The 52,439-nt window shown below is 44.6% G+C and overlaps 1 pseudogene; it reads left to right on the top strand.

The window, feature by feature from the left end:
- Nucleotides 1–22,602: 22,602 nt before the first annotated feature.
- LOC136527884 (uncharacterized) lies at nt 22,603–31,082 on the top strand (annotated as a pseudogene).
- The last annotated feature ends 21,357 nt before the right edge of the window (nt 31,083–52,439 follow it).

The raw sequence follows: 52,439 nt of genomic DNA, 5'->3' as shown, positions 1-52,439 counted from the left end.
AGATTCCTTTATTATTACAACTTTCATCTTTCCAATCGGCCTTGCCTGCCATCTTCTGTTTTCCCGAATGGAGTCACCGCCTTCTGGAGTAACCGACCGCACAAGCATTTAGCCGACCGCTTGTTTTGTTTGCCGAACACCCTTCTTCCCGCATGCGGGTCTACCTGTCATCCTCCAGAATCGACCAAAATCCAGTGTTAACACATGCCCCCTCAATTTTGGGATAAAAGTTGTTTTATTCTGAAATTGACCACAAGCTCTTTCTTCCTCCTAGGTCAGCACCGTTCAATACCGCAGCCGCTGCCCAAAAATTCAAGCTTTCAGCGCAACCTCGGACCTACTTCGAATCTTCAATGGCGACCCAGGATGAAATCCCAGAGGTAAACTTTACTTATATTCGGCAACTTTCATTTGATCCTCCCGCTCCTCTTTTGATTTATTCCTCTTTGATTTCAATCACCTTCTAAAGGAATACAAGAACCAGATTTTGATCCCCTATGCTGCCAACCCCGACTCCTATTTCCTCGGCCCAATGGGAAATCCTGACCCTTCTGAAATTATCGAGAAGGAAACCCAAAGAATTCCTTTCAAATCTGGGATCACCTCGTCAAACCGATGGCCAAACACGTTCAAGAATTGGCCATTTCCCCCAATCACCGGATGGCGTAATTGGTACAGGAGAATGCTGGAGAAAAGCAGCAGCCACTAGGAAAGTCAAGACATCAGTCATTGTCTGGAATTATCCTTAGCAGAAACACCCAGAAATGATTCCCTTTTGATAGCAGCTTCCCATTTTTGGTCTGACACTATTAATGCCTTCATCTTTGGTCATGGTATGATGACCATCACTCTAGCCGACGTGTTCATGATGACTGGCTTGAACGTGTCATTGCCAGTATATCCCTATAAGTACAAGAGCAAAAGTAATCAAAGAGCCGTCAGCTCTGGATGTGGATGGGTCAAACATATCCAGAACTACATGAATGCATCTGGCACCGTCTCTGACAAAGAGTTGAAAGCCTTCATGAATATGTGGCTATGCAGATTCATCTTCTATGGAAAATCCAATGAACCAACCCTGAATCACATGGTAATGGCTGAAGACTTAGCTGTAGGCACTCAGATCCCACTAGGCAAATATCTCTTAGGGTCTGTTTATCATATGATGCATCAGATTACTCTTCAGATGCGCCAAGGTGGAGAAATCTCTTATGTGAATGGTCCCTGGTGGCTAATTCAAATGTGGCTTCAGCTATATATGCATCAGATAACCTCTGTGAGCCTCTTCAATCTAAGTTTTCCTTCAGTTAACTATGCTGAAGGTAGTACAGCAAAGGTTAAGGCTTGTCAGACTTATGGGGAAGCAGCATCATCTATAAGCATTGACATAGACATCAGTCATTTCTTCAAGCTGTTTTTCAAAGGATTCGGCAATGTGCTCTGGTTTCCTTACAGAGAAAATGAAAATTTGACTTTGCCCTGCAAGTTTAGCTATGAAATTGGTTGTTCAGGTCAAGAATCCATGGAGATTTTCAACTCCTTTATCAAACCTTGCACTCTGCCAGCCAATTTTCATCATGGGAGGTTAGTTCAATCCACCTATGAATTCTATTATCCAAATATGGTGGCCAGACAATTAGGATGTGGCCAACTACCTCCAAGATTCCTCTTCTCAACAATCATAAAGTCAAGAGAAGCAATAACAGAAAGAATGGAAGCCAAGAAAATCTTTGAATTAGGATGGGAATTGCCAACATATGAACCATCTCCATTTGGGCTAATAGATGTTGCTCATCCCTTCTTTGTCTCTTGGTGGCAAGAATGGCATGCTCATATCTTCAATATATCAGTTCATTCTTTATGCAAAAACTTGCAACCTGACTTTGCTTCTGATAGTGAGGTAATTTCATTATGCTCATCATTTCTTGCTCCTGAATCCACTCCTTATTTTAAAATCTGGTTATGCACAGGATCTTGAGTTTACTCCCCTAGCCAAAGCAATCTAGTACTATTCGGCTGGTCCCAAGCCTGCTCTAGGGTTTGATGCTCCAAACTTAAAGGAATTCATGAAAACTCCTGTAGCTTTGGATTCAGCACCTTTAAAGGCACTCATGAAAACTCCTGCTACTTCAGCTGCTGCATCTTCAAGAGGAAAAAGCAAAAGGAAAACACCTAAAAGTTTTCTCTTACCCAAGAAACCAAGGACCAAGAAAGCCAGATTATCTCCTAAGGCATGAACCTTTTTATTTTCTTATCAGGTTAACAACCTCACTTAGTAGTAAACCTGACCACCTCTACATTCATTACTTCCATTGCAACCACAAGTCGAAATTCCCACACTGGGCAATACCTCAGCGCATGTAGAACCAACCCCTAAAGTTTCTACTGAAGATGAAGAAATCCATGATAGCGAAACTTCAGAGACTCATGAAGCTGAAGGTTTAAAAGCTCATAAACCTGATGAGACTATAGGTAACATCGTTCAGCCAATTCTCTTTTTTTCCTCTTTTTCCTAAATAACACCTATCTCTTATGCTCATTATCATTTACTTTATTGAGAATAGATAAAATCTTAGATGAACTGGCAAGGGAAACTTCTCCTGATCAAGCTCCAAACCTGTCCCTTCTGAACCTTCAGCCAAGTTCTCCAGCAAGCCAGGGTATAACCCATCCTGATAATCAATCAGCTCAGCAGGTAATGTCTTGTCTCACACTATATTTTAGCAAAATTACCCAATCGGCTAACACCTCCTTTCTTCTCCTTTCTTTAGAAGAACATCACTAAACCGACCACCAGTTACTCCTTCTCTATTGAGGACTACATCATTGAGAAAGGTGAAGAGATTACTTCTCATCAAACCTTATCGCTGGAAAATCAGGCTCGGCTAAAAGAGGTGATCATTCTGCTGAACAAGGACACCATTAGTCTGGTTCAGGATGCAGATCAGATAAAAGACCTCCTTGAACTCATTAATCAAGATATCCCCTCTGCTCTCAAGGCCCTCCTAGAATCTGCAGCCCATCTTGATGACCACTTTGTTATGGTGAGAAGGGCAACCAAGAACATATCTTCGAGGGCTGCTCTGCAGAAGGATAGATCTTTGAAAAAGCTGGAGATTAAAGATCTTCACTCTCATATCCAGACTACAAGAAATTCATTGACAACCTTGGAGCCTGAACTGAAAGCCATGGAGGATGAAAAAAGCAGACTAGAAGCTCAACTAGCCGAACTGAATGCCAAAATTCAGTCTCACAGGGTCCATATAGCTAATTTGCCGAAGAACATAGAAGCAGCTTCACTAAAGATAACTTCGATCATCAAAGAAGATCAGCAAATCAAAACTAAGTTATCCAGCATCCAGAGCTCTGAAGATGAGGATCAGAAAGTGCTAGATAATGTTAGCCGAATCAGGACTGAAGCCATAGAGGCAATCAATCAGCTTCTGAACAAGCAGACATTGGGCTTGTAATAAACTCAAGTGTGATACCCTCTGTCCTTTAACCAATCAACTTCGTGTTTACATATTTTATTTGTTTGAAAAAGCAATCAGCCTTTTCCCTTTAAATTACTCAATTAGAATGTAGCCGATTGTCTCCATTCTTCCGATAGTCGAACGAATCCAATTTAAAGATTGTGAGGGTATAGCCGAACAATGCTGGTCCCAACAAATCAGGGAGATAGTCGAACGACGTCTGACTTAATCCATGCCTGGCCCAGTCCAGTAACGGCCCAGCTGAAAAGAAAAAACCCTACTCCATCGTTCGGCATTTTCGCCCCACGACTCCGTGGAATTCGCCACGACTCTTTGTTTCGGTTTATAAATAGACCTTTCCGTTAGCCTTCATCGCTATCTCCGCTTTAGCGTTCTCACATCCGTCTCCTCCACTTCCTTCGTTCGATTCATTCCAGAAGAAAACCCTAACCTCCACCAAATCAAATGACGAACAGTGGCAACCGTGGCAAGCGTCCTGCCGACGGAGAGGCTGAAGGAAGCAGAGCATCGCGCTGCCAGCGTCGTGGGTACGATTCGGCTTTTTGCCCCCTTGCAATTTCCTTGTTCATCTCTTAGTTTCGATTTTTTCTTCCTCGTTCATCAGGATAAGGGTCATCAGCTCTAGCCAATATCATCTCCTTCCTCCGGCGACAGCAGCTCAACCGGGAACTCCATCATCCGGCTCTTCCAGCTCTTCAAGCTCCTATCATTCCAATCCTTGGGGCCCGGTGGAACCAGCAGATGCACACCATCCGTACTCTCACGAGGAGGCGCTCAAGTTTCGCCAGGAGAGGGACGAAGCCCGGGAGAAGCTAGGCGACGTCTCTAAGAAATTCGGCATCGATCAAGCCGAATGGGAGGACCAGCGGAAGCAACTCTGCGACGCCATCACCGGTTTGATATCCTCATTTGGTTTTATCATTCTGGCTTCCCTTGCTTGCTGATCCATTTTTTTTTCTTTTCTGCCCAGCTCTTTCTGCGGAGAATGACCGCCTGAAGGCGGCGGCGAACAAGATCGCCGACAAGGTGAATGCCCAAGGGGAGACATCCGAGGCACGCCTTGATGCTGCGGACGGCCGCATTGATCAGGCCGTCATCCAAGGTGTGCACCTTGGCGCTTCTCTCGGGCTGGCGGCAATGACCTCCTGAACCAATGAGGACTACTCCTTCCGGCCAGTCGGCTTCGCTGGAGGACGCCCGGACGAGATTGACGACATAGACGAGCGTCTGGAGGCCTACGATGATCATGCCGCCGCCCTTGCCGAATCCACAAACCCCTAGTCTGTCCTCAACAAGTTATTTGAGGAGTAGTTTGTATTAGGATGGACTTCTATGAATAATCTCGTCTTTTGGAAGAATACTTATTTCTTTGATTCTTTTCGGTAAAATTCTGCCTGCGACTGTCATAAAAAATGCTGAAAACACCCCAGTCTTGCATAAACATTCTTGTGCTAGAGGCGATGCAAACTGCATCGGCTATTTTGTGCTAAAGGCGATATGAACAATATCGGCTATTCTCAGTCTTATTTATTTTTAGGCTAAAGGCGATTTTCCCTTTATCGCCGTTTCTGATCTACATTCATAAACCAACCTCAACACTGGGGTAATATCTCTTAAGAAATCTTCCATTGATAGCTCTGGTAAACTCCTCTCCAAATAAAGTTTTCAATATGTATGCATTGCTAGGTACACATTCTACTATTCGGAAAGGACCTTCCCAATTTGGAGACCATTTGCCGAACGCTCTATCCTTTGTTCCAACTGGCAATATAGTTTTCCAACCCAAGTCTCCCTCTGTGAATTGCTTCAGCCTAACCCTTTTGTTATAATACTTGGCAACGCGTATTTTATTTTTCTCAATATTTTCTAATGCCTTGAGACGAATCAAATGTAGATTTTCCAATTCATCCATCATTAGATTCTTATAATCTTCTTCCACCAATTCTTTCTGTAACACAACTCGCCTTGATCCTGACCGTAATTCCCATGGTAACACAACATGATGCCCATAAACCAGTTCATAGGGAGACGTTTGAGTGGACCCATGACAAGCCATTCGGTAAGCCCACAATGCTTCATTAAGAACCAAGTGCCATCTCCTTGGTTTTTCATCAATCTTCTTCTGGATGATTTTAATCATAATCTTATTTGATGCTTCTGCCTGACCATTAGCTTGTGCATAATAAGAAGAAGAATTATACAACTTAATCCCCATACTTTTGGCAAAGTCACAGAATTCTGAAGAAGTAAACTGAGTTCCTTGATCAGTTGTTATAGTCTGAGGAATCCCGAATCTGTGAACTATATGTTCCTTAACAAAACTGATCATATTCTCTGACGTTACCTTCTTCAAAGGGACAGCTTCAACCCACTTGGTGAAATAATCCGTGGCCAAAAGTACAAATTTGTGTCCCTTACTAGAAGGAGGATTGATCTGACCAATTAAATCTATACCCCATCCTCTGAACGGCCAAGGCTTGATTATGGGATTCATAGCAGATGCTGGAACTTTTTGAATATTGCCGAATTTTTGACAATCGTGACACCCTTTGTAATATTCAAAACAATCCTCCAACATAGTCGGCCAAAAATAACCAGTTCTCCTAATTATCCACTTCATCCGATAAGCTGACTGGTGTGCACCACACAATCCTTTGTGAACCTCATACATCACTTTCTTGGCCTCTTCTTGACTTAAACATTTTAGCAATACTCCATCGACGGACTTGTAATATAACTGATCATCAAGGAACACAAATTTAAGAGCTTTGTACCTGAGTTTTCAGGAAACCTTTTGAGATGGATCTTTCATATAATTGGTAATTTCGTATCTCCAATCACCATCTACTTGATCGGTATTTAAAACACCTTCTTCTATAGCAAAAACTTCCCGACTCTCTCGATATCCAGAAGCAGCTTGAGCTAACTTATTTGCTTCTTCATTGTACTCTCTAGGGATATGATGCAAGGTCACTACCAGAAAATTCTTCAAAAGTTCTCTACACTCCTCATAATATTCTCTTAACACATTGTTCTTGCATTCATACTGACCATTCAGTTGATTAATCACCAACTCAGAATCCCCAAAGATTTCAACAGCAACGGCCTTTACTTCTATAAGAAGCTGAAGCCCTCTAAGCAACGCTTCATACTCTGCCTGATTATTAGTAACATGAAATTCAATAGGAACTGCATACTCAAAAGCTTTTCCTTGTGGGGAAATCAAGAGAATACCAGCACCACCACCTTTGTTACAAGATGATCCATCGAAGAACAAGGCCCAAGGCACAATGCTCATTGCCTCAACAGAAAGATCCCGATGTTGGGTAATAAAATCGGCAATAATTTGACCCTTTACCGCCTTTGCCGATTCATACCTCAAATTAAATTCTGACAATGCTAAAATCCATTTGCCAATTCTTCCATTCAAAATCGGCATTGATAGCATATGTTTGATTACATCAAAACTAGAAACCACCACACACTCGGCATTCAACAAATAGTGCCAAAATTTGGTACATGAGTAATACACACACAAGCAAAGTTTTTCTGTAGCCGAATACCTTGTTTCTGGGTCTAGCAGCTTTCGGCTAAGATAAACTATGACTCTTTCTTTTCCTTCAAACTCTTGCATAAGGGCCGATCCTATCGTTAGGCTATCGGCCGCCACATACAACTTAAAAGGCTTGTCAAGTTGTGGAGGTACCAGCACAGGTGGTGCCTTCATATATTGCTTGATCTCATCAAAAGCCTTTTGTTGCATGTCACCCCATACAAATTTTTGATCTTTCTTGAGCTTTAATAAAGGAGAAAAGGGTAAAACTCTCTCTGATAGATTGGATATGAATCTTCTTACAAAGTTGATTTTGCCTAACAATGACTGTAATTCTGTGAGATTGGTTGGCGGCACAACTTTGTCTATTGCTTCCATGCTCTTTTTCCCAACTTCAATTCCTCCTTTATGAACTAAAAATCCCAAAAACTCACCGGCTGAAACTCCAAAGGCACATTTGTTTGGATTCATCTTCAAGCCATGCTTCCTTGTGCACTCCAGAGTCTTTCTTAAATCGGCTAAATGTCCTTCATGATTTCTAGACTTGACCACCACATCATCGATGTAGATCTCTATAATCTTGCCGATCAGCTCGTGAAAAATATAATTCATAGCTCTTTGATAAGTTGCACCGGCATTCTTTAACCCAAATGTCATGACTATCCATTCAAACAAACCAATATGACCAGGACATCTGAAAGCTGTTTTCGAAATATCTTCTATTGCCATAAAAATTTGATTATATCCAGCATTACCATCCATAAAACTAATGACTTCATAACCTGCTGCTGCATCTACCAGTAAATCGGCAACTGGCATTGGGTAACCATCCATGGGAGTAGCCTTATTAAGATTTCTGAAATCTATGCAAACTCTCATTTTTCCATTTTTCTTGTATACCGGTACTATATTTGAAATCCACTCTGCATACTTGCATGGCCGAATGAAGTTTGCTTCTATTAATCTTTCAACCTCCTTCTTCACATCGGCCAATACTTCCTCTTTGTATATCTTCCGTGGAGGTTGTTTATAAGGATGAAATCCAGGTTTAATGGGTAATCGATGCTCAACAATGGAACGATCCAATCCAGGCATTTCCGTGTAATCCCAAGCAAAACAATCTTTAAACTCTTTCAACAGATCTATCAACTTTGATTTATATTCTGGGTCTAACTTTGCACTAATATACATCGGCCTTGGCTTAGAACCATCACCAACATTAATTTCTTCCAACTTATCAGCCGACATAAAACCACGTCCCAACTTTCCTTTGTTGCCATCGACGGGATTTCCCATTAAAAATTGCTATGAGAGCCGACTGCTTGGATCGGCTGTTGGCCCTCGCTGAAAACATTTACAGGACCTTCTTTCCACACTTTTCCAGAGAAACAATCGATGCCCTCATATTCCCAGTAGGTAGATTCTGTGGCAGCAACACTTACCGAATTATCAGCATGTACAACTTCAACGTCATCTCCAATCCATTGAATGAGAATTTGATGCATAGTTGAAGGAATGCAGCAATTAGCATGGATCCAATCTCTGCCCAAGAGTAAACTATATGCCCCCTTGCCATCAATGACAAAAAAGGTAGTAATCAGAGTTTTCGACCCAATAGTCAACTCGACATGGATAGCACCTCGGGTATCGGAAGGATTGCCAGCAAAGTCCCTAAGCACCATGTCAGTTTTCAACAATTCTTCATTAGTCATCCCAAGCTTTCTGAAGGTAGTATAAGGCATGATATTGATAGCAGCCCCTCCATCAACAAACATCTTGGTTAAAGGCTTGCCATTGACATATCCTTTTAAATAGAGTGGTCTCAAGTGACGATTCTTGATTGGTTTGTCAAAAACAGCTTGCTGTGTTAATACAGGTTGAGCCATCAAATCCTGACATTCACTTTCATCAAAATCAGAGTACACCTCTTCTTGGACATCTTGGCTTTCGGGAGCTATAAACTCTGATGGGAGAAAGAAAGCCATGCAAGCAGCAGCCGAAGGACCAGATCCATCAAGCTTCTTCTTAGGACGCCATATTTGCTTTGTTTCGGTAACTTCCTGTTCCAACTCCCTATTCCTCAACCGTTGAACTCTTCTTTTCTGACTTTTCCTCAGGCCTGGAGGACACCACTATCCTTTTTGCCATTCATATCTATAGGAATCAGCTTCTTCATCATGCACCCTATCATGAATCCAACCTTGACCTGCAAATCTTTTCCTTTGCTGATTCTCAAAATCATCTATTTTTAATCGCCGATCATCTTCAGGAACCTTCGTTCCAAGTCTTTCATAGACGGGACGGCGGTTGATTCGAGATTGCCTATACTCGGAGTACTGAGCACTACACTCCGGACAATTATTTCTTGCAGGCAACCTCAAGCCTTCATTCCAACAATGCCTAAAGAATGAACAACCCCAATGAGACTGCTCCTGTTCTGTCATGTATTCTTCTTGCTCCCTTCGGTATACCTCTTCCTCATACCTCCGGCATTCTTCCATAAACCATTGCTTCTTACAGTATTCCTTCTTTTGTTCTCTCTGCCACTTGTTTAGCAAAATACGTGATGTAACTCTGGGTTTGGAAGTTTGACCTTTCTCGGTTCGGCTATTCTGAAACCGAACTCGTTGCTGCAGCTCTCTACTGGTGACTTGCCGATCCGGGTCAACAGCACCACTCTCCTTTGCTCTATCAGAAGTCAACACCTTCACCTTGCCTTTACCTTTGAGATCATTGGCAGAGACCATATTCACAGAGAAAGAAATCATATTTTGTGGAAAAGGCTGATCATCAATTTTCATCTTGCCATCAAACCTCAAATGTCCCTCTTGGATAGCTTTCTGGATTCGTATTCTGAACACTCGGCAATCATTGATAGAGTGAGAATTAGTGTTATGGAAGCCACAATACTTTTTGTCTTTCACTCCTTCAGGACGTAGCATAGGATGTCCTTCTGGCAGCTTGATGCGTCCTTCCTTTATCAACAATGCAAAAAGTCTGTCTGCCTTAGTAACATCAAAATCATAGGTTCCCTTCTGTTGTTTCAACCAGCATTGACTAACTTGAGTGGGTTCCTTTGCCCAATTTAACTCAGCTGCAGCTATCTCATCTTCATCAATATACTCAGTCGCTTCATCCAGAAAACCTTGATACACCTCATTAGTGGCATTGTTCTTCTGAAAGCGATTATCTCTCCTAAATCCTTGGGCTTGATTACTCATAGCTGCTAAACGCTGTGCAAGTTCGCCAAGATCATCAAACTCTAAACCGAACAACTTCTCCCTGATATTCGGCAACATTCCTGCTATAGCTATTCCAGGTAGTTGATCATCTGGTAAATTTAGAGAATAACACATATTCTTGGTCTCCCTAAATCTGCGAAGATATTCCAATGGTGTCTCATTTGTTCTCATCCTCAGACTCATGAGATCAACCAACTTCTTCTCATTAGTACCCGTATAAAAATATGAATGAAACTTCTGCTCTAGTTCTGCCCACGTACCAATGGAATGAGCTGGTAGAGACGTGAACCATGTGAAAGCTGGTCCTGTAAGAGACAAAGGAAAATATCGAATCCTCCAAGCTTCATCTGAAGCAGCTTCTCCAAGCTGTATTAAGTACCGACTGACGTGCTCTATGGTACTAGTATCATCTTGACCAGAAAACTTGGTCAAATCTGTTGGAGGCTTCACCCTTGGAGGTAACGCCACTCTGTTGTACCATTCTGGATAAGGAGACTTGTATGAATAGGATTGATTCTTTGGCTTCAAGCCGAACTGATTTTGCATCATATCAGCCATCCTGTGCATCAAAACATCAATGCCTGGATCCTGATTTCCTTGTACTTGCACTCCAGAAGGCAATCCTAGAAGGCAATCCTAAAACACTTCTATACCCTGGATTTGGCACAGCATTGATAGCACTGTAATCAGTAAATTCTTGATACCCATCTCCATACATATTCTTCTGCAATCTGTTTGATGCTGGAGAAACTCTATAAGCTGAAGGTGGCACTTCTCCTGTGGTACCAAATGTCACCTGGCCATAGGTGGGATGTGATTGCTTCTCAGTGTGAGTCAATCCACCTACATTTGAAGGAGACGCTACTTCTTTTCCAACAGGCTTCTCTTGATGCTTTGGAACATTGAAAAGCGTCGGCCCACTGAGTGGTCTAACATTTTCTTCAAAGTATTTATCAACCATTGGACCAAAAGTACTGATCATGATTGCCCAAAAGGTATTCAGAAAAGCTGTGTGATGGTTTGTCATAGTGTCTCCCATAGCTTTATAAACTAGGGCTGCCATCTTCTGAGCATCCTCCTCTTCAGTGTAATCAGTTTGATGCGGAAGAAGAACCCTTGGCATTGACTGCTTTTGAAACACTTTATTGCTCTTGTTTTTGGAAAAAGACATCAAGCATTTCCGTTGGTATTGCTCACATGCTTGTAGCACTAAATCCCTGTAATTATCTGGCAATTCTGTCATGCTCACATCCAGAACATGATCATTGTTGATTTCAGACGCCATCTTGAACTAACAGGTGGTCCCACCGAGCGTGCCAAAAAGTGTGTTGACACAAAATGTGACGCACTGTGCCTCACACACAGCAAGCCGGAAAGCGTAGCTTCAATCGGGTTCCCGGGTGCTTCGTGATCCGGAAGCGTGCCAGTCAGTTTGACCTGAAAACTAATAAGGGATAAAACAATTAAATGCCAAACCGGAACATGTCGGGTGAGACCAGACAGTTCCATATATATGGCCCTGAAGCCACTTACAACGACATACAGCTATAGGAAGCTGTCTGTCAACAAGTTTATAAACCATTCAGCTAATCGTAAGATGAACGCGCGTAAAGGTCTGATTGCCGAATGCATGTGCATGGGAAGACATGTTTGAACAAGTGAAATTAATTATGAGTTAATGCACAACCAAGTTCAGCAATCCAGCCGAGTTGGGGTCCATGAAGAAGGAACATACAAATAAACACGATTAAACTAATCTAAAACCTGCATCTGCCGCACGACACCTAGTTTCGTTAAAGCTTAAACGTAATTAACGTACATGAACCCACGACATGTGACAACCTAGATTAGAATAATTCAGCCATTATGAGCATGTTATTTATTTGCAAAGGTAATATGAAAAGCAATGATCGTTGAAGCACGAACAAAATCATAAGAGAGAGCCGAACAATATCAATCTAGATTGGGCAGAAGTGTGTTACAAATATATAAAATATTTAAAACATGCAACACTGGATAACTTAATGAATCTATTTAGATTTTGCCATATCTAATAGAGCTGATAACTATCTTGCTTTCACTAAGCATATTGAGCAAACGCCTGCCGCACGGTATCTACTCATAAACAAAGCATAAGCAAAGACTTCTTGATTGTCAATCAAAGATCTGCCGCACGACCATTGAGAACAAACAAGACTACTTGCATCACGTTTAAATCCACCGCATGATACTAAACATGATAACAAGGTTGTCGGAACTTACGGAGGTCGACGGATCGATGACTCCTCTCGAAGAACTCGACGACACGACAAAAGGACTCGAAAGTTGGCACGGGGCCGGTTGTATTGATTTGGTTGTGAACCCTTATTACAATGGTCGAGGGTCAATATTTATACCCTAGACAAAACACGAGTCCTAGAGGACTACGATTTACAAAGGAACTTTGAAACAAACTTGGAAACTTACGATTCCTTACCCTAAACTTTTAGATTCCTTTATTATTACAACTTTCATCTTTCCGATCGGCCTTGCCTGCCATCTTCTGTTTTCCCGAATGGAGTCACCGCCTTCTGGAGTAACCAACCGCACAAGCATTTAGCCGACCGCTTGTTTTGTTTGCCGAACACCCTTCTTCCCGCATGCGGGTCTACCTGTCATCCTCTAGAATCGACCAAAATCCAGTGTTAACAAAATTAATCTTACCAAGCAAAGATTGTAACTCTGTTTTAGTGGTCGGGGGCACTGCCTCATCAATTGCTCTCATACTTTTTTGACCAATTTCGATTCCTCTCTCGTGGACCATGAAACCCAAAAATTGTCCAGCTAATATTCCAAAGGCACACTTATTAGGATTCATCTTTAGACCATGTTTTCTTATGCACTCCAAAGTCTCCCGCAAATCAGCTAGATGTTCCTTGTACCCCTTGGATTTTACCATCACATCATCAATGTAGATTTCAACAATCCTACCGATCAACTTATGAAAAATATAATTCGTTGCCCTCTGATAAGTTGCACCGACATTCTTCAAACCAAAGGTCATCACAACCCATTCAAATAAACTGACTGCGCTAGGGCATCTGAAAGCTGTTTTTGCTATGTCTTCCTCAGCCATAAAAATTTGGTTATATCCTACATTACCATCCATGAAACTAATAACCTTGCGCCCGGCTGTTGCATCTACCAACATATCGGCTATCGGCATCGGATAACCATCCACTAATAACCTTGTGCCTGGCTGTTTAGATCTTTGAAATCGATGCAAACTCTTAACTTCCCATTTTTCTTATACACAGGAACAACATTCGATATACATTCTGCATATCGGCATGGTCGGATAAATTTCGCTTCTAGCAACCTTTCAGTCTCCTTTTTGATATCATCAAGAATGTTTGGGTCGAATCTCCTTGGGGCTTATTTAAACGACCGATATCCAGGTTTGATTGGCAACCAATGTTCAACAATCGATCGGTCTAGACCAAGCATCTCATAGTATTTCCAAGCAAAACAATCTTTAAATTCCTTCAACAAATCCACTAACTCTTGTTTATACTCAGGATCCAACTTGGCACTCACATACGTTGGCCTAGGCCTATCTCCAGAATCAATATCTATCTCTTCTAATTTATCGGCCGACGTAAAGCCATGTCTTAGTTTACCATTTGTACCATCTATTAGATTATCCATTAAAACAAATTCTCAAAGCCTACTGCTTGGATCGGCTGTTGGCTTTCATCATTGACTCTAATGAAGCCTCCTTCCCATAGCTTGCCAGAAAAACACTCGAAGTCTTCTAGCTCCCAATACACTGGATCGGCTATTGCAATACTCACAGATTCATCAGCGCGAACCAGCTCAACATCATCTCCATGCCATTGAATCAAACATTGATGCATGGTTGATGGCACACAATAGTTTGCATGAATCTAATCATGACCAAGGAGTAAACTGTATGACCCCTTTCCATTAATGACGAAAAATGTGGTGAGCAAAGTTTTACTTTCGATTGTCAATTCGACGTTCATTGCCCCCCTGGTCTTAGATGCATTACCTCCAAAATCCTTAAGCATCATATCAGTTTCAATCAAATCTCTGGCCCCTTGCCAAGCTTGCAAAAAGTGGTATAAGGCATAAGATTGGCAGAAGCACCTCCGTCCACCAACATCTTGCTCATCGGCTTCCCATCAACAAAACCTTTTATATATAAAGCCTTTAAGTGCCGATGCTTCACTGGCTTATCGAATATAGCCTGATGTATAACTATCAACTTGGCAACTATTTCCTCATACTCTAATTCATCGAAATCTGAATAGACCTCTTGATCTGCTGGAGCCCTGAATTCTGATGGCAACAGAAAAGCCATTTGAATATTAGCCGATGGTTGCCCCCTATCGGCTGTTTGCTTAGCAAGCCACACCTGAGGTTTACCAGATGCCTAAGCCTGTTCTAGCTCTCTGTTCCTTAGGTATTGCACTCTTCTTTTCTGGCTTCTTGTCAGACCTCCTGGATACCATTGGCCTTCCTGTCAAACATATTCTTCCCCATTACTTTCTTCTTCATAATCAGCCTAGTTTTGATCAACAACTCGCTTTCCAAGCTGATCATGAACACTTCTATTTTTTAAGCGCCGATCCATGTTATTATGATGATACTCATCTTGAGCATGGATAGACCGGCGGTTGGCTTGAGATTGCCTAAACTCCTAATATTGCTCGCTGCACTTCGGATAGTTATTTCTGGTAGGCAATTTGAAACCTTCATTCCAGCAATGTCTAAACAAAGGACAATTCTAATGTGATTCAGCTTGCTTGCTTTCATACCACTCTTTTTCCTATTGACGCTGGTATTCTTGTTCTTCTAACCAACGCTGATAATCTTTTTCCTTCTACCGCTGCCATTTATTCAACAAAATTCGAGATGTAACACGTGGCCTTGTCGCCCCATCCTTCGATGTCTCTCCCTGCTCATATCGGCTCTTTTGTTGGTCATGATGCCTTCTAACCTTTCTATATTCATCAGCCGATATTTGCATCTCTAGATCAACTGTTCTAGTTTCTTTTGATCTAGTTGATGTTAGGACTTTAGTCTTCCCTTTGAGTAGCCTAGCATCAACCATGTTCTGATCTCTTGGGAAGGGATTATCATCAACTTTCATCTTTCGAGGCGTATCAAATTTGAGCCTTCCTTGCTGAATAGCCCACTGTATATGTTGCTGGAAAACTCTGCATTTATTAGTAGAATGAGAAGTGGCGTTGTGAAATTTGTAGAACTTCTTATTCTTCAACTGATCGGGAGGCAACATAACATGATTGTCGGGCAACTTGATATGTCCCTTCTCAAGCAAGAAATCGAAGAGCTTGTCTGATTTTGTGACATCGAAATCATAGCTCTCTTTGACTCCTCTTCCCCAAGGATTTGGCACCATTACTGTCTTCTTACCCCAATTCCATTCAGCCATGGCAACCTCTTCTTCTTCATCATCTTCATAGCCGTCATCAACCGAATATAGATTATAGGTTTCGACAATTGCGGCATTCTTCTAGAATTAGGTATCACTACATGTGTTCTAAAATTAGCTATTGAGTGCTACTACTCGTTGAGCCAACTGACCTAAGTTGTCAAACTCTTGTCCCAGTAGCTTCTCTCTTCACGTTGGCAACATTCCTTGAACGGCCAAAGCAGCTAGCTGATCATCAGTCAAGTTCAATGAGAAGCACAAATTTCTGGTCTCTCAGAACCTCTGAAGAAACTCGGTGCCTAATTCATTAGCTCTCTACCTTATAGTCATCAAATTGGTAATTTTCTTTTCTCCTGTCCTAGTGTAAAAATATGTATGAAACTTCTTCTTTAGGTCAGCCCAATTAGCAATGGAGTTAACTGGCAGTGATGAAAACCAAGTGAAGGTTGGTCCTGACAGAGACAAGGAGAAGAAACGAACTCGATGGGCTTCTTCAATGGATGATTGTGCTATCACGGCCAGTGAACTTAGCAAACTCTAGGAGCCTGTAATTTGTAGGAAGAGCGACCAAATCATACCACTCTGGATATGGGCATTTGTACGAGAAGGTCTATCCTTTTGGCTTCAAATCGAACTGATTCTTTGTCATCTCGGTCACTCTAAGCAACAACTCATCAGCATTTGAATTTGGATTTCTCTACAATTGCTGACCTATCTGTGGATTAAAATTTTGGGTACCTTGATACCCTGGATTTGGAATCATGTGAAGAGTATTGTTATCTGTGCCATAATGATATCCTTGTGGAACCTCTATCTACTGGGTCATTTGTTGGTTTGCTGCTTGAAGTCTCTGGTTATAGACATTAGGATCTATATCTCTACGAATCCTTTCAACTGATGGCGCTATCTTTTGAGCCGACGACAATATTTGGCCTGATGTGCCAAAATTGACCATTTGATTCTGAACTTGCCCTGTCAGCTATTGCACATGCTGTACTGACGATCCAGGATTATACTGTATCTGATTAGTAGTAGCACCTTGAACTTGCTCAGATGAGCTCTGAACTACCTGGACATCATCATTACTAGCTAGTGTTGCTTCTTGATGGCTAGTACCGGCTTGATTAGTCCCCTGAGTCGATGGATGTAGAATATTGTAGTAAACCAGTCCAACCTGATCGATTGGATATCCATGAAACACCTCCTTCATGGTGTTGTGGAATGTGTTTAGGAAACTGTATTATGGTTCAATATGGCATCATGAACAGATTTGTTTACAGCCTCCATGAAGAAACGCCTATCTTCAGCTTTATCTGCATCTGTCTGCCCATGCAACAGAACTCTTGGTAGTGGATATTTCTGAACAACTTTATTGTCACATGTCTTGGTGTAGGACAACAAACACTTGTTCTACGATTCTTCTATAGCTTTGCTGATGACATCTTTATCTTCATCAGGTAGGTCTTCATAAGGCACCGTAAGGATGTCATTGTTGTTGTAAGTCGCCATGACGATTGTGGTGTCCCACCGGGTGTGCCACAATGTGTGTCGGCGCAAAAATGTGTCGATGTGCCGAAGCACACAACAAGCCAGAAGGATCTGCTTAGGATGAGCCCGAAGATCCGCTTGGCTTCAACGCAGGTTAATCGATCTTGCGAATTCCTCCCAGAGCATGCCAGTCAATTTGACCTACAATTGATATAGAGAGAAAGTTTATCAGTAATTTAAGGGGGAACATGCCGGTCTTACCTAGAAAGTTCCAAGTGTGCCGCTTTGGTAGCAGCCCGATGGGAAAATCGACTAAATAGCTGATACGCCAAGAAATCGGCTGTTACGAACAGTAAAGCTTATGGATCGCAATTGATTTTATGTTGATAAGTACAATGCCCGCAGATGTAAGTGAAATCATCAGCTCGGTGGATATTACCAGTGTAAAGCATTGAGCCAATGAATCTAACAAGAAAGGATATAACATGCGAATAAATCGATTGTCTAATACAAATGGTCCTACAAACGCTCTGAACCTATCTGTTACCATTAATAGTGAGGTTCGACCGGATCGATGGCAGCTATGATGATAATAACAAACTAAAACCTTAGAATCCGTAAAACCATCTACATTGACAGGCTTTCTGAAAGACACGCTATATGTGTGGATGCTCAGGCGAATCGGCTAAAATAGCCGATTCAGGTGAAAAGGGACTACAGCATGTGAACAATCGACTATTTCACGTGGACAAACCTATGAACTCATCAGACTTAACCTGCTATCTCTAACAGTGGGGTTCAACCGGATCGATGGCAGCCGTGATAAAGATAACAAATCAAACCTTTAAAGTACACATATCTATTCACATTTAACAGAATCATGAGAACACACTGTAGGCGTTAAAGCATAGGCCATTGGCTATTTAGTCGATGCAGGCATAGTAAACAGTTAAGGTTATGCCTGATCGAGAGCAAATCTACCAACTAGCATCCTCCAATCTAAAGTGCTATCAGTGGGGATCGACCGGATCGTTACAGCCATAATAGCGAATCGTAGACCAGATTTAACTAGCCAGCAAACCTCTTCAAGATCATACGTGCCTTAACCGCGTACTATGCACGATCAAGATCGAAATAGAACAGTCGATGAAACATAAACCGTCGCTCAAAGTAAGTAATATCGTGTTGTAGCAAGGCAAATGACGGACTAAAAAGGGTATGAGGCCGATCCAGATCGATCTCGACTGGGCAGGTTGATGTTGCTGAGATTAATGGCAATAAGAACATCAGTAAGATCGGTAACTTAATGAATCTACCCGAAGGACACCACCCTTAGGGAGAGCCGATAACTTGACCTTAATCTAATTCGAGCAGTGGAGGTCGATCGGATCGATGCAGCCGTACTTGAACTAGATAAGAGTCGATAACCAGCTTATACTAGAGTTCGTAGTGGAGGTCGAACTTAACCGATGCAGCCGTACAAACAGAAGTATAAGCCATGACGGTACTTACAGACAAGCCGGAGGTCAGCCGGACCGATGCAGCCCTGCTTGTTGAAGAACTCGCCGAGATCTACTCTACTCCTACTCCTAAGGGTTGGCACGGAGCCAAAAAAAAGTAATTTGTATTGATTGATTGGATGATTTCTTTTACAATGGCCGGGTCCAATATTTATACCCGGAACCTAAGCATAAATCCTACTTAAGTACGACTCATTACAATCTTTGGCATAAGATAAAGCATTCCTAATTTAAGATAACTTGGACCCTAATCTTTCCCTTTTTGTAGAGTCCAACATGTTTTTCCCGACGCCAACCGTAGCTTTTTGTCATTATCTGTTGGCGTCATCTGAAGAGAGCCGATTCCAGTGCTGTATTTGAATCAGCAGATATCGACCCTTATGCAATCGATTCCTTGATGACACGATCTTGGAAGCTTCGAGTTCCCGCGTTCTTCTTCCCAAATTTTGGTGTAAACAGTAGCTCTTGTAAATTGCTCGTGTCATTAAGTTACCTCACTTGTGGGTAGGTTCTTGCGGTGTCTCTTGTGGTAGGCTAGGTGTGTGATACCAATTAGCTGCTGAACCACTAAGTGTTGGTCGACACAATGGGGACTAGCGTGCCGACAAGCACATGAACCTCGAGAGAAAATTGGTGTCACTTGTCTCATGGATTTCTCCCGGTGATTGATTGGTATTCATCTTGTGATTGGTTCATCCCTCGACGCGGTGGTATAATCACCCTACTCTCTCCTTTACTCTCCCGCAAACTAGTTGTCAAGCTCTTTAGTGCAGCTAGTCTGAGAGCTTGTTAGTTTGGTTAGTGTGGCTCCTTAGTTAGCCCATGAGAGCACACTAGTTTAGTGAGTAGTGACTTAACCATTGTGTGTGCTAGTGATCATAGCAACTAGAATTATTGGGATTGGTGGATTGCAACCCTTGTAGAGCTAGAGCAAAATTGCATTGTACCGTTTGTCTTACTAATCAATTTGCATTAGTGCATTGTAGAATTTTAAATGGTCTATTCACCTTCCCTCTAGCCATATTAGGACCTTTCACCAAGCTAGCGAAGGCCACAACCCCAATGGAAGGGATCGTGGCCATAGTCTCCACAAGCGGCAAGGCGATCGACTGTGTGGGGGCGGTTGCCAACTCCTGTATGATGCCCCAAAAGACCAAAAGACGATGACGAAGACCATGATGCATAGGACAGATGGCGAACTACCGCCATGCCAACAGTGTCACCGTGATCGGCACTATAGGCTACGCCACACCATGTCGCGACATAGGCACAATACCATGATGACAGCCACGCCCGAACATACGACTCAAGATGGCGTTACTTGCAAGCCAAGTTAGTTAGGACCCCCTCTATATGTGCCCTGGCCCCAAACTCTATATAAGGGCAGCCAGGGCACCCACTACATTATCCATAGTCAGACTCCTTATGCTTTCAGGCAGTTCATCCATAGCCTCTAGCTCCATCTCCTACCTCTTTACCATTTTTGCACCCCCCCCCATTGTAAGAACTTGAGAGCATTCAAACGAGGAACACGCACTCGATCATCTCTGAGACTGGACGTAGGGCTCTAGCCCAAACCAGTATAACTCCTCGTGTCTTTTGGATACTAACATTGTCTTCCTGGAGCAGCGTGACATACGTACAAGTTTACTAGCCGGTTAACAAAACACCGACACCACGACAGGATGGGAAGTCCTGCATAGGAGGTGTACGTATGGACCGTTGTTCTCGATGTCCTCCTGACCCGAGCTTGCTGGCTACCGCAGCTCCTCACCAGGTAAAGCCATGGCCGTCGGCGACGTTGTGTTTAAGTGTTCCAGGCGTTTTTCAGACATGTTACAAGTCTATGTTTCAAGTGTTTTAGATATATGTTTAAAGTGTTTCATACGAAATTATGGATGTTGCAAAAGTAGATCGGGATGTTGCATACGTTGCAATGGTTGCACACATATGTTGCAAGCGTCTGTTCCTAATGTTTCATCTGCTTTTTAGACTTATGTTGCAAGTGTGTTTATCTATATGTGGCATATGTTTCAAACATATGTTGCAAGTGTTTTATCTTGATGTTGCGTATGTTTGCAATGGTTTTCCAGTGTTTTCGAGTGTTTTTGCAAGTGTTTTCGATGCATATTGCAAGTGTTTCAGCTATTTCTGACATATGTTGCATATGTGTTCATCTGGATGTTGCAAAAGTAGATTTGGGATGTTGCACATGTTTCAATGGCTATACATGTATGTTTCAAGTGTATGTTCCAAATATTTTAGCTGTTTTCAGACGTATGTTGCAAGTGTTTTTATCTAGATATTGCATATGTTGCAGCGGCCAGCTATACACATATGCTGCAAGCATATGTTCTAAATGGTTCATCTGTTTCAGACGTATCTATGTTGCAGCAAGTTCTTCATGTTGCAAGTGTTTCTTGAGCAGGCGCGAGAAGCGGACGCAGATGGAGGTGGTCCCCATCATGCGTGTAAGAAGTGAGGTGGGGGCGGGTGGTCCCCACAGAGCGGCGCAGGCGTGCAGTGGCAAGCGCAGGCAGGTAGGCGGACGATCAGCGCCGTAGGCCAACACCTACGGGCGTCCATCCGGATGTCCGGGCACTAGCACCGAATTATTTTTCTAGTCGTTTGACGTAGCAGAAGTTTATCATTGGTGTGTAAAATTGGAAAAAAAAATTTGGGTGAGGACCATTCCTACCAGGACGTGGTGTGGACTGTTTGGCGGATATGTGGGCCACCGTATCATTTTAACCACATGCATAGTAATCAGATGCCTCATGATCCACATGTCAGCTGCACATTCGCACCGGTTTTTGGTAAGGACCATCACTACCGAATTTTTTTCCGCATAATTAGGCCTAGCATGTGATTTGAACAGGCGCCACATCGGATAAAGTCATAAACGTTTTAAAAGTTACAAAGGAGGACAAAAATCCACCTTTATGCACGAGGGAGGAAAATTAGACTCCGTGAAATGCTAGGACGGGGGCAAAAGAATTTTTCCCATGTTTCGAGAATAAAGAGGGGCCATGGGGCAAAGGAACGGGAGCTGAACCGTATGACGGATGATGGATAGCAACAACTAGAAGTATACCCCGTGCGTTGCCGTGTGATTTTCTTAAAAATAAATCTGTTATATACATAGCATTATTATAGATATTCTGTATAATGTGTATACACATATATGAATTTGACTTGCATATTATTTTATTGTATCAGATCAGGTAAAAAATTGGCAAGTTAATAGAAGAAAAACCAATAGAATATTTGGTTAGATTGTAGAAGAATGGGGGATGAAACAAATAGCGTATGTAGATGATTTGTATGTTAATAAATTAAAGATTTAAAGTATTTCACATGATAGAGATGACATGAACATTTTTATAATTAATAAGGGATGACGCGGACCTAGTGGAGAATGATGTGGACACCTTACATGAAGAGAGAAATATCTAGTGGGGTTTAGCTTGAACTAAAAAAAATAATGGGGTTTAGTTTTATAAGAGTTATAGTTTCTATAGCAGATCAATTTGCTAAAAAAAATCAACCGAAATCACAAAATCATAAACCGGATGTTATTTAGAAATTTCAAAAATTTAACAAGACTAGTAGCTTTTGGGCCAATTGTAAGCTCCAAATTTGGCCCGCAACAGAGAGCATACTACTACAGTACTACCACCACAGAGCAGAGGCAGAGGGAGCCAAGAAGCAGGAGAAGCGGCGCTTCTGGCTCCATGCTCGCTGGTTGGTTTCTGGGCTGGCTGGTGCTGGTTTATTGTGAGAGGAAAACACTATTGGCTGGCTGGTTTGGGCTGGCTGAAACCAACAAGCGAACAGGCTGTGGAACTGGAAGCAACACTGTCATCGCAGGCGAAGGCGCCGGCACCAGCCGCGGCGCCGTCGTCGCCGATTGACACCTGCTTCTTAAGCAAGTCCTGAACCTTAACACGAGTTTCCTTCTCTCTCTCTCTCTCTCTCTCTCTCTCTCTCTCTCTCTCTCTCTCTCTCTCAGTTCATTTTGCTCATATGTGTGCCTGCTCCTTTGGCCTTGGGTTTCTTGAACCGAACCGCGAAATTGCCTCACGCGTTTGTTCTTTGTTGTTGTGGTTTCATCTGGAATCGAGATGTTACGTTTAGGTTTCGATTGGATTTTGGTTTGATTGTAAGATGTACAGGTCATGGAAGAACCCTAGATCGATAAACCGTACCTGATCGAGTAGATTTTGAATGGGATTATGCCCCACGGCTAATGTGGGTACAATAAAACTATATAAGACACGGCTGTGATGTCTCTCATTTTTTTTGTGTATGTCACAGTTAATCTGAAAAAGAGCAGTATCAGTGCATGGGGGGTTCTAGTTTTGTTTCGGATTCTAATTCTTATCATTGTTGTCAATAAATCTGGTAGTTTTCCTTGTAGCGGCTAGGTGTTTTAGCAGCCGTCAAGACTCATGAGGCTTGACTTTGGATCATCATTGATGTAATCCACTTTATATCCTGATGTTAGGGCTCAGCTCTCCTTAAATTCAGAAGCACAATACTTACTGTATATATTTGGCGCATTACCGCGTATTTATTATGCCATTTGAACAAACGTTGCATCTTTTCTTTCACTCGTGTGGCATTTGTGCAGACTAGGCAAGTAGGAAGTAGAACTGGGAGCCTTTAATCTGGAGAGCAAAAAAACAAAAAAATTCCTGTGTGTGTTATGTCAAATTTTGTGATTGCGGATGCCTGTAGGATAATATCTAGTAGGTAGTAGAAAGGCTTGCTCTGGCACCTAGTTCCTAGTTTCTTTTTAATTTTTCATTTGGCACACTTGTGTCTTTTCTTTGGTGCTCTGATTTCTTAATCCAAACCAAGCAAAGAAATTTCATTAGTATCTTGTTTACACTGGATTCTGCTTCTGCGTTACCCTGGAATAGATGGACTCCTCATTGATCAGGTAGATTTAAGAAGATGTATGCCCATGCCTCACATGGCTACGATAAAACACACCAATTTTATGTTAGGTGGGGGTTCAGCTTTGAATCTTGAAGTATTTTCTGTATGCCATGGTTGATCTGTGGACGGCAGCACATAATTGGTCATTTTGCCATAGGTTTCACCTTTGTTTCATGCTTCACTAATGTGTAGGTCATCCTAAATATTATGTTCTGTAAATAGATATGGGTTTAGGTAGTTTTGAAGAAAAGTTTGAATTCAAGCAAGACTTAAAAACTGTATTTTTTCGATCTGTCTTAGCCTGAACATTAGGGTTCACCCAGTGCATATAATTTCTTGTCTGTAACAGTGTATAACAACTTAACAACTGGCTTCAGATCTGTACTGGATAACACATAAAGTTTAAAATGTTTGCATGTTACCTAAGTATCTAGCAAGTTTACTGACTATTTTTCATTTTTTTCAGTTCTAACTTGTTCACCTTTTTTTTACTATGTTGCAGAGAGTCTGACATCATGCAAAGCCCTAGCAAAATCGGCGCCACCTCTGCCTCCACTACAGCCCCTGCTGTGTATGGACCTCAAGGGTGGGCAGATCTCCCAGAAGGTCTGCTCCATTCCATCGTTCCTCTGTTGAGCTCCTCAGCTTTGCTAGCACCTTCCGCTCTTGGCGTGCCGCTTTCGCCTCATACCCATCTAAATCCACATTGTGCACCCTGCTCCCGCCTCTCCTCGTCCAGCCCCATATCAGTGTATGTGCTCCTAATCTACCTTCCAGAAGTGACGATGGTCACAAGCTCGGCATTGTCAGCCGGAATTCTTCCCGGCGAGCTCTCGAACTCACAGACAAGAACAAGAGCAAAATGGACACAAGCAGATTTTTGGTGCCGTAGCAAGATTGCATCAGCTTTTCTGAATATTTGAGATCCTACTTATACACAAGCTACAAAAGCTAAGAGAGGAAACTACCAGGGAGTGGCGGAGCTATTCTCTCGCTCTCCTGCATGCTCGCTATGCGCGCCACGACCTCTGCGTTGTGCGCCATCCCACACACCAGGCCATGCCGCAGACCGCGGGCAGCACTCGCCACGACGCGAACGAAGCGCCTCGTCATGGCCACGAATACAACGACGCGCACGGGAGGATATGATCGTCCAAGCCGTGCTCAACACTACTCTACCTGAATTTGAATGAGCGGGAACACAGGATTACAAGCAAGACTGTCATTTCACCCCCTAATCCTGATGTCCTTGCTGATCTTGACGACGCCCATCTTCTCGCGCAATTTGCAGAAACGGTCTCGCGCCAGAGGTTTCGTCAGGATGTCAGCGATCTGCTCTTCAGTGCGGACGTGCTCAATGTCCAGCTTCCCATCCCCAACACACTCGCGGATGAAATGAAATCTGACATCTATATGTTTACTCCGATCGTGGAAGACAGGAAGCCGATTGGCTGTCCATCTTGAGGAGAAAGACGGTGCGCTGCTCGCTCTTCAGCTCGGCAAGCAGCTGCGCCAGCCAAACACCTTGACAGGCCGCCGTTGTCCCTGCAATGTACTCAGCTTCGCAGGATGATAACGCGACGACCTTCTGCTTTTGTGACTGCCAAGTCACCGGACAAGAGCCGTAGAAGAACAGCACTCCAGTGGTGCTCTTCCTTGTATCAACGTCGCCGCCCATGTCGGCGTCACTGTACCCCAGTAGCTTCAGGTTCTTGCTTCCGGGCTTGTAATGGCAGCCATAGTCGATCGTTCCCGCGATGTAGCGCAGGATGCGCTTCACCGCGTTGAGATGCTCGACGGTGGGGTGCTCCATGAAACGACTTACGTAGCCGACCGCGAAGGTGATGTCTGGGCGGGTGTGCACCAGGTACCGGAGGCAGCCGACTAGGCCCCGGTACTCAGTGGCGTTCACCGGCTCTGCAGTGCTGGACTTCGAGAGCTTCAGGCGATGCTCCATTGGAGTGTAGCACGGGTTACAGCTACCCATGCCGGCGCGCTCCAGAATCTTGCGCGCATACGCAGACTGCTGCAGCTTGATCCCATCGCATCCCTGCTGCACCTCAATGCCCAGATAAAAGCACAACAAGCCAAGATCACTCATCTTAAACCTGCTGGACATCTGTTGCTTGAAGCGGGCGATCTCGGCGTCGTCGTTCCCGGTGATGATGAGGTCGTCGACGTAGACCCCCACCAGCAACCGTGACGCGCCCTTCCCGCGTGCGTAGACGGCGTGCTCCGACGTGCTGTGGTTGAAGCCGAGTGCCACTAGCGTCTCGTCGAGCTTCGCGTTCCACGCGCGCGGTGCTTGACGAAGTCCGTAGAGCGCCTTGTTCAGGCGCAACACCTTGTTCTCGTGCCCGGCGACGGCGAAGCCGGGAGGTTGCTTGACGTAGACCTCCTCGACCAGCTCCCCGTTCAGGAACGCGGACTTAACGTCCATGTGATGCACCGGCCACCCCTCCTGGGCAGCGAGTGCAAGCAGCAGCCGCACGGACTCGATGCGGGCCACCGGCGCGAACACTTCGTCGAAGTCGATGCCGGGTTGCTGGACGTAGCCCTTTGCGACGAGCCGAGCTTTGTGCTTGATGACCTCACCGGCGGCATCCTTCTTCACCTTGTACACCCATTTCAAGCCAATAGGTCGATGACCTGGCGGAAGCGTCACCAGACGCCATGTCTGGTTGCTCTCAATGGCATCCATCTCCTCCATCATGGCGCGCCGCCAAGACTGGTGCCGTTCAGCCTCGGCGAAAGAGGCCGGCTCCTCCTCGATCTGCAAGTGGAGCTCAGCAGCAACCTGACGAGCGGCGTACCCCGGCGGTGTCGCTGCTCCAATGATGTTGTCGATGGTGCGGTAGCGTGGCTCAATGTCGTCGGCGTCGGCGTCCAGGTACTCTTCCGCACCCGGATGTGGCGAGACAAACTCAGGCTGTGGAAGCGGTGACGCCGGCGCAGGTGTTTCGGGCACCTGTACATTGGGCGGCTGCACAGGTGTTGCAGTCGTTGGTGCTCCCACACCTGAGGTAGCGGCCGAGCCTGGTGAAGGGGACTGCGCCGCGGTACTAGGCGCCACGTTGTCGGTGAAGTGATCAGCCCCAAGCTCCATGGGGAGGTACTCGATGACGAGGTCTGAGCCGCTGCCGATGTCCTCGTCCTGCCAGCTCCAAGGCACGGGTTCATTGAACACCGCGTCCCTGGACACGACCGCACGGCGTGCTGCGGGGTCGTAGAAGCGCCATGCCTTGGCGCCGGGTTCATAGCCGATGAAGACTACCGGAGTTCCCCGATCGCCGAGCTTGCTGAGATGCGGGGTCGTCACCTTGATGTACGCGACGCAGCCGAACGTCTGCAGATGGTGGACACCTGGCCGATGTCCATGCCAGGCTTCAAACGGCGTCATGCCATCGGCAGCCTTGGTGGGCGCGTGGTTCAGGAGGTAAACGGCGGTGGCCACCGCCTCTCCCCAGAACGTGGCTGGCATGTTTCTTCCTTTCAGCAGGCTCCGCGCCATGGTGACGACGGACTGATTTCGCCGCTCGACCACGCCGTTCTGTTGAGGCGTGTACGGCGCAGTGTGCTGTCGATCAACACCGTGCTCGGCGCAGTAGGTCTCGAACTCGACAGAGGTGAACTCTCCACCATTGTCGGTCCGCAGAACGCGGAGACGCCGCCCAGTCTCCACCTCGACGCGCGCCTGGAACTTCTTGACCGCGGCGAGGGCGTCGCTCTTGGCGGCAAGCATCGCCACCCACATGTACCTGCTCCGATCATCCACTAAGAGGAGGAAGTACTTCTTACCACCGGGGGTCACCGGCGTAACAGGGCCGCACAGGTCCCCATGAACCAGATCCAGCAGGCCTTCTGCCCGCCGCTTTGCCTGCGTCGGGAACGGACTCCTCTTGAGCTTGGTGACGACGCAGTCGGAGCAGAGTTGGTGGACATGGTCCACGTCGGGTAGCCCGCGCACCATGCCCCGCTGCTGGAGCTTGCGCAGGGCGTCGAAGTGCAGGTGCCCAAACCGCTCATGCCATAGCCACGCATCCTCAGTTTGGCGCGCGGCCAGGCAGAGCGCCCGGGCGATCTTGACGCGCAGGACGTAGAGGCGGTTGGAGGAACGACGGATGCGGATGATCAGCCGTCCCTTGGCGTCGCGAACTCGGAGAAGACCATCCTTGGAGTGGATCTCACACCCACCTTCCTCGAGTTGGCCGTAGCTGATGATGTTGGTCGTCAGCCTGGGGATGAAGTACACCCCCATGAGCGGGAGATGCTCACCGGTCTTGCCTTCGAAGAGGATGGTGCCAGACCCCACGATCGCCACCTCTGACCCGTCGCCAAACTTGACGGTGCCGCGGATAGAGGTGTCGATGTCGACGAACGCCTCCCTGCAGCCAGACATGTGGTTCGTGGCCCCGCTGTCCAGACACCACACGCCGTCGTCGCGCTTGACGGAGCCATCGAGTTGTGCGAAGACCTTTGCTTCGACGATGCGCAGCGGTGGGGGAGAAGCGGCTCGGGCCCCGCCGGTGGGCGGTGGCGGCGCGTTGGGGAAGACTGATGCGTGAGCCATCAACAGAGAGGCTTCATCCTCCTCCTCAGCCTGCGCCACGTTGGCTTCTCCTTTGGGCCTGCTCCTGCAATCTTTGGCCCAATGGCCAGACTTACCGCAGCGCGCGCACTGGTCCCGGTTGAGGCCTCTGCCACCTCCCGCTTGGGCTTTTGCCCCATCTCGGAATGTGGAGGCGTCGCTCTTGCCACGCCCGCGGCCACGACCACGGCCGCCGCGCTTCTTGCCGCTGGCGCCGGTGGTGCTGCCGCTGCTGCCGGTGGTGCCGCTCCCGCTCCCCTTCTCTCCGGAGTCGCGGAGCTTGAGCCGGGCCATCCACTCCTCCTCACAGAGGAGCAGACGCCCCTGGTTGTCGGTGACGGGTGATGCCTGGCGCCGCTGTTCGACGGCGCGGAGCCTCCCCGTTACCTCCTCGACGGAGAGGTCGTTGAGATCGAGCAACGTCTCGATGGAGATCGCCACCTGAGCAAGATGCTCTGGGACGACCTGCAGCATCTTGCGGACGATCTCAACGTCCTTCATGTCGTCGCCGAGGACACGAAGGTTGTTGGCGAGGCCGGTGATGCGGTTCGCGAAATCCTCCGCGCTCTCCCCATCCTTCCAAGCCATGGCGCCGAACTGGCGCCGCAGCTGCTGCGCGCTCGCCTCTCGCACGCGCCGCACGCCGACGCGGATCGTCTTGACGGCCTGCCAGGTGGCGGCCGCCGATCCCTTGCCGCGCAATGTGCCCAGCATCTCCGCCGGCACTGACCGCAGGATTGCGGTGAGCGCCAGACGGTCGTCGCGGTAGTCGATCATGTCCCCCTCCTCCGGCTCGACGGCGTACCACCACCCCGCTGCCTCAAAATTCGCCTGCATCAACATCGCCCACTCTTGATAGTTGGTGCGTGTGAGCATGGGGAATTTGAGCGAGGAATTCCCATTGGAATCCCGCTCGGCGCGGTGGATGATGACTTCGGGCTCGCGGCGACCTCGGCGCGGCCCTGGTGACGGCGACAGCGGACGGTGGCGGCCTCGGCGCGGTGGCGTCCACGAGCGCCCGCTGGGTGGGACGGAGTACCACGGCATGATCCCTGGATCGGTCAGCTCTGAGGCCAAATGTCAGCCGGAATTCTTCCCGGCGAGCTCTCGAACTCACAGACAAGAACAAGAGCAAAATGGACACAAGCAGATTTTTGGTGCCGTAGCAAGATTGCATCAGCTTTTCTGAATATTTGAGATCCTACTTATACACAAGCTACAAAAGCTAAGAGAGGAAACTACCAGGGAGTGGCGGAGCTATTCTCTCGCTCTCCTGCATGCTCGCTATGCGCGCCACGACCTCTGCGTTGTGCGCCATCCCACACACCAGGCCATGCCGCAGACCGCGGGCAGCACTCGCCACGACGCGAACGAAGCGCCTCGTCATGGCCACGAATACAACGACGCGCACGGGAGGATATGATCGTCCAAGCCGTGCTCAACACTACTCTACCTGAATTTGAATGAGCGGGAACACAGGATTACAAGCAAGACTGTCAGGCATGTGCCAGGTCCTTGATCCAACCAACATGAAAAGTACCCTTCGCTGCCAGGTTCCTGAAGAGACATTTGAGAAGTTATGCTTTGCCGGCTCTTCCTATGGCCAGCTGATTTGTGGCTGTGGCAGAAATTGTCTTATCATGGATGTGTTCACTGGTGCCAAAGCTTTATCTCCACAGCTCCCATTTACCAACAACACTTATTTGTACTGTGGCATGCTGACAACTCCCCTTGCATCACCAAACTCACACCTCCTAGTTTGCACAGTGTCCAAACAGGACGGTCAGTGCTTCTTGCTTGATTGGCTGATTGGGAGTGATTGTTGGTCAAAACTACAGCTCAATAATTCACAGATTGATAAGATTGTGGAGTTTAATGGTCAGTTCATTGCAATAGACAACCACTATAAGCTCCACAATCTGTCCTTGGCCCCCCAGCTTGGTCTGCAGGAGATAGAAACTGTGTGGTGGGATGGCAAGGATGAAGGCCCATGTCTAAGGCCGTGGATCGCGGTGTGTGGTGACATGCTCCTGATGGTCGACAATTACATAATCCTTTCGTCCAGTGGAGCACATGTCAAGTACAAAGCCTATCGCCTCGACATGTCAACTGTGCCTGCAGCTTGGGTGGAGGTGAAGAAGCTAGAGAATTACTCGCTGTTTATTGGGAGTGATGTGAGGAGCTCGACGTTTTCTTGCGCCAGCTTAGGACGATGGAGCGGGAGGAGCAATTGCTTGTACTATGGGTATTACGATCCACCCTTGGTGTTGCATGGAATTGGTGATGATGCAGATGCTGTGTGTGATCCAGATTATGGCCCTGATGACCTTGTGTTCAAGAGGAACTGGAACACCCGACTGCAGCCCTTCTGGGTGTACCCAAGCATGCTCTATCGCTGATGGCAAGTGATCTATGTGCTCCATCTTCCTGTGCTGAAAATTTCACCTTAAATTTCTTCGGAGATCAGAGGCTTGCATTTGCAATGGATAATGCACATTGTGGTAGATGAGAGTTCGCAGACTTGCATTTTAGTTTCCAGCTGTGCTCCATTGCTACTTTTAATCTTTTGCATTAGTTATGAACTTGTTAGGTATTCTGGAAAGCCTGGAAGGCTGGATACTGTTATTCGAATGAGTAGTAGAAAAACGTTTGTATAATGTGTCTGAGCTTCCTCCGTCCATGCAATTGCTTGTATGCAGGCATCTGGGGGTTGACTTGTGCTCTACAATCTGTTTGTTTGAAGGGAAAAATATCGTTTTATGCAATTGCTTGTATGCAGGCATCTGGGGGTTGACTTGTGCTCTACTATCTGTTTGTTTGAAGGGAAAAATATCGTTTTATGCAATTGCTTGTATGCAGGCATCTGGGGGTTGACTTGTGCTCTATTATCTGTTTGTTTGAAGGGAAAAATATCGTTTTATGCAATTGCTTGTATGCAGGCATCTGGGGGTTGACTTGTGCTCTACTATCTGTTTGTTTGAAGGGAAAAATATCGTTTTATGCAATTGCTTGTGTGCAGGCATCTGGGGGTTGACTTGTGCAGTTGTGCTCTACTATCGGTTTGTTTGAAGGAAAAAATATCGTTTTATGCTCGCTGGATATGAAGCAGAAATCCAAATGTGTACAAGTTTTGTCTTCAACCGATTTGTCTATGATAGATTTTGGGGGCCTGGATTTTGACAGTTAGGGTCTGGGTTACTCGAGCAAAACAAACGTCAGAAAATGAATTGAAAAAGAATTACTCCCTCTGTTCAAAATATTGGTCGTTTTAGTTTTTTTTTTTCTAAATCAAACCTCTTAAACCAAAATATGTTAACATCTATACAATACGAAATAAGTGCACTATCGAAACATATTTCATGGTAGGTTTAATGAAAACTGATTTGGTGTTGTTAGTTAATGTTGATGTAATTTCTATGAACTTGGTTAAATTTAAATCAATTTTACTTAACAAAACTAAAATTACATACTTTTTGGACCAGAGACGGTCAGATGGTAGCTTTTAAAATCACTTCATATTTTTTTCTATTTTTTGAGAATTTCATGCTCTTTTTTGTTGAGAAATCAAACCTAATCAGTTCACATGGCTCATGATGTTGAACCCAGCTCATTTAAAGCCTAGGCCCATCCAGTTATCCATCGACTTGTTTCCCCTCCCCTCCCCCCCCCCCCCCCCACCCACTTGACGTGAGATAGGAGGAGCTTCGATTTTTTTTCTAAAATAATATTATTATTATATTTAATTATAGATCTAGAAGTTGTAATAGTAAAATTGTAGATCTAAGAAGCCAATCGGCTGTCCAAAAGCCAACAGTAAACTAATCGGCTAACCAGCGGCCGATAGAAGCCCATCGGCGTTTGGATTACCGACATGTGGCGCCACACGATACAGACGTCCTCCACGTGAGCGCTATTGGCGCCGATACACATATCGGCATGTGAGGGGCCTCTCTTGTTTTCTTTTTCCTTTTTTTTATATGATAGCTTTTTAATGATTTAGATAAAAAAAATAGTACATATTTTAGGTTACATATTTTGATACGTAGACTCTAGTTAGTTAGTTAGGAAAATTAGTTTATTTGTTTTATTTTTATATTTTTTTACGTGTTGCGTCCGTTTTGCACCCATTCTTCCTTTTGCTGCTCTTTTTTTATTTTTTTACATTTTAGGATGGAATCCTTGTTTCTTATCATGGGATCAAAAGTTCAAAGTTTATAATTTTATATTTATTTATTATTATTCTTTTAAGTTTATATGAAAAAACATAAGAAATCAGAGGTACTCATCAGAAATAAAAAACAAATTAGGCAACCGGATGGAAAAAAAGTTAAGTAAACGATCTAGGGTAGAGCCCTTGCCACCTCCTCTCTCCGCCGCCGCCACCGCAGTCGCGCCTAGGGCCCCTCTCCTTCTTCCTCTCCGGTGCGTCTGCCAGAGACAAGAAGGGGAGGGGACCCATACTTTTCCCACAGTTTTCTAGTGTTTTAGGAGTCCAAATAAATTTTGAGCGAAATCAGATGATTTTTGGTCGGGGTCGCGTATCCTGCGATGACTTCGGTCATTGCCACGACGAGATCGCCGTTGCAGACGTTTGAGGGAAGCCATTAGGAAAGAAGACGATGGAAGAATTTGAATATAATATTATATATTTTTTATTTAAGATTTTTTATGTGTAATTTGAGATGATTTAATATAAGTCCCCTTCCCTTCGCAAAAAAAAGTTAAGTAGACGAGCTGAAAAAAATGAGCGAAAAAAAACCTGAGACGGAATGAAGAATCTGAATAGAATATTATACCTTTTTATTTCAGATTTTTTTGAGATGTACTATGTTGAGTTTTAATATAATTTCTTCTCCCTTCGAAAAAATTTGATGCTAGATGCAAACAAAATAGCTTATGTTTGATTTTTAGCATCTACTTAGAAATTTACAATATCTTTTGAGGTCTTTAGATATTTTGTTTGGGTAGGTTGAAATAATATAAAAATCTTAAATAGTAAAGAAACGTGATCAACAAAGCAAAAACATAAAAAAGAAGTGGCTGGATGTGGATGCAGTCGATCTCCCAATGGCCGATAGGCCCATCAGCTGGCCAGCTGCCGATTGCACCTGTCGGCTTCTACACTGCCGATAGCCCTTTAGTCAGCTGTCTGGCTTCTACACTGCTGATTGCACCTGTCGGCTTCTACACTGCCGATAGCCCTTTAGTCGGCTGTCTGATTGCCGATAGGAAACACTGTAATTTTTGCCTGCCACATGTGCTGTCGGCTATTCATTTGCCGATAGTCTGATACTAGTTTTGCAATTTTATAAAAGTAACACCTAGATCTGTAATATTTATTAAAATAATATTATTTGAAAAAAAAACACTCGAGGAGCTTCCAGAGTGGAAACACAGCGGTGCAGAGACGAGTCATCGAGCTCGAAGGCGGCGGCGCTGGACTGCCCGAGGAGGCCCTCTCCGCTGGCGGCGCCATCTTCCTGGAGTGGAAGAAATAGCATGATCAAATAGCATCTTTGGAACCCTGTGTTTAGCTCCTACTCCCTTCATTCTAAATTATAAGTCATTTCAAGAATCTTGTAGAGTCAAAGCGTCTCAAGTTTGACCAAAATTATAGAGAAAATTACGAAGATTTATGACATTAAATAAGTATATTATGAAAATATAATTAATAAGGAATCTAATGATACTTAGTTCACATCATAAATGTTATTATTTTATCATATAAATTTGGTCAAACTTGAGATGCTTTTATCCTCCAAATTTCTTGGAATGACTTATAATTTAGGAAGAAGTGAGTAGCTTTGATCTTTTGCACTGTAGTTCTGAACTTTGTTAGGTGTGTGCTGGTCTGCTGGATAGCCTGGAAGGCTGAAACCCATTAATGTTATTTGAATGAGTAGTTTCCTCTGTCCCTGCAAAATGTGGAGATGCAATCGCTTCTATGCAATCGCTTCTATGCAAAATGTGGAGATGCAATCGCTTCTATGCAAAATGTGGAGATTTGTCTTGTGCTTCTTGTACTGTGCAATGCAATCCGTTTTGCCTTGAGGTAAAAATTTAATATGAAGCGGAAATCCAATCTCTAGAAGAAACACTAGCAGCTCTCAAATTATGAAGTCGTTTCATACTCAAATCATATGGCCCAGAGGCGCCTAGCCAAGCCCAAGCCCAAGCCCATCTATATAGGTAGCCCAAACGCACGGAAGCTTCTAGGCCCAGAGTGTGGAATCGGTCATCCGGCTCGAAGGCGGCGCCGGACTGCCGTAGGAGGTTCTCGCCGCCGCACCGCCATCGCCATCGCCATCTACCGCTCACGGTCTGCCAGTCAGGCATGTACGCTCATTGCTCATCCAAACTGTACCCTCTCCCCCCTCGCCTCTGCCTCCATTGTGTTGTGTGGATTCCCCCTTGCAAGAACGTCTGCCCTGGTTGGTTCTTACGAGTATTGAAATCTTGAACGAACTAGAAGTATATTTATTAAATCTTGGTAGGTATTCTTCACTGCTGTATGAAGGGAAGGGCCTCACTGGCCCCCATTAACCGTGCAGAGGAGTACCATTCAGTTTTTTTTATAAGGGCATCTTATGGTGATTGCAGCAGTTGATATTTTGTGGATCAAACTATCTCTGATCTGGACTGAAAAGCTTATCCATTAAATTCGGGACAAGCATATCATTTTCGTTGGCTGAACGGATCTAAAATGGCTACTGTATCCCCAATAGTGTTAGCTTAGCTTTTATCCATTAAATTGTAGGACATCATTGTTTTAGTTATATTTCTGTAATAATAGACTAGTAGACTAACAATGATGATAAATCATGGTAGGTTATTATCCTTGTATAGCTCTTTGAAATTACTATAGAAGGTACAGTGCTCGAAAGACCTTTATATTGCAAGAAGGTTGGACACACTGGTATGCATTATCTTGGTAAAACCAGAAATATCCATATAATCCAACCATGGGAATAACGTGAATCACTGTTTTGCGGCTAGTATTATTTCGCATGTTCTGTTCAGCTGCATTCTTATGCTTACAATTGACATTATGACAAACCATATGTGCTAGCCATGTTCTGTATAAATTTACCAGCTTTGTTTCCTTTATTCTCTATCCAGTTCAATCTGCTAACAATTGCTTGAGGTTTACAATCTGTCACAGAGAAGCTGCTTTCGCCTGTAAAAGTAATGTCTGAGCCTCGAGGTTGGGCAGGCCTCCCAGATGGCCTGCTGCACTCCATTGTTGAATTGTTGGGGTCCTTCCTTGGCCTTCTTGCCTTTGCAGCCACCTGCCACCCCTGGCGCTCTGCCTTGTCATCTTACCCATCCAAATCTACCTTATACACACTCTTTCCGCCTCTTCTCCTCAACCCTAATGTCTCTTTCTGCCCCCATCGCCCTTTTCCAAATGTTGCCAGAAACACCACTGTACCCAAACGCCCATGTTACGTCATTGATATAGGCAGCCAAGATACATTACTTTGCTCTCAGATTCCTCTGCTTTCTATCGATTGCAGAAATAACCCCTCACCAAGTGCTTTGGATAAGTTTGGTTTTATAGGTGCTTCATTTCGCCATATGAGCTTCATTTGGTCACACCCGTGGCCGCCGGTGGATCACCGTCGACGTGAGCACTCGAGCAAGTACGGAACGAGGACGCCGGTAGGGCAAACCCCACTGCATTGGCGAATTGTTGTCGACACAAAATTTTCGTCTCCGTGCCGAGGACACACGCAGCAAGCCGGAAGGGTCCGCTCGATGGAGCAGATCCGCCTAGCTTCAGCGCAAGGGTGGTCGATCAAGCGCAATCCTCCCGAGACGTGCCAGTCAATTTGACCCTGCAATTGATAAGGAAAGAAAGCTTATCAGTAATTAAGGGCAGAACGTGCCGGTGTTGCCGGTGTTACCAGACAGTCCCGAATGTGCGGCTCTGAGAGCCGATATGAGAGGAGATCGACTAAATAGTCGATTCCAGCATATTCATAAGAATAAATCGGTTAAAGCTCATGGGGTTGTGTAAGAAGAATCGGTTGTCATTCAGGATAAATATAATTCGAGCAAAAATTAATCAATGGCAATAAGATGTTGACGATGATTAGTTTATACCGAGCCAATGATTGCAAGTAACTGAATCCCTTTTTATACAAAGAAAACAATTCAACACCACTTAACCATTTAATAAAGATGAATCTAATGAACATGTTAGATCTTATCTATCGCCATGACCAGTGGGGCATGAGACAGAATCATGCAGGCCGTAGAAACAACAATAGACTCGACGACCCTAACTCATTACTAATATCAGTGGGGCATGAGGCAGAATCATGCAGGCCGTAATACAATAATAAGATCATGGGGCAAAAATATCTTTCAACTTATCTCTACTTCAATGGTCTCGTATTGTGAACTGTTCGTGAAAGCGCTCAATATCGACTAAACAGTCGATTCAGGCATAACGCACAGTTAAGGTCATGCCTTCTCAGGAACGGATCTACTAACTAACGATCCCCACTCCACGGTGCTAACAGTGGGGTGAGAGGCAGAATCCCACAGGCCATGATAACGGGCCATGAAACGGTTCTCGCTAACCAATAGATCTACTCAATATCGAACATGCCTTAACCGCACGCTATGCACGATTAAGATTGATATAAAACAGCCGATAAAACATAACTCATCGTTTAAGGTGTAGATTAGATCAGTTTTAGATTAGCAAACGATGGGTTAAATAAGATATAAGGCTGATCCAGATCAATCTCAATCGGGCAGAGGGATATTGCTGGAATTAGATGAACAATGAAAGCAATAAGCAATATCGGTAACTTAATGAATCTACCAAAGACTGCCATTCAAAGGTAGAGCCGATAACTTGACCTTGATCTAGTTCAAGCAGTGGGGTGTGAGGCAGAATCACACAGGCCATACTTGAACTAGGCAAGAGTCGATAACTAGCCTATACCAGAGTCGTAGTGGGGGTCGACCGGATCGATGCAGCCATACGAACAGAGGTATAAACCATGACGGTACTTACAGACAAGCAGTGGAGGTCGACCAGATCGATGCAGCCATACTCGCTGAAGAACTCGCCGAGATCTACTCTACTCCTACTCCTAAGGGGTGGCCGGAGCCAAAAAAGTAAATTGACTTGTATTTGATTGATTGTGTCTTTTACAATAGTCGGGGTTTGATATTTATACCCGGAGTCTAGACATGAATCCTACTCGAGCACGACTTGTTACAATCTTTGGCATAAAATGAAAACATTCCTAATTTAAGATAACTTGGACTCTAATCTTTCCCCTTTTGTAGAGTCCAGCATGTCTCGTTCCAGCGCCGATCATGTCATCTGTCGTTATCTGCTGGCGCTATCTGAAGAAAGCCGATTCTAGTGCTGCATTCGAATCAGCTGGTTTCGATCTACACGCAATTGATCCCTTGCTGACATGATTTTGGGAGCTCTCGAGCCTCTGACATCCTTCTTCCAAATTCTGGTGTAAACACATGCCCCCCAATTTTGAGATAAAAGTAATTTTATTCCAAAATTATCATGTATGCATCCCTGATTGGTCCACAGTCACGGGTAGAGAACCTTGATCTGGGGTCCACCGCTTGCATCCATTCATGAGCCTATGCCTCAAAACTTTTTACAAGAGCATCATTGCTTCACGGGCACTTGGATTCATCTTCTTGGGCCGGCTATAAAACGCTTATCCGACCCCGGCGAGAGCAACTCAAGCACTTCAGCCATGTTTTCCTTCTATCTGTCTTTTCGAGTGCTCCCAACTCCACTGGACCCTCCATGGCCTATCCTTCCATTGTGAAGATTTTGAGCGGTTAGAAGAATTCTTGTGCATAGGGTGATTGTGTCACCTATTCTAGCGCTTCGTTGAGCAAGAAGACCAGTCATCGCAGTTAGAAGAATTCTTGTGATATCATCTGTGTCTTCTCTCAGAGCTGTTCTAGTGTTTTACGAGGGCTAGAATGTGTGGACACCTTCCCCTTGTTTGTTCCATCAAGTGCCCATCGGGGAAAACCACAAGCTTCTTCCCAGCGGTCTCCCAGTCACCGAGGAATTAGCTGGGTATCTGTTAGGCAGGCGGCTTTTTCCTTTTTTCTGGCACAATCTTATCAATGGGCCGATGTGACTTGGTTCACGATGACCCTCGGCCTTATGGGGATCCAGACTCCCTTCAATCCAAAGAAGCCTTGGTGGGTTGATCTCTGGTCAATGTAAATTCTTTATATCCACCCCACGATGCTTTGTAATTTGGGGAAACGATAAGTTTGAATTTGTTACCCTTCCGTTATCCGTCCCCCAAATTCCTGGAGTGTCGATCCATTTCCGTCTCTGATTTTAATTTCGCACCCCTGGCGAAATATATATTCTTGTCTTCCTGGGCTATATATACAGGTCACTGATGTGGATCGGAGAGCAACTCGCTTTGTTTCAAGCCTTCTGCATCCTCAATATAGCTCCTACCCTTTCGTAGGTTTGAGATTATGGAGAACAGCAAGAGGTCCGCTGAGAAGGTCTCCACCGGATCTGCATCATCGTGCCAGCGTCTTTGCCGCCAAGAAGGTGCAACTTGGGATGCTTCTACTGTTCTAGAGCAGAGGGCCGACTCTGCTCAGCCTTTGGGGTTACCTATAGTACCAACTCATCGTCAACTCCCCTGCTATCAAAGGAGACGGATTGACAATGACGACCTTGTCGCCGCCATCGACCGTCATGGCCAGGGGCTTGCCGAGTGTCTCTCTCTTGTAGAATCAACTCTGGCCATGGTTCGACGTCGGTCACCTCCCGAGGCCGACTCGGTGGAGGATAGGTTGGCCAGGGCCAAGGCCAGAATCATGGGTGAGACATTTGTCGTAATCTTTGCTTTCCTTCAATCTCATCCTCAAGACCCTGATTATCTCTCACTTGTATTCTTTAGATTTGTCTGCCCAACTGGAGAGCCTTCAACTGGCTGCAGAGCATGCGACGGGATTCATCAACGCCAGAGGCGCCGTCTCGGTGGTTCGCCTGTACGACATCCCAAACCATGTCAGGGAGGTCGCTCTTCATGGCGTCCGTCATGGTGCTGCCACGGCGTTGGCTGCTGCACAGGCCCGTTCGGGCTACATTCTCCGGCTTCTTCCTCATGGTTTTCCAGATGCGGTGCACCCCGGAGATCATGAATGCTTGACTAAGGATTTCCTTAGTGCTGCCAACTCCGTGGCCTTCAACACCTGGACCGATGATATAGTAGGCAAAGTGTTTTCTGGCCCATGGCTTGTAATAGGCGACATTTAGCAAACAATTTCTTCGTCTTGAGCGATTTCCCTTTCATTTTTGTGCTTTATACCATATGCATCACTATGTCTGTATAATCGATACGCATTGTACCGGCTTTCACCCCTTCGGGTCTATTTTTGCGCTAGTGACGATCCCCTCCCGGTATCGGCCATTAGAGCTGACGATCGAGCAAATCGGTTGTTAAGTATCAATCCAAATGCTAGGGTAATATTCCTTCAAATATTCCCCATTTGATTGCTCTGCCGAATTCTCCTTCTCTTCTCAGTATCTCCAAAATACGCATATTTGATCCGATAAGGTCCTTCCTAGTTGGGTGGCCTTTCCCCAAACTTGTTGTTCCCTGACCCAATCGGCGATTTTACTTTCCAGACCAAGTCCCCTTCAGAAAATCGCTTCACCTTGACCTCTTAATCATAACATCTTGCAATCCTCAGTTTATTGGCCTCAATGAGCATGCAGCTGAAGGCAACTCAAGTCTTCAAAGTCATCCATCACAAAGTTATGGTAGACTTCGGCTGATAAATCATTTGGCAACATAACGCGCCTTGATCCAGTTTGAACTTCCCGAAGAAAAACTACATTGTGTTCATGCACAAGTTCATCCTGGCTAAAATACCTGATGCCTTTCAACGAAAGAAACGAGAACTGCTGGCCAAGGTCAGAACAGGTTGAGCCATCTAAAGCAGCCTCAAGAGCATCAACTTGTGTAGAATCGATCATATTCCTCGTTGTTCAATTGCATTCTTTGTTTTGGCTAAAGAGCCGATCCGATACAGTCGATCCAGACTTCTGATCTTAATTTAATTAAGTCTGAAAACACGGCTTTCATTAAGAGAGCCCTTCGATCTTCTATCCTCAGTCATCTGGTGCTGTATTCTCTTCGACATTGGTGAAGTGGCGCTTCGCCTCCTATTAATTGCGGTTGCCTTTTGCGTGTCCCGAGGTGTCCGCCTCTTCGCTTCATGTCTTCAAATACCAACCGAGGGCTTCGGCCTCAAACGCGTCTCTATTTGCAACTGTTCCTTCACTCTCTTCCGCCTGCCAAAACCTTGTAGCAGTTTTCTTCCTTTCTCCCATAGATCCAATCATTTGTCATGGCCGACGAAGATAACTGTGGTAAACGCGCTGCAGAGGAGATCCCGATAGAAGATTTGCCAAGGAACCAGCGTCTCCGATGCATGAGGTGAGATTGGCAATCCATGTTCATGATGATGACCCATTCTGATTTGCCTATAGGTTCATTGCGAATGATAGTTTTCATCCTTTTCTCCAGGACCGGCAAACCTACTGATGCTACGTCTTCTGGGCCTGCCTCATCATCAGGTTCTTCCAACTCATATGACGGTAATGATGCCCGGAGCTTCTTCCGAGAATGGAGAGCGGCAGAGGACCGCTATTCTGAAGTGATTTGGAATAATGGCCAGCTTGAGATCCGTCTAGGGGTCTTCCAAACGGCCCTTAATGCGGCTGAAGAGGAGGCCAGCGTCGTTCGGACACGACTAGCTGAATCTGACGCCATGGTAGCAGGTAAGACGAGGTCCATGAACGTTTCTATTCTGGTTCCCATTACCTTTGTCTTGATATTCTTCTGCAATCGCCAGCCCAAACGGTGCAATTGGAGTCTCTTCAATTGGCGACGAATGCGGCCTTGGACGCCGTCAATGCCAGGGGTTCCCTCATTAACGCTCGTCTCCAAGACATCCTGGTCTATGTCCAAGAGATTGCCCTTCACGGCGTTCGTCGCGGCGCGTTGGTGGCGCTAACTACGGTGCAGGTCCAAACCGGGCATGATCTCCACACCATGGAGGTTGGCTTCCCGACTGACAATGGCCCTGAGGGACATGAAGACCTGATAGAAGATTTTACCGCAGCGGCAGAAGCCATCGTGGACATTACACCCGCTCAGGATGTGGTGAACAAGGTCTTCGATTAGCTTGTATTTAGGATAAACTGATGCATGAAAACTCATGTTCTTTTATGATTATGTTTCAATGCAATGCCTTCGTGTATAACTGTGAATCTTTTTTGTTTTTTGCTCTATAGGCGATACATATCGTATCGGCTTTCATTATCTTTGAAGATTTCCACTTTTTTGACCTAGAGGCGATACCTTCTTAGTACCGGCTATTAGAGCCGAGAACGAATCGGCTATCAAATTTAGATGTTAGGACAACATCTCTTCAAGTATTTTTCATTCCAAAGATCAAACGATCGATCAATCCGGGTCAAGCATCCTATTAAACGAAACAGAACTTCTCTTAAGAAATCCATTAACTCTGAATCGCACTTACACTTTAACTCAGCATTCACATGCGTCGGCCTAAGTTCATTTCAACGCTTATTTTTCCTTTAATCCAACGGTCGACATGAAGCTATGATTTTCCCACTAAAACACACTCTCAGAGCCGATCGCTTGCATCGGCTGTTGGCTTTCATTGCTGATTTTAATGAAGCCTCCTTCCCATGTCTTGCCAGAAAAACACTCGAAATCTCCTAGTTCCCAAAAGACTAGATCAGCTGTTGCAATGCTCACAGATTCATCAGCGTGAACCAATTCGACATCATCTCCATGCCATTGAATCAAACACTGATGCATGGTCGATGGTATGCAGCAGTTTGCGTGGATCCAATCACGACCGAGGAGCAAACTATACGACCATTTTCCATCAATGACGAAGAATGTGGTGAGCAGAGTCTTACTCCTAATTGTTAGCTCAACATTTATTGCCCCCCGGGTCTTGGATGTATTTCCTCCAAAGTCTCTAAGCATCATGTCGGTTTCAAGCAAATCTCCTGGTCCCTTGCCAAGCTTACGAAAAGTGGTGTATGGCATAAGATTGACAGAAGCACCTCCGTCCACTAACATTTTGTTCATCGGCTTCCCATCGACAAAACCTTTCATGTATAAAGCCTTCAAGTGCCGATGTTTGACTGGCTTATCAAATATCGCTTGTTGTGTAATCGTCAGCTTGGCAACTATCCCCTCATACTCTGATTCATCGAAATCTGAATAAACTTCTTGACTTGCTAGAGCTCTGAATTTCGATGGCAACAGAAAAGCCATTTGGATATTAGTCGATGGTTGCCCTCTATCGGCTGTTTGCCTTGCACGCCATACTTGAAGTTTACCGGATACCTGAGCCTGTTCCAACTCTTTATTCCTTAGGCGCTGCACCCTTCTCTTCTGGCTCCTCGTTAGTCCTCCGAGGCACCATTGGCCTTCCTGCCAAATATATTCTTTCTTGTTGCTTTCTTCTTCATGATCAGCCCAGTCTTGGTCAACAACTCTTTTTTCCAGCCGATCATGAATACTTTTATTTTTTAAGCGTCGATCCATGTTGTTATGATGATGTGCATCCTAGGCATGGATAAACCGACGGTTGATTTGAGATTGCCCAAATCCCCAATACTGATTGCTGCATTCTAGACAGTCATGTCTGGTAGGCAACTTCAAACCTTTGTTCCAGCAGTATCTAAAGAAAGGATAATTCCAGTGCGATTTGGCTTGCCTCCTTTCATACCTCTCCTCTTCTAGTTGACACTGGTATTCTTGATACTCTAACCACCGCTGATAATCCTTTTCCTTCTGCCGCTGCCACTTATTCAACAAGACCCGAGATGTAACCCGCGGCTTCGTCGCTCCATCATTTGACGTTTCCCCCTGCTCATATCGGCTCTTTTGATGATCACGACGTTTTCTAGTCTCTCTGTATTCATCAGCCGATATTTGCATCTTGGGATCAACTGTTCCAGCTTCTCTTGATTTGGCCGATGTTAAGACCTTAGTTTTTCCTTTGAATAGCCCAACATCAACCATATTTTGATCTCCTGGGAAAGGATTATCATCAACTTTCATCTTCCGAGGCGTATCGAACTTGAGCCTCCCTTGCTGAATAGCCCTCTATATGTGCTGCCGAAAAATTCGGCATTCATTGGTGGAATGAGAAGTAGCATTATGGAACTTGCAGAACTTCTTATTCTTCAATTGTTCAGGGGCCAACATGACATGGTTACCCGGCAATTTTATCTAGCCCTTCTCAAGTAAGAAGTCAAAGAGCTTGTCTGATATTGTGACATCGAAGTCATAGCTCTCTTCGACTCCTCTTCCCCAAGGATTTGGCACCATTACTGTCTTCTTGCCCCAATTCCATTCAGCTACAGCAACCTCTTCTTCTTCATCCTCATAGCCGTCATCGACTGAGTATGGATCATAAGCTTCGGCTATGGTGGTACTCTTCTGAAATCGGGTATCTCTGCGCATACTCTGAAATTGGCTATTGAGCGCTGCTACTGGTTGAGCCAATTGACCCAAGTTACCAAACTCTTGCCCTAGCAGCTTTTCTTTCCACATTGGCAGCATTCCTTAGATGGCTAAAGCAGCTAACTGATCATCTGCCAAGTTTAATGAGAAGCACAAGTTCCTAGTCTCTCGGAATCTCTGAAGAAACTCAGTGCCCGATTCATTAGTCCTCTGTCTAATAGTTGTCAGATCGGTAATCTTCTTTTCTCTAGTCCCAGTGTAAAAATATGTATGAAACTTCTTCTTTAGGTCAGCCCAATTGGCAATGGAATTGACGGGCAATGATGAGAACCAAGTGAAGGCCGGCCCTGACAGGGATAAGGAGAAGAAACGAACTCGATGGACATCCTCAACTGATGCTTTGCCTAATTGTATAAGATACCGACTGACATGTTCTATTGTGCTTGTACTGTCTTGACCAGTGAACTTGGCGAACTCTGGGAGCCTGTAATTTGTAGGAAGAGCGACCAAATCATACCATTCTGGATATGGGCATTTGTACGAAAAGGTCAGCCCTTTTGGCTTCAGGCCAAACTGATTCTTCATCATCTCGGTCACCTTCAGCAGCAACTCATCAGCTTGCGGATTTGGATTTCTCGGTACTTGCTGACCCACCTGTGGATTGAAATCCCGTGTGCCCAGATATCCTAGATTTGGCATCATGTGGAGAATGTTATAATCTGTGCCATAGTGATACCCTTGTGGAATCTCAATCTGCTGGGTCCTCTGCTGGCTTGCTGCTTGAAGTCTCTGATTGTAGACATAAGGATCTATATCTCTACGAATCCTTTGAATCGATGGTGCTATTTTTTGAGCCGACGACGGTATGTGGCCTGATGTGCCAAAATTGATCATCTGGTTCTGACTCTGCCTCGCCGGCTGTTGCACATGCTGTATTGACGGTCTAAGATTGTACTGTATCTGATTCGTAGTAGTACCTAGAGTTTGTTCAGATGAACCTTGAAGTGCCTGGATGTCACCATTACCAGCTGGTTCTGCTTCTTGATGGCTGGTGCCGGCTTGATTAGTCCCTTGGGTCAACGGATCTGGAATGTTGTAACAAGTCGATCCAACCTGACTAACTGGAATTCCATGAATCACCTCTTTCATGGCGTTGTGAAATGCATCAATGAAAGTTTCATTGCGGCTTGATAGGACATCACGAATAGATTTGTCTATGGCTTCCACAAAGAAACGCATGTCTTCAGCTTCGACTATATCTGTCTGTCCGTGTAGTAGAACTCTTGGTAGTGGAAATTTCTGAATAATTGTGCTGTCACGTGTTTTGGGGTAGGACAACAAACACTTCTTCTAAAATTCTTCTGTAGCTTTGTTGATGATACCTTATCTTCATCAGGTAGGTCTTTATAATGTACCATAAGGATGTTGTCGTTGTTGTGAACAGCCATGACGATTGTGGGGTCCCACCGAGCGTGCCAGAAACGTGTGTCGACACAGAATTTTCGTCTCCGTGCCGAGGACACACGCAGCAAGCCGGAAGGGTCCGCTCGATGGAGCAGATCCGCCTAGCTTCAGCGCAAGGGTGGTCGATCCTGCGCAATCCTCCCGAGACGTGCCAGTCAATTTGACCCTGCAATTGACAAGGAGATAAAGCTTATCAGTAATTAAGGGCGGAACGTGCCGGTGTTGCCAGACAGTCCCGAATGTGCGGCTCTGAGAGCCAATATGAGAGGAGATCGACTAAATAGTCGATTCCAGCATATTCATAAGAATAAATCGGTTAAAGCTCATGGGGTTGTGTAATAAGAATCTGTTGTCATCCAGGATAAATATAATTCGAGCAAAAATTAATCAATGGCAATAAGATGCTGACGATGATTAGTTTATACTGAGCCAATGATTGCAAGTAACCAAACCCATTTTTATACAAAGAAAACAATTCAACACAACTTAACCATTTAATAAAGATGAATCTAATGAACATGTTAGATCTTTTCTATCGCCATGACCAGTGGGGCATGAGGCAGAATCATGCAGGCCATAGAAACAACAATAGACTCGATGACCCTAACTCATTACTAATATCAGTGGGGCATGAGGCAGAATCATGCAGGCCGTAATACAAAAATAAGATCATGGGGCTAAAATATCTTTCAACTTATCTCTACTTCAATAGTCTCGTAATGTGAACTATTCGTGAAAGCGCTCGATATCGGCTAAATAGCCGATTCAGGCATAATGCACAGTTAAGGTCATGCCTTCTCAGGAATGGATCTACCAACTAACGATCCCCACTCCATGGTGCTAACAGTGGGGTGAGAGGCAGAATCCCACCGGCCGTGATAACAGGCCATGAAACGGTTCTCGCTAACCAATAGATCTACTCAAGATCGAACATGCCTTAACCGCACGCTATGCACAATTAAGATTGATATAAAACAACCGATAAAACATAACTCATCGTTTAAGGTGTAGATTAGATTAGTTTTTTATTAGCAAATGATGGGTTAAATAAGATATAAGGCCGATCCAGATCAATCTCAATTGAGCAGAGGGATATTGCTGGAATTAGATAAACAATGAAAGCAATAAGCAATATCGGTAACTTAATGAATCTACCAAAGACTGCCATTCAAAGGTAGAGCCGATAACTTGACCTTGATCTAGTTCAAGCAGTGGGGTGTGAAGTAGAATCACACAGGCCATACTTGAACTAGGCAAGAGTCGATAACTAGCCTATACCAGAGTCGCAGTGGGGGTCGACCGAATCGATGCAGCCATACGAACAGAGGTATAAACCATGATGGTACTTACAAACAAGCAGTGGAGGTCGACCGGATCGATGCAGCCATACTCGCTGAAAAACTCGCCGAGATCTACTCTACTCCTACTCCTAAGGGGTGGCCAGAGCCGAAAAAGTAAATTGACTTGTATTTGATTGATTGTGTCTTTTACAATAGTCGGGGTTTGATATTTATACCCAGAGTCTAGACATGAATCCTACTCGAGCACGACTTGTTACAATCTTTGGCATAAAATGAAAACATTCCTAATTTAAGATAACTTGGACTCTAATCTTTCCCCTTTTGTAGAGTCCAGCATGTCTCGTCCCAGCGCCGATCATGGCCTCTGTCATTATCTGCTGGCGCTATCTGAAGAAAGCCGATTCTAGTGCTGCATCTGAATCTGTTGGTTTTGATCTACACACAATTGATCCCTTGCTGACATGATTTTGGGAGCTCTCAAGCCTCTGACATCCTTCTTCCAAATTCTGGTGTAAACAATTGTATTACTAATTGGAAGAGTCGTTGCCGAACACGGCACAGGATTCGGGCACTTATGTGCCATTACAGTCACTGGACATTCGGCCCCACAATACAGTTCAATAATGAAAACATAATACAACGAAATACATAAAGCTAATGAGGTATACGGCTTCCTCTTCATGGCATGCCCTTCACTGGTGGTCGCTGGGTGTGACACCTCCCCCACCCCCTTGAGGTGCAGCTTGTCCCCAAGCTGCTGCTTTAGGGAACCTGTTCTTGACGACGTTGTAGTCCTCCCATGTAGCTACATTGTTTGGAAGACCCACCCATGTCAGCTTCACTTGAGGTATTGCAGTATTCCCCTTCTTGACCATGCGACAATCAATGATCTCTTTAGGTGTCGTATTAGCAGCTTCCAGATCGGTGAGGACAGGCAAGTTCTCAAAGACCGGTGTATAGTCTTCAGTGAATGGTTTCAACTACGAAATATGGAAAACTGGGTGAATCATGGAGCCTTCTGGCAGCTGTAATCGATAGGTGACTGAACCCACTTTCTCCAGTATAGTGTATGGGCCAAAATACTTGTATGCAATCTTTGGATATGGTTTGTCAGCAACTGTAGACTGAGTATACGGCTATAGTTTCGGTAATACCTTATCACCAACAGTAAATTGGTAATCTATAGTTTCGGTAATACCTTATCACCAATAGTAAATTGGTAATCTATGCGTTTTGTATCAGCCACTTGTTTCATTCTATTTTGGGCTCTTGCCAAGTGCTCTTTCAAGGACTGGAGATGGAGCTCATGGTGTTCAATGATCTCAGCCACTGAGGTAGATGTTGATGATGGAATAGATGCTATTGCTCCAATGTTAGGTTCATACCCATATAGTGCTTTGAATGGGGAACATCCCAAAGCAGAATGCAGTGAAGAGTTATAACATAGCTCGGCTAAGGACTTCCAGGACTTCGGGGAGTCTTGAACAGCACACCTCAAGTACATTTCCAAACATTGGTTTACCCTCTCTGATTGACCATCAGTTTGTGGGTGGTAAGCAGTGCTCAGCTGCAAGTTCACTTTATATAGCTTGAATAATTCCCTCCAGAAGTGGCTGACAAAAATGGTGTCCCTGTCTGAAATAATTGAAGCTGGCAATCCATGCAATTTCACCACATTGTAACACCCCAAAATTTGTCACTTTTGAAAATAGAGTTAAAATGATTTATTTATGAATTTTCGTGCACATGAAAACATAGGAAAATAAAAATTTTCATTAATTTAAAATTTATCATAAGGTAGAAACGTGTTTGTTGCATTCATGCCGGTCGCATCTCGTGTTTCTATGTGCAAAATGTGTGTTTTTATACATTTAGGAGACGAATATCTATCTCTAGAAATTTTCCAGCTTCTTTCTGGAATTTAATTCCTATCTTCTTCACCTTAATCTTTATGTTCCAAGTTCCCAACAATCTTTTTATGTGCTCCAAATACTTTATTTGGGTTCATCAGGTTCCAAAGTGTCTCCGGGAATTTTCCCCAAATTTTCGGAGGTCTCGGAGTATTTTTCGTGGCTTAAATATCAATTCTGGACTTTTCTAGAATTATTTTATCCATGAAATTAATTAATTCCGAAAATAATAAATCTCTCATTTATCCCAACGCTCAAAGCCCATGTGCAATAATCCTAATAAATCCTAAAGGCCCATTAGTACAGGCGGATGGTGCAACGTTAATTAGTACCATATCGCTAGTTGACGGGGATGTGGGGAGTTTTTCTCCCTATATATATCTACCAACCCCTTGAACAAAGCACACCAAAACTACCGTATGGGGAGCCCCTAGTTTGGGAAATCCCTCGTGTAGTAAATCAGATTTTTCTCATCCTTCTCTCGCCGTCGCCTTTGCCGCCGCGCTGCCCAGCCCGGTCATCCTCGCTGCTTCTTGGCCATCGGTAAGTACCCCACGCAGCACTCTTGTTCCATCTGTCTTCTATGTTTCTCCAAGCCCTGCCCCTGACCGAGCCGCTGCCGTTCGTTGCTGGCGAGGTGAGACTAGTCCTGCTCAAAGTGATCCTATATTGTTGTTCAGCCCTGTATTCATGTTTGCCTCCGTGTTCTCTCGTTGCTGACCCTGAACCTTGCTGCAGCAACGCCCAAACCCAAGCCTGAGAAAACCATGTCGAGAAGAAGCACCGTCAAGCTGTCGTTCTAATCTCCTTTGCACCCGATCGAGTTCGCTGCCGGCATGGAGTCCGACCGGCCTCCAGGCAGAACGGTCACCACTGTTTCATCTGCCGCACGTACATCTGCCTCCGAGAATCAGCTCCTGCATGTCGCCGTTGCTTGCTATGCTGCACGCCGGCCATCTACCTCTGGGCACCAGCGTCGTCCTTGCCAGCTGCTGCCATCCTCGAGCAAGCCAGGCTCATGCCTCTATTCTCGCCATAGCAAGCACACATGCAGATGCATGCTTACGTGCAAATCTGCATATGAGCGGAGCACAACTGCCCACCGTTTACATGTGAGTGTACTAGCTATCTACAAATCATATACTCAATCGCCGTCTGCATCCTTATAATCTATTCCTAGAGAAGATCGTGATCATATTATTTGTTAGCAATTTTTAGTCCGCTTATTCCAGCTCCGTACAAGCTCAACACTTTTTCTTGCTATATTTATCCAAGTATTGGACGTACTTTTTCTACTCACAAGCACTGATCTTAATTGGACGTGGCCTCATGTCAGTCCATCCAAATTACGTTAGATTTTTGTTGGCTTAATCTACGTATTAGTACCGACGTCTTCATGTGCTATACTTGTGAATTTTATAATTTAAAATATTAAATTGGTTAATGTTTATGCAAACACGTTTTTTTTTAAAATAAAAGCAAAATAGGATAGTATCAATCTTTTGTAAGTAACTGTTAACTTGATTAACGTCAGATTAAATATGTTTTTGTTTAGGCTAAACATGGTCAAATACACTCATTTAGATGTTCTCACGTGTTTCTTTTCTTTCGCAAAGATAAAGTTTAACTTGTTTAACAAATTATGTGATAATATTTATATGATAAAATATGATTAACCTCAATTTGGTTTTTATATTAAAATATAATTTGTCTAATCTAAATTAATGCTACTCACATAGTTTTTCCTAATTGACATAAATCAAGCTTATAGTCTTCTCTTTTCTTTTATAAAACCCTGCGGTCGCTTCTTTACAACCGTAGTTTCGATTAGCGTGTTTTTCGCATCTGTGTGTTCGTAGCGAGACGTAGATTCGTTTTACAAACTTTTCATCTTAATTTGATGTTTGGTGTATTGTTCTAATTTAGATCTATTGTTTGCTTCGTGTATGATTGTATGGATACTTGTGTGGTGCTATATGATCATGTCCAGTCGGTGAGGTATACGTGGTGATCAAGAAGAAGAAGAACGTTGAAGATTAAAGCTTACCGAAGGATCGGTGTTTTAAGGCAAGTATAGCATGGGATCATCCTTGTTGTCCTATACACCTTTAATCATTTAATTCATGTTGCATGTGTCTACCTTGACTGCCACTAAGGATATCCTAGTCTTTTGTACTTGTACCTTGATACCTTTGGGGTATTGCATTGGGTAGTATGATGCTAGTGCTCAACTACAACCATGATCTTGCAACTTGACTAATGTAATATGCAATAAATATTAGCAACATGGAATCAGGGGGCTAGAGCATTGGGCTGTTTTTATGGTGCTCTAGATTCCTCTCCCTAAGGACTTATCTGTAAGTGATCATCCGGGACTTACAGTACAGCTGTGAGGGCTACATGGCTCTGGCTTTAGCTCAGTATGAGGACTTTTTCTAGCTTGTTAGTGGTTACCTTTATGGCGCAAGAGGGGTGTGTTCCGGGTCGGATATAGTGCGGCCTCTGTCCGTCAGTGTATAGGCTGCGCGTCATTGTGCCTGTCGGAAGGGGAGCCCTACATTCGTAGGCCACAGAAACCTAGCGGCCCTAACTTGTTAGACGAACCTTTGAAAGGCTTCATAGTGAACCCTGCCGACCTTCCTTGGAAGTGGGTCAAGAGATTAGCTACCTCGGGCGAAAGGGTAAATCACGACTCACAGTGAAAGTGTACAACCTCTGCAGAGTGTAAAACTAGTATATCAGCCGTGCTCACGGTCACGAGCGGCCTTGGAACCCTTACGGAATAGATGATGGACACTAATTATATGGATGATGAAGATGCTCACTAATGGTTAATTGTTTATGCTATTCATTATTCATGTTTACCTGATCATGTGTTTATGGGCTTGAGATAAACTTGTTGCTACTCCTATGCTAAAATCATGACTCATTAAAAGCTAATCGCAGTTAAACCAGTGTCAGCCTTTCGAGCCTCATGAACCCCATGTTATATTTGTTGAGTACGACATGTACTTACGCTTGCTTTATTTTCAATTATTTGGATAAAAATCCCGGATGGGTACCAGATTGCTAGAGTTTGGAGGAATTAGGCTTGTGATCAACCAGTCAGTTGTCCCTGTGGATTTGGAGTCTTCGCCTGAAGAACGGAGTTGTCTTTACGCTGTCTATACTCTGAGGTTATATTCTTTATACTAATATGTTATGTATTTAAGCATTGTCTATTGATATTACCCTTATTTGTAGCTATATGTGAGATTTGACTTCCTAGGCTCACATATGGTGTGTATCTGGTTTTGTTCTTAAAACCGGGTGCTATAGAGTGGTATCAGAGCAATGCTGACTGTAGGACGCAAGCCTAGTTAGAAATTGGCCGTCTTAAGGTTTTGAAATTGCTATAAAATCCTTGTTCTATGAACCTTGATATTTTCTTCTCTACTATATATCTATCCTTGCTATTCATCTCTACCTTGGTGCTTATTTTAAAGTCTTTGTTCTCATCTTCACTCCTTGATTTGATTTGCTTTTAGAACTGCTCCTCATCACCTTCTTGCGTAATCTGAGGATAAGTCTTAGGATTGTTACCCCTAGTGTAATAAAAACGATAGTATCGCAAGTTGAGTCAATGATTGAGTTGTGCATCTTTATTGCTTGTTGAATTGTCATTATGCTTATGATTGTTTTGCATCTTTGTAATGATTGCAATAATCTTGTTGGGTGTTCCCACAATTTCATTTAGTTTATAGGCCTAAGGCATAAGGATTAATGCAATAAATAGATGGGTTTCGCTTATCTCCTGTTTTCTCTATTCTGTCCTTTGGGAGCAACTTATCTTTATCGGTTTATATCTCTATTCTTAGATGACCAAAAATCATAAGAAAATTCTGGACAATATTAGACTTCAGTATCTTTCTCTGAGCGCA

This window comes from Miscanthus floridulus, chromosome 19, assembly GCF_019320115.1.
Source record: "Miscanthus floridulus cultivar M001 chromosome 19, ASM1932011v1, whole genome shotgun sequence".
Lineage (NCBI taxonomy): Eukaryota > Viridiplantae > Streptophyta > Magnoliopsida > Poales > Poaceae > Miscanthus > Miscanthus floridulus.
This window is presented reverse-complemented; position numbering and strand designations above follow the sequence as displayed.